Raw genomic sequence first — 72089 nt, forward strand, 5'->3', positions numbered from 1 at the left:
TATTGCAATGAACATGACCTAATCATATTCATGCTCAACGTAGACACCTGATAACATTTATCTAGGTTCGATACTAATCCCGAAGGCAGATGGAGCGTGCGATGGTGATCTCATCAACTTTGGAAACACTTCCAACACACATCGTCACCTCGCCCTTAGCCAGTTTCCATTTAGTCCGTAGCTTTTGCTTCAAGTCACCAATAATAGCAACTGAACCGGTATCCAATACCCAGGTGCTACCAGGAGTACTAGTGAGGTACACATTAATAACATGTATATACTTTGTTGAAGTTGCCAGCCTTCTTATCTATCATGTATTTGGGTTAATTCCGCTACCAGTGACCGTTCCCCTTACAATAGAAGCACTCAGTCTCGGGTTTGGGTTCAACCTTGGGTTCCTTCACTGGAGCGGCAACTGGTTTGCCATCCATGAAGTTTCCCTTCTAGCCCTTGCCCTTCTTGAAACCAGTGGTCTTGTTAAACCATCAACACTTGATGCTCCTTCTTGATTTCTACCTTTTGCGGTCTTAAGCACCGCGAACAGCTTCGAGATCAACTCCATCCCTTGCATGTCATAGTTCATCACGAAGATCTAGTAGCTTAGTGATAGTGGCTAGAGAACTCTATCAATCACTATCTTATCTGGAAGTTTAATTCCCACTTGATTTAAGTGATTGTAGCACCCAGACATTCTGAGCACATGCTCACTAGCTGAGCTATTCTCCTCCATCTTGCTGGCAAAAGAACTTGTCAGAGGTCTCACACCTCTCAACACGGGCATGAGCCTGAAATCCCAATTTCAGCTCTTGGAACATCTCATATGTTCTATGGCGTTCAAAACGTCATTGGAATCCCGATTTTAAGCCGTAAAGTATGGTGCACTAAACTATCAAGTAGTCATCAGGACGTGTCTGTCAGGTGTTCACAACATCCATAGACGACGTTGTAGGGGTTTGCACATCGAGCGGTGCATCAAAGACGTAAGCCTTCTGTGTAGAAGTGAGGACACTCCTCGGACTACGGACCTAGTCCGCATCATTGCTTACAATATCTTTCAACTTAATCTTCCTCTAGGAACGTATTGAAACAGGGAGCTACAACGTGAGCTATTTATCTACAACATATTTGCAAAGACAATTTAGACTATGTTCATGATAATTGAGTTCATCTAATCAATTTATTTAATGAACTCCCACTCAGATAGACATCCCTCTAGTCATCTAAGTGAAACATGATCTGAATCGACTAAGCCGTGTCCGATCATCACGTGAGACGGACTAGTCATCAACGGTGAACATCTCATGTTGATCGTATCTTCTATACGACTCATGTTCGACCTTTCGGTCTTCCGTGTTCCGAGGTCATGTCTGTACATGCTAGGCTCGTCAAGTCAACCTAAGTGTTTCGCATGTGTCCCGAGGCCATGTTTGTACATGCTAGGCTCGTCAACACCCGTTGTATTCGAACGTTAGAATCTATCACACCCGATCATCACGTGGTGCTTTGAAACAACGAACCTTCGCAACGGTGCACAGTTAGGGGGAACACTTTTCTTGAAATTTTAGTGAGGGGTCATCTTATTTAAGCTACCGTCGTTCTAAGCAAATAAGATGTAAAACATGATAAACATCACATCCAATCAAATAGTGACATGATATGGCCAATATCATTTTGCTCCTTTTGATCTCCATCTTCGGGGCTCCATGATCATCGTTGTCACCGGCATGACACCATGATCTCCATCATCATGATCTCCATCATCGTCTCTTCTTGAAGTTGTCTTGTCATCTATTACTTCTACTACTATGGCTAACGCTTTAGCAATAAAGTAAAGTAATTACATAACGTTTATGTTGACATGCAGGTCATAAATAAATTAAGACAACTCCTATGGCTCCTGCCGGTTGTCATACTCATCGACATGCAAGTCGTCATTCCTATTACAAGAACATGATCAATCTCATACATCACATATATCATTCATCACATCCTTTTGGCCATATCACATCACACGGCACATGCTGCAAAAACAAGTTAGACGTCCTCTAATTGTTGTTGCAAGTTTTTACGTGGCTGCTATAGGTTTCTAGCAAGAATGTTTCTTACCTACGCGAAAACCACAACGTGATATGCCAATTTCTATTTACCCTTCATAAGGACCCTTTTCATCGAATCCGATCCGACTAAAGTGGGAGAGACAGACACCCGCTAGCCACCTTATGCAACTAGTGCATGTCAGTCGGTGGAACCAGTCTCACGTAAGAGTACGTGTAAGGTCGGTCCAAGCCGCTTCATCCCACGATGCCGCCGAATCAAGATAAGACTAGTAATGGCAAGTAAATTGACAAAATCGATGCCCACAACTGCTTTGTGTTCTACTCGTGCATAGAAACTATGCATAGACCTAGCTCTGATACCACTGTTGGGGATCGTAGCAGAAATTTAAAATTTTCTACGCATCACCAAGATCAATCTATGGAGTAAACTAGCAACGAGGGGAAGGAGAGTGCATCTACATACCCTTGTAGATCGCTAAGCGGAAGCGTTCAAGTGAACGGGGTTGATGGAGTCGTACTCGTCGTGATCCAAATCACCGATGATCCTAGCGCCGAACGGATGGCACCTCCGCGTTCAACACACGTACGGTTGGGAGACGTCTACTCCTTCTTGATCCAGCAAGGTGAGAGGAGAATTTGAGGGAAGACTCCATCCAGCAGTAGCATGACGGCATGATGGTGAAGGAGGAGCGTGGCAATCCTGCAGGGCTTCGCCAAGCACCGCGGGAGAAGAGGAGGACTTGGGAGAGGGGGAGGGCTGCCCCAGAACTTGGGGTGCGGCTGTCCTCCCACCCCCCACATATATATAGGGGCAAGGGAGAGGGGGTCCGGCCCCCTCAGATCCAATCTGAGGAGGGGACGGCGGCCAGGGGGATTGCCTTGCCCCCCAAGGCAAGGGGGGCGCCCCCCCCCCTTTAGGGTTCCCCCAAACCCTAGGCGCATGGGCCCTAGGGGGGAGGCGCCCGGCCCACTAAGGGGCTGGTCCCTCTCCACACACAGCCCATAGGGCCCTCCGGGGCAGGTGGACCCTCCCGGTGGACCCCCGGAACCCGTCCAGTGGTCCCGGTACAATACCGGTAACCCCCCGAATTATTCCGGTGACCGTATGATGACTTCCCATATATAAATCTTTACCTCCGGACCATTCCGGAACTCCCCGTGACGTCCGGGATCTCATCCGGGACTCCGAACAACATTCGGTGACCACGTACATACTTTCCCTATAACCCTAGCGTCATCGAACCTTAAGTGTGTAGACCCTACGGGTTCGGGAGTCATGTAGACATGGCCGAGACAACTCTCCGGTCAATAACCAACAGCGGGATCTGGATACCCATGTTGGTGTTGGGAACGTAGTAATTTCAAAAAAATTCCTACGCACACGCAAGATCATGGTAATGCATAGCAACGAGAGAGGAGAGTGTGATCTACGTACCCTTGTAGATCGACAGCGGAAGCGTTAGCACAACGCGGTTGATGTAGTCATACGTCTTCACGGCCCGACCGATCAAGCACCGAAACTACGACACCTCCGAGTTCTAGCACATGTTCAGCTCGATGACGATCCCCGGACTCCGATCTAGCAAAGTGTCGGGGAAGAGTTCCGTCAGCACGATGGCATGGTGATGATCTTGATGTACTACCGTCGCAGGGCTTCGCCTAAGCACCGCTACAATATTATCGAGGATTATGGTGGAAGGGGGCACTGCACACGGCTAAGAATATGATCACGTGGATCAACTTGTGTCTAGAGGTGCCCCCCTGACCCCGCATATAAAGGAGCAAGGGAGGAGGAGGCCGGCCCTAGGAGGGGGCGCGCCAAGTGTGGAGTCCTACTAGGACTCCCTAGTCCTAGTAGGATTCCACCTCCCATATGGAATAGGAAAAGAGGAAGGGAAAAGGAGAAGGAAGGAAGGGGGCGCCCCCCTTCCCTAGTCCAATTCGGACCAGACCAAGGGGAGGGGTGCGGCCACCCTTGAGGCCCTTTTTCTTCTTTCCCGTATGGCCCAATAAGGCCCAATACGTATTCCCGTAACTCTCCGGTACTCCGAAAAATACCTGAATCACTCGGAACCTTTCCGATGTCCGAATATAGTCGTCCAATATATCGATCTTTACGTCTCGACCATTTCGAGACTCCTCGTCATGTCCCCGATCTCATCCGGGAATCCGAACTCCTTCAGTACATCAAAACTCATAAACTCATAATATAACTGTCATCGAAACCTTAAGCGTGCGGACCCTACGGGTTCGAGAACAATGTAGACATGACCGAGACACATCTCCAGTCAATAACCAATAGCGGAACCTGGATGCTCATATTGGCTCCCACATATTCTACGAAGATCTTTATCGGTCAGACCGCATAACAACATACGTTGTTCCCTTTGTCATCGGTATGTTACTTACCCGAGATTCGATCGTCGGTATCTTAATACCTAGTTCAATCTCGTTACCGGCAAGTCTCTTTACTCGTTCTGTAATACATCATCTCACAACTAACTCATTAGTTGCAATGCTTGCAAGGCTTATGTGATGTGCATTACCGAGAGGGCCCAGAGATACCTCTCCGACAATCGGAGTGACAAATCCTAATCTCGAAATACGCCAACCCAACATGTACCTTTGGAGACACCTGTAGAGCTCCTTTATAATCACCCAGTTACGTTGTGACGTTTGGTAGCACCCAAAGTGTTCCTCCGGCAAACGGGAGTTGCATAATCTCATAGTCATAGGAACATGTATAAGTCATGAAGAAAGCAATAGCAACATACTAAACGATCGGGTGCTAAGCTAATGGAATGGGTCATGTCAATCACATCATTCTCCTAATGATGTGATCCCGTTAATCAAATAACAACTCTTTTGTTTATGGTTAGGAAACATAACCATCTTCGATTAACGAGCTAGTCAAGTAGAGGCATACTAGTGACACTCTGTTTGTCTATGTATTCACACATGTATTATGTTTCCGGTTAATACAACTCTAGCATGAATAATAAACATTTATCATGATATAAGGAAATAAATAGTAACTTTATTATTGCCTCTAGGGCATATTTCCTTCAGTCTCCCACTTGCACTAGAGTCAATAATCTAGTTCACATCGCCATGTGATTCAACACTAAGAGTTCACATCACCATGTGATTAACACCCATAGTTCACATCGTCATGTGACCTATACCCAAAGGGTTTACTAGAGTCAATAATCTAGTTCACATCATTTATGTGATTAACACCCAAAGAGTACTAAGGTGTGATCATGTTTTGCTTGTGAGATAATTTTAGTCAACGGGTCTGTCACATACAGATCCGTAAGTATTTTGCGAATTCTATGTCTACAATGCTCTGCACGGAGCTACTCTAGCTAATTGCTCCCACTTTCAATATGTATCTAGATCGAGACTTAGAGTCATCCAGATCTGTGTCAAAACTTGCATCGACGTAACTTTTTACGACGAACCTTTTTGTCACCTCCATAATTGAGAAATATTTCCTTATTCCACTAAGGATAATTTTGACCGCTGTCCAGTGATCTACTCTTAGATCACTATTGTACTCCCTTGCTTAACAGAGTGTAGGGTATACAATAGATCTGGTACACAGCATGGCATACTTTATAGAACCTATGGCTAAGGCATAGGGAATGACTTTCATTCTCTTTCTATCTTCTGTCGTGGTCGGGCTTTGAGTCTTACTCAATTTCACACCTTGTAACACAGCCAAGAACTCTTTCTTTGACCGTTCCAATTTTTGAACTACTTCAAAATATTGTCAAGGTATGTACTCATTGAAAAAAACTTATCAAGCGTCTTGATCTATCTCTATAGATCTTGATGCTTAATATGTAAGCAGCTTCACCGAGGTCTTTCTTTGAAAAACTTCTTTCAAAACACTCCTTTATGCTTTGCAGAATAATTCTACATTATTTCCGATCAACAATATGTCATTCACATATACTTATCAGAAATGTTGTAGTGCTCCCACTCACTTTCTTGTAAATACAGGCTTCACCGCAAGTCTGTATAAAACTATATGCTTTGATCATCTCATCAAAGCGCATATTCCAACTCCGAGATGCTTGCACCAGTCCATAGATGGATCGCTGGAGCTTGCACATTTTGTTAGCACCTTTAGGATTGACAAAACCTTCTGGTTGTATCATATACAACTCTTCTTTAATAAATTCATTAAGGAATGCAGTTTTGTTTATCCATTTGCTGGATTTCATAAAATGCGGCAATTGCTAACATGATTCGGACAGACTTAAGCATAGATACGAGTGAGAAACTCTCATCGTAGTCAACACCTTGAACTTGTCGAAAACCTTTTTGCGACAATTCTAGCTTTGTAGATAGTAACACTACTATCAGCGTCTGTCTTCCTCTTGAAGATCCATTTAATCTCAATGGCTCGCCGATCATTGGGCAAGTCAATCAAAGTCCATACTTTGTTCTCATACATGGATCTCATCTCAGATTTCATGACCTCAAGCCATTTTGCGGAATCTGGGCTCATCATCGCTTCCTCATAGTTCGTAGGCTCGTCATGGTCAAGTAACATGACCTCCAGAACTGGATTACCGTACCACTCTGTTGCGGATCTCACTCTGGTTTTACCTACGAGGTTCGGTAGTAACTTGATCTGAAGTTACATGATCATCATCATTAGCTTCCTCACTAATCGGTCTAGTAGTCACAGGAACAGATTTCTGTGATGAACTACTTTCCAATAAGGGAGCAGGTACAGTTACCTCATCAAGTTCTACTTTCCTCCCACTCACTTCTTTCGAGAGAAATTCCTTCTCTAGAAAGGATCCATTCAAAGCAACGAATGTCTTGCCTTCGGATCTGTGATAGAAGGTGTACCCAATAGTCTCCTTTGGGTATCCTATGAAGACATATTTTTCCGATTTGGGTTTGAGCTTATCAGGATGAAATTTTTTCACATAAGCATTGCAACCTCAAACTTTAAGAAACGACAGCTTAGGTTTCTTGCCAAACCATAGTTCATACGGTGTCGTTTCAACGGATTTAGATGGTGCCCTATTTAACGTGAATGCAGCTGTCTCTAATGCATAACCCCAAAACGATAGTGGTAGATCGGTAAGAGACATCATAGATCGCACCATATCTAATAAAGTACGGTTATGACGTTCGGACACACCATTACATTGTGGTGTTCCAGGTGGCGTGAGTAGTGAAACTATTTCACATTGTTTTTAACTGAAGGCCAAACTCGTAACTCAAATACTCTTCTCTATGATCAGATCGTAGAAACTTTATTTTCTTGTTACGATGATTTTTCACTTCACTCTGAAATTCTTTGAACTTTTCAAATGTTTCAGACTTATGTTTCATCAAGTAGATATACTCATATCTGCTCAAATCATCTGTGAAGATCAGAAAATAATGATACCTGTCGCGAGCCTCAATATTCATCGGACCACATACATCAGTATGTATGATTTCCAACAAATCTGTTGCTCGCTCCATTGTTCCGAAGAACAGAGTCTTAGTCATCTTGCCCATGAGGCATGGTTCGCAAGCATCAATTGATTCATAATCAAGTGATTCCAAAAGCCCATCAGCATGGAGTTTCTTCGTGCGCTTTACACCAATATGACCTAAACGATAGTGCCACAAATAAGTTGCACTATCATTATTAACTTTGCATCTTTTGGTTTCAATATTATGATTATGTGTATCACTACTATCGAGATCCAACGAACTATTTTCATTGGGTGTGTAACCATATAAGGTTTAATTCATGTAAACAGAACAACAATTTATTCTCTTACTTAAATGAATAACCGTATTACAATAAACATGATCAAATCATATTCATGCTCAACGCAAACACTAAATAACACTTATTCAGGTTCAACACTAATCCCGAAAGTATAGGGAGTGTGCGATGATGATCATATCAATCTTGGAACCACTTCCAACACACATCGTCACTTCACCCTTAAGTAGTCTCTGTTTATTCTGCAACTCCCGTTTCGAGTTACTAATCTTAGCAACTGAACTAGTATCAAATACTGAGGGGTTGCTATAAACACTAGTAAAGTACACATCAATAACATGTATATCAAATATACTTATGTTCACTTTACCATCCTTCTTATCTGCCAATCACTTGGGGTAGTTCCGCTTCCAGTGACCAGTCCCTTTGCAGTAGAAACACTTAGTCTCAGGCTTAGGACCAGACTTGGGCTTCTTCACTTGAGCAACAACTTGCTTGCTGTTCTTCTTGAAGTTCCCCTTCTTCCCTCTGCCCTTTTCTTGAAACTAGTGGTCTTGTCTACCATCAACACTTGATGTTTTTCTCGATTTCTACCTTCGTCAATTTCCGCATTACAAAGAGCTTGGGAATCATTTCCGTTATCCCTTGCATATCATAGTTCATCACGAAGTTCTACTAACTTGGTGATGGTGACTAGAGAATTCTGTCAATCACTATCTTATCTGGAAGATTAACTCCCACTTGATTCAAGCGATTGTAGTACTCAGACAATCTGAGCACATGCTCACTAGTTGAGCGATTCTCCTCCATCTTTTAGCTATAGAACTTGTTGGAGACTTCATATCTCTCAACTCGGGTATTTGCTTGAAATATTAACTTCAACTCCTGGAACATCGCATATGCTCCATGACGTTCAAAACGTCTTTGAAGTCCCGATTCTAAGCCATTAAGCATGGTGCACTAAACTATCAAGTAGTCATCATATTGAGCTAGCCAAACGTTCATAACGTCTGCATCTGCTCCTGCAATAGGTCCGTCACCTAGCGGTGCATCAAGGACATAATTCTTCTGTGCAGCAATGAGGATAAACCTCAGATCACGGATCCAATCCGCATCATTGCTACTAACATCTTTCAACACAAATTTCTCTAGGAACATATCAAAATAAACACAGGGAAGCAACAACACGAGCTATTGATCTACAACATAATTTGCAAAATACTACCAGGACTAAGTTCATAATAAATTTAAGTTCAATTAATCATATTACTTAAGAACTTTCACTTAGATAGACATCCCTCTAATCCTCTAAGTGATTACGTGATCCAAATCAACTAAACCATGTCCGATCATCACGTGGGATGGAGTAGTTTCATTGGTGAACACCGCTATGTTGATCATATCTGCTATATGATTCACGCTCGACCTTTCGGTCTCCGTGTTCCGAGGCCATATCTGTATATGCTTGGCTCGTCAAGTATAACCTGAGTATTCTGCGTGTGCAACTGTTTTGCACCCGTTGTATTTGAACGTAGAGCCTATCACACCCGATCATCACGTGGTGTCTCAGCACGAAGAACTTTCGCAACGGTGCATACTCAGGGAGAACACTTCTTGATAATTAGTGAGAGATCATCTTATAATGCTACCGTCAATCAAAGCAAGATAAGATGCATAAAAGATAAACATCACATGCAATCAATATAAGTGATATGATATGGCCACCATCATCTTGTGCTTGTGATCTCCATCTTCGAAGCACCGTCATGATCACCATCGTCACCGGCCGACACCTTGATCTCCATCGTAGCATCGTTGTTGTCTCACCAATCTTATGCTTCCACGACTATCGCTACCGCTTAGTGATAAAGTAAAGCATTACAGCGCGATTGCATTGCATACAATAAAGCGACAACCATATGGCTCCTGCCAGTTGCCGATAACTCGATTACAAGACATGATCATCTCATACAATAAAATTTAGCATCATGTCTTGACCATATCACATCACAACATGCCCTGCAAAAACAAGTTAGACGTCCTCTACTTTGTTGTTGCAAGTTTTACGTGGCTGCTACGGGCTTAAGCAAGAACCAATCTTACCTACGCATCAAAACCACAACGATAGTTTGTCAAGTTGGTGCTGTTTTAACCTTCGCAAGGACCGGGCGTAGCCACACTCGGTTCAACTAAAGTTGGAGAAACTGTCACCCGCTAGCCACCTTTGTGCAAAGCACGTTGGGAGAACCGGTCTCGCGTAAGCGTACGCGTAATGTCGGTCCGGGCCGCTTCGTCCAACAATACCGCCGAACCAAAGTATGACATGCTGGTAAGCAGTATGACTTATATCGCCCACAACTCACTTGTGTTCTACTTGTGCATATAACATCAACACATAAAACCTAGTCTCGGATGCCACTGTTGGGGAATGTAGTAATTTCAAAAAATTTCCTACGCACACGCAAGATCATGGTGATGCATAGCAACGAGAGGGGAGAGTGTGATCTACGTACCCTTGTAGATCGACAGCGGAAGCGTTAGCACAACGCGGTTGATGTAGTCGTACGTCTTCACGGCCCGACCGATCAAGCACCGAAACTACGGCACCTCCGAGTTCTAGCACACGTTCAGCTCGATGACGATCCCTGGACTCCGATCCAGCAAAGTGTCGGGGAAGAGTTCCGTCAGCACGACAGCGTGGTGACGATCTTGATGTACTACCGTCGCAGGGCTTCGCCTAAGCACCGCTACAATATTATCGAGGATTATGGTGGAAGGGGGCACCGCACACGGCTAAGAATATGATCACGTGGATCAACTTGTGTCTAGAGGTGCCCCCTGCCCCCGTATATAAAGGAGCAAGGGAGGAGGAGGCCGGCCCTAGGAGGGGGCGCGCCAAGTGTGGAGTCCTACTAGGACTCCCTAGTCCTAGTAGGATTCCACCTCCCATATGGAATAGGAAAAGAGGAAGGGAAAAGGAGAAGGAAGGAAGGGGCGCCCCCCTTCCCTAGTCCAATTCGGACCAGACCAAGGGGAGGGGTGCGGCCACCCTTGAGGCCCTTTTTCTTCTTTCCCGTATGGCCCAATAAGGCCCAATACGTATTCCCGTAACTCTCCGGTACTCCGAAAAATACCCGAATCACTCGGAACCTTTCCGATGTCCGAATATAGTCGTCCAATATATCGATCTTTACGTCTCGACCATTTCGAGACTCCTCGTCATGTCCCCGATCTCATCCGGGACTCCGAACTCCTTCGGTACATCAAAACTCATAAACTCATAATATAATTGTCATCGAAACCTTAAGCGTGCGGACCCTACGGGTTCGAGAACAATGTAGACATGACCGAGACACATCTCCAGTCAATAACCAATAGCGGAACCTGGATGCTCATATTGGCTCCCACATATTCTACGAAGATCTTTATCGGTCAGACCGCATAACGACATACGTTGTTCCCTTTGTCATCGGTATGTTACTTGCCCGAGATTCGATCATCGGTATCTTAATACCTAGTTCAATCTCGTTACCGGCAAGTCTCTTTACTCGTTCCGTAATACATCATCTCACAACTAACTCATTAGTTGCAATGCTTGCAAGGCTTATGTGATGTGCATTACCGAGAGGGCCCAGAGATACCTCTCCGACAATCGGAGTGACAAATCCTAATCTCGAAATACGCCAACCCAACATGTACCTTTGGAGACACCTGTAGAGCTCCTTTATAATCACCCAATTACGTTGTGACGTTTGGTAGCACCCAAAGTGTTCCTCCGGCAAACGGGAGTTGCATAATCTCATAGTCATAGGAACATGTATAAGTCATGAAGAAAGCAATAGCAACATACTAAACGATCGGGTGCTAAGCTAATGGAATGGGTCATGTCAATCACATCATTCTCCTGATGATGTGATCCCGTTAATCAAATAACAACTCTTTTGTTTATGGTTAGGAAACATAACCATCTTCGATTAACGAGCTAGTCAAGTAGAGGCATACTAGTGACACTCTGTTTGTCTATGTATTCACACATGTATTATGTTTTCGGTTAATACAATTCTAGCATGAATAATAAACATTTATCATGATATAAGGAAATAAATAATAACTTTATTATTGCCTCTAGGGCATATTTCCTTCAGTTGGCTCCCACATGCTCCACGATGATCTCATCGGATGAACCACGATGTCAAGGATTCAATCAATCCCGTACACAATTCCCTTTGTCCATCGGTATGATACTTGCCCGAGATTCGATCGTCGGTATCCCGATACCTTGTTCAATCTCGTTACCGGCAAGTCTCTTTACTCGTTCCGTAACACATCATCCCGTGATCAACTCCTTGGTCACATTGTGCACATTATGATGATGTCCTACCGAGTGGGCCCAGAGATACCTCTCCGTTTACACGGAGTGACAAATCCCAGTCTCGATTCGTGCCAACCCAACAGACACTTTCGGAGATACATGTAGTGTACCTTTATAGCCACCCAGTTACGTTGTGATGTTTGGTACACCCAAAGCATTCCTACGGTATCCGGGAGTTGCACAATCTCATGGTCTAAGGAAATAATACTTCACATTAGAAAAGCTTTAGCATACGAACTACATGATCTTTGTGCTAGGCTTAGGATTGGGTCTTGTCCATCACATCATTCTCCTAATGATGTGATCCCGTTATCAACGACATCCAATGTCCATGGTCAGGAAACCGTAACCATCTATTGATCAACGAGCTAGTCAACTAGAGGCTTACTAGGGACATGGTGTTGTCTATGTATCCACACATGTATTTGAGTTTCCTATCAATACAATTCTAGCATGGATAATAAACGATTATCATGAACAATGAAATATAATATAATAATAACTAATTTATTATTGCCTCTGGGGCATATTTCCAACAGAAACGTCTCACATACAACTTGGCACCTAGACCTAGGATCAGGGAGGATGTTTTCATTGAACCAATTTCAAGATCAGCGCTTTTGTGAAGACGAGGAACAACTTGGATGAGCCGAGGTGCGGCCAGACTTGAAGACCGGTTTAGGTGCTACTGATGGTGTCCTAGCTAGGAGTCCTCTCACCATGATGATTCCCAGCCTGATCGGCCATGCTGAGGACCCTTATGTTGGTTTCATCTCGTGCCCTCCGAGCGCAGCCCATGACGATTATAAGGAAGATCCCGAGGACTTGACATATACTCCAAGATGACAAGTCCGTGAGGAACTCTACCTTCTCATACGTAGCTGACTAAGATCATGTAAACTCTAGGCCCTCGGTTCCTATATAAACCGAGGGTCAGGCTCGTAGAAGAGACATTACAATCTGTTGGTTGGTACTTGTACTTGTACTATACCCCAACGCAATAAACACAAGCAGAAAGGATATTATCTCTTCGAAGATCCTGAACCTAGGTAAAATATTGTGTCCCTGTTACCGTCGTTCCTAAACGCCTTGCTTAGGACCCCTAGCTCGAGATCTGCCGGATTCAGTTCCGTCAAGGGAGGGGGAGGTGGTATGTGTACGTCTACATTATACTCGGTGTTTGTCAAACAAAAATGTTAGAAACTTAAATCCCCCCCCTCCTCCTCCTCCAATAGCATTTGTGTTGTTTTGTTGGTGGAACTGCCCATATTGTCAACCAATAACCCTTATTTTAATGATCAACCAACAACTTCATATAACTAGGGGATACCCCACACGTTGATGCGGGAATTCATTGATGAAAACTTGGATTGATAACATGAGAATCAAAATTAAAAATACACATGACTTATTATATTTGATAACATAGTTATACTACTATTTATTGAATATACGTAGAATAATTAAATGAAAAATATTTTCTCATGCATGGTTGAATGTTATGGTGGGTGGTTTCCCATGCATGATTGCATGTTGAGGTGAGCCTTATCTCATTTATAATTGTATGATAAGATAACATGTCTGCATGTTCATATAAATAAATTAGTGACGATGATAATCTATACCTACTAATAAAAGAAATATGTATTCTTAGTCCGTCATACTATTTTGTAGAAAACCCGTGATGTTTCTGACATTAAACCCATTGTACATAACAATTGTTTTTAAAAATACTTATATCTTCTAAACCGTAACTCCAAATTTAACGTGTTATATATAGAATTTGATTAAAAAATATGTAGAATCTAAATATGATGTTATTTTACTTGTTAACAATTTTTTTTAAAATACTATCTAGGCTGCAATGTCAATCAACAATGCATTATCCGTCTTTTTTCATACCAGTACTCATTCAGGTTGGGGATGAACACCTCAGCAAAACCAGGATTGGACATGAAATTGAAGATAAATTTGCTAGAGACACCCAATAAATAAGGACATGCATGACAAAAAAAAAGAGGACCCAATAAAGATGGGATGTCCACTATAAAATAAATAAGAAAATGCAGAGGAGATCCGGTAAAAATGAGATGTTGCGCTATTATCCTATATATAAGGAAAAAAAGGACATGCATGAAAAAAATAAAAAGGAGGCATGCATGAAGAAAAAAAAGATAAATTTGATAAGATATAAATAGTGATGAAACAGGGACCAATACCTATGACATGTATGGCAAAAAATAGTGATGAAATAGGGGCACAAGTACGTGCGCCAACAGGAGACCATACAAGAATGTTCTTTTGTAGACAAAAAAACTCCTTTTATGATTAAAAAAGCATGTATCTTTTTAACAACCTTTTTAACAACTCTTCATGTATTTAAGAAATAGCTACAAATTCTCGGAATATAGAACATTTTTTATAAATTAAGAGCATTTGGTTTTTTCTCTCCCATTGCAACGCATGAGCCTTTTTGCTAGTAATAGTCATGTATATAGGATTACTCTAATAATCATGTGTTTCAGTTTTCCGACAAGAGGAGGAATACTATAAAAGTTGATAGTGGATTTACATTTAGAGCCGGATAACAGGAGCAGTAGCTTTATGCAGAGGTTGTTGGTGGAGTAGATCATCGCTTGCATTAACGATTGACCAACAACCAGCGGGTGCACCTGTTGCCACACACGCGGCCTGATATGGTTGGCACACTTGCCGCTTTCAAAGGTTCCATGAGCACACCACAAGTGCACATGACATGCAAAGGAGAGAAGATACTTCCAAACTCCCAAGGACACTGATTGAACAGTGGGCGGACAAAGGTTAGGCAAGTGTCAAATAGCCAGCCGGAGCAGACATCGCCATCAACAAAGGGAATAAAACTTGGCAGCATATCGCACGATACATTGCACTTTGTGTGCATCCCAATCACCGTGGAAAAATCAAGGGGACAACTTCCATGTCGGGATTCATCCTCTCTGGAGCACACCAGTATGTTGATAGGTCTGCTTGTCCTGACCAACTAGCCCTTCAGATGCGGATTCAGAGAGGTTTCCTTTTCTTCAGTTCGTCGTTTTCAGGGTCACTGCTTTGCTGATACTCCCGCCGTTCCAAAATAGATGACCTAGCTTTATACTAAGGTTAGTACAAAGTTGAGTTATCTATTTTGGAACGGAGGGAGTAGGTTTGGCCTTGAGAATTTGTGATCTTCCTTGCACCTTGCTAGAAGTGGAGCAACTATTTGTAACTGAGACGCACAAGTGTACGTAAAAGAAGTGGCCAACGAGGTCCATATGTTCATGTCGTTTTACAGATTGTTCGTACATGCGGAACCAGCATAATCAACCGATGGGCCAGTTCCAGTTGGTTATCATGAAATGGCTTAATAATAAATTAGTACGTATGTGTCGATGGATTGCCAAACCCACCCCTCTCCATCGGTTTAAGACTTTTAAAGTAACTCGCTAGTGCATGAATTTAATATGTTACACTTGGCAACTAAAAAATAATGGTTACTTAGGGCATCTTCAACGCCGACCCGTAAATTCCTTCAATATATGTCTGTTTTTGTGTCCGAACGTGGTCCGTGGACATGATATGGAAGGAAGATATCCAACGCTAATTGTAAAGTATTCGGCTAGAAAGAGAAAAGTAGGTGAAGATCATGCATATAGTGGGATATTGCAGTGCGGTGTCCAGTTGAGAGAAGGGAGGAAAAAGGGAAGGATCACGCGAAGGCTTTTGATTGGTCAAGTGAATGTTCCGTCTTCGGTATAGCTCCCATGTTTGTTTCCGCTTTGCCGGAAAACAGGCGTCATAACCACTTCGTGGACCGATGCCGCGTTTGTTTTTTGCGGGTCTCCCTTGAAGATGCCCTTCAAATGGTACTACCTCAGTTTCAAAAATTTAAGACGGGGCCTACCAAAACAACTTATATTTTGAAACAAAGGTAGTAAAGTAGAGACACATAATAAAGAAAATAAAAACTTTAGTAATGCAAACGACTCGTAACTACATTCGCACCAAACGAGTGATTTGCAAAAAACATCGATATTAAAGGTTAGAGTTACAGAAACCACACTTTTATAGTTTTGTGCCAAAAATCACTAATCCTGGAGCTATTTTTTTTTTGCAGAAATCACTAGTCGTCCGGTTCGCTTGTTTTAAGCTCGATTATGACAGATAGGACCCACATTAGCCGTGTGGCGTACCGATTCGTGATAGATGACAGTACACTAGGTATTTTCCTAAAAAAAACTCATCCCCGCCTAACAAAATCTCCCTTCCCCGCCCCGCCCGATCCAGGTCGGGATCAGATGTTCCCGCACACCACCGGCCTTGCCTCCTCTGACGTCATCACCGGCGGTGTACCGCACGCCCAAAACTACCGCCGCCACGGCATGGCCCAAGTGCTCATCACCTCCTTCCCGTCGGGACCCTCGTGGGTGTCTACCATGCCGCTGTTGCATGCGTCGGGATGGACAACCTCCGCTACGTGGCTGCCGGCTGTTGGGGAACGTAGCATAAATTCAAAATTTTCCTACGTGTCACCAAGATCAATCTATGGAGTCATCTAGCAACGAGGGAGGATTGGATCTACATACCCTTGTAGATCGCGCGCGGAAGCGTTCAAGAGAACGGGGTTGATGGAGTCGTACTCGTCGTGATTCAAATCACCGATGATCCTAGTGCCGAACGGACGGCACCTCCGCGTTCAACACACGTACGGAACGGAGACGTCTCCCACGCCTTGATCCAGCAAGGAGGAGGGAGAGGTTGATGGAGATCCAGCAGCACGACGGCGTGGTGGTGGATGCAGGGCGTCACAGTAGCAGGGCTTCGCCTATACTACGAGAGAGAGACGTAACGGGGAGAGAGGGAGGCGTCAGGGGCTGGTGTATGAAGTTCCTCCTCTCCCCCACTATATATAGGAGGGCCAAGGGGGGTGGTGCGCCAGCCTAGGAGATCCAATCTCCTAGGTGCGGCTGCCCAAGGGAGGTTTCCCTCCCCCCCAAGGCACCTAGAGGTGCCTTCCACTAGTGGGACTCCTCCCATATGGAAACCCTAGGCGCATGGGCCTATAGGGGCTGGTGCCCTTGGCCCATATAGGCCAAGGCGCACCCCTTACAGCCCATGTGGCCCCCCGGGACAGGTGGCCCCACCCGGTGGGCCCCCGGGACCCTTCCGGTGGTCCCGGTACAATACCGATAACCCCGAAACTTGTCCCGATGGCCGAAACAGCACTTCCTATATATAATTCTTTACCTCCGGACCATTCCGGAACTCCTCGTGACGTCCGGGATCTCATCCGGGACTCCGAACAATATTCGGGTTACTGCATACACATATATCTTCATAACCCTAGCGTCACCGAACCTTAAGTGTGTAGACCCTACGGGTTCGGGAGACATGCAGACATGACCGAGACGTTCTCCGGTCAATAACCAACAGCGGGATCTGGATACCCATGATGGCTCCCACATGTTCCACGATGATCTCATCGGATGAACCACGATGTCAAGGACTTAATCAATCCCGTATACAATTCCCTTTGTCTAGCGGTATGCTACTTGCCCGAGATTCGATCGTCGGTATCCCTATACCTTGTTCAATCTCGTTACCGGCAAGTCTCTTTACTCGTTCCGTAACACATCATCCCGTGATCAACTCCTTGGTCACATTGCGCATATGATGATGTCCTACCGAGTGGGCCCAGAGATACCTCTCCGCTTACACGGAGTGACAAATCCCAGTCTCGATTCGTGCCAACCCAACAGACACTTTCGGAGATACCTGTAATGCACCTTTATAGTCACCCAGTTACGTTGTGACGTTTGATACACCCAAAGCACTCCTACGGTATCCGGGAGTTGCACAATCTCATGGTCTAAGGAAATGATACTTGACATTAGAAAAGCTATAGCATATGAACTACACGATCTAGTGCTATGCTTAGGATTGGGTCTTGTCCATCACATCATTCTCCTAATGATGCGATCCCGTTATCAACGACATCCAATGTCCATGGTTAGGAAACCGTAACCATCTATTGATCAACGAGCTAGTCAACTAGAGGCTTACTAGGGACATGGTGTTGTCTATGTATCCACACATGTATCTGAGTTTCCTATCAATACAATTATAGCATGGATAATAAACGATTATCATGAACAAGGAAATATAATAATAACCAATTTATTATTGCCTCTAGGGCATATTTCCAACAGTCTCCCACTTGCACTAGAGTCAATAATCTAGTTCACATCGCCATGTGATTAACACTCACAGGTCACATCGCCATGTGACTAACACCCAAGAGTTTACTAGAGTCAGTAGTCTAGTTCACATCACTATGTGATTAACACTCAATGAGTTTTAGGTTTGATCATGTTGCTTGTGAGAAAGGTTTTAGTCAACGGGTCTGAACCTTTCAGATCCGTGTGTGCTTTACAAATCTCTATGTCATCTCCTAGATGTAGCTACCACGTTCCATTTGGAGCTATTCCAAATAACTGTTCTACTTGGAGCTATTCTAAATTGTTGCTCCATTATATGTATCCGGTATCTCTACTCAGAGCTATCCGGATAGGTGTTAAGCTTGCATCGACGTAACTCTTTACGACGAACTCTTTTACCACCTCCATAATCGAGAAAATTCCTTAGTCCACTAGTTACTAAGGATAACTTTGACCGCTGTCCTGTGATCCATTCTTGGATCACACTTGTACCCCTTGACTAAATCATGGCAAGGCACACTTCAGGTGCGGTACACAGCATAGCATACTGTAGAGCCTATGTCTTAAGCATAGGGGACGACCTTCGTCCTTTCTCTCTATTCTGCCGTGGTCGAGCTTTAAGTCTTAACTTCATACCTTACAACTCAGGCAAGAACTCCTTCTTTGACTGATCCATCTTGAACACCTTCAAGATCACGTCAAGGCATGTGCTCATTTGAAAGTACCATTAAGCGTTTTGATCTATCCTTATAGATCTTGATGCTCAATGTTCAAGTAGCTTAATCCTGGCTTTCCATTGAAAAACACTTTCCAAATAACCCTATATGCTTTCCAGAAATTCTACATCATTTCCGATCAACAACATATATTCATCAGAAATTCTATAGTGCTCCCACTCACTTCTTTGGAAATACCAGTTTCTCATAAACTTTGTATAAACCCAAAATCTTTGATCATCTCATCAAAGCGTACATTCCAACTCCGAGATGCTTACTCCAGTCCTCAGAAGGATTGCTGGAGCTTTGCATACTTATTAGCATCTTTCAGGATTGACAAAACCTTCCGGTTGTATCACATACAACCTTTCCTCAAGCAAAGCGTCGAGGAAATAATGTTTTGACATCCTATCTGCAAGATTTCATAAATAATGCAGTGACTGCTAATATAATTCCAACAGACTCTTAGCATCGCTACGAGTGAGAAAGTCTCATCGTAGTCAACTCTTTGAACTTGTCAGAAAACATCTTAACGACAAGTCGAGCTTTCTTAACGGTGATACTTACCATCATTGTCCGTCTTCCTTTTAGAATCCATATGTACCTAACAGCCTTACGACCATCAAGTAGTTCTTCCAAAGTCTACACTTTGTTTTCATATATGGATCCTCTCTCGGATTATATGGCCTCAAGCCATTTATCGGAATCCGGGCCCACCATCGCTTCTCCATAGCTCGTAGGTTCATTGTTGTCTAGCAACATGACTTCCAAGACAGGGTTACGTACCACTCTGAAGTAGTACGCATCCTTGTCATCCCACGAGGTTTGGGAGTGACTTGATCTGAAGTCTCATGATCAATATCATAAGCTTCCACTTCAATTGGTGTAGGTGCCACAGGAACAACTCTTTGTGCCCTGCTATACACTAGTTGAAGAGATGGTTTAATAACCTCATCAAGTCTCCACCATCCTCCCACTCAATTCTTTCGAGAGAAACTTTTCCTCGAGAAAGGACCCGATTCTAGAAACAATCCTTTATTGCTTTCGGATCTGAGACAGGAGGTATACCCAACTGTTTTGGGTTGTCCTATGAAGATGCATTTATCCGCTTTGGGTTCGAGCTTATCTACCTGAAACCTTTTTCACATAAGCGTCGCAGCCCCAAACTTTCAAGAAATAACAGCTTAGGTTTCTCTAAACCATAGTTCATACGGTGTCATATCATCGGAATTACGTGGTGCCCTATTTAAAGTGAATGTGGTTGTCTCTAATGCCTAACCCATAAACTATTGTGGTAATTTGATAAGAGACATCATGGTATGCATCATATTCAATAGGGTGCAGTTATGATGTTCGGACACACCATCACACTATGGTGTTCCAGGCTGTATCAGTTGTGAAACAATTTCCACAATGTCTTAATTCTGTGCCAAACTCGTAATTCAGATATTCATCTCTATGATCATATCATAGATATTTTTATCCTCTTATCACGACGATCTTTCAACTTCACCCTGAAATTACTTGAACCTTTCAATAATTCAGACTCGTGATTTATCAAGTAAATGCACTCAACATCTACTCAAATCATCTGTGAAGAAAGAACATAACGATATCCACTACATGCCTCAGCACTCATTGGACTGCACACATCAAAATGTATTACTTCCAACAAGTTGCTTGCTAGTTCCATTTTACTGAAAACGAGGCTTTCAGTCATCTTGCCCATGTGGTATGATTTGCATGTCTCAAGTGATTCAAAATCAAGTGAGTCCAAACGCTCCATTTGCATGGAGTTTCTTCATGCATATACACCAATAGACATGGTTCGCATGCCTCAAACTTTTCAAAAACGAGTGAGCCCAAAGATCCATCAACATGGAGCTTCTTCATGCATTTTATACCGATATGACTTACGTGGCAGTGCCACAAGTAGGTGGTACTATCATTACTATCTTTTGGCATGAACATGTGTATCACTACAATCGAGATTCAACAAACCATTCATTTTAGGTGTAAGACCATTGAAGGTATTATTCAAATAAACAGAGTAACCATTATTCTTCTTAAATGAATAACCGTATTGCGATAGACATAATCCAATCATGTCTATGCTCAACGCAAACACCAATCTCGATGGTAGAGGGAGCGTGCGATGCTTGATCATATCAACATTGGAAACACTTCCAACACATATCGTCAGCTCACCTTTAGCTAGTCTCCGTTTATTCCGTAGCTTTTATTTCGAGTTACTAACACTTAGCAACCGAATCGGTATCTAATACCCTGGTGCTACTAGGAGTACTAGTAAAGTACACATTAACATAATGTATATCCAATATACTTCTATCGACCTTGCCAGCCTTCTAATCTACCAAGTATCTAGGGTAATTCTGCTCCAGTGGCTGTTCCCTTTATTACAGAAGCACTTAGTCTCGGGTTTGGGTTCAACCTTGGGTTTCTTCACTAGAGCAGCAGCTGAATTGCCGTTTCATGAACTATCCCTTCTTGCCCTTGCCCTTCTTGAAACTAGTGGTTTCACTAACCATCAACAATTGATGCTCCTTCTTGATTTCTACTTTCGCGGTGTCAAACATCGCGAATATCTCAAGGATCATCATATATGTCCCTGATATATTATAGTTCATCACGAAGCTCTAGCAGCTTGGTGGTAATGACCTCGGAGAAACATCACTATCTCATTTGGAAGATTAACTCCCACTCGATTCAAGCGATTGTTGTACTCAGACAATCTGAGCACAAGCTCAACAATTGAGCTTTTCTCCCTAGTTTGCAGGTTAGAAAAATCGTCGGAGGTCTTATACCTCTTGACGTGGGCACGAGCCTGTAATTCCAATTTCAGCCCTCAAAACATCTCATATGTTTTGTGATGTTTCAAAAACGTCTTTGGTGCCTCAACTCTAAACCGTTTAACTGAACTATCACGTAGTTATCAAAACATGTATGTCAGATGTTCGCAACATCCACAGACAACGTTCGAGGTTCAGCACACTGAGCGGTGCATTAAGGACATAAGCCTTCTATGAAGCAATGAGGACAATCCTCAGTTTACGGACCTAGTCCACATAATTGCTACTATCAACTTTCAACTAATTTTTTTTTCTAGGAACATAACTAAACAGTAGAACTAAAGCGCGAGCTACGACATAATTTGCAAAATCCTTTTGACTATGTTCAGAATAATTAAGTTCATCTTATGAACTCCCACTTAGATTAGACATCCCTCTAGTCATCTAAGTATTACACGATCCGAGTCGAGCAGGCCATGTCCGATTAACACGTGAGACGGACTAGTCAACGTCGGTGAACATCTTCATGTTGATCGTATCTTCCATACGACTCGTGTTCGACCTTTCGGTCTCTGTGTTCCGAGGCCATGTCTTCACATGCTTAGGCTCGTCAAGTTAACCCTAAGTGTTTTTGCATGTGTAAATCTTGCTTACACCCGTTGTATGTGAACGAAAGGATCTATCACACCCGATTAACACGTGATGCTTCGAAGCGACGAACTGTAGCAACGGTGCACAGTTAGGGGAGAACACTTCTTGAAATTTTAATGAGGGGTCATCTTATTTACTACCGTCGTTCTAAGCAAATAAGATGTATAAACATGATAAACATCACATGCAATCAAATAGTGACATGATATGGCCAATATCATATAGCTCCTTTGATCTTCATCTTGGGGCTCCATGATCATCTTGTCACCGGCATACTCATCGACATGTAAGTTTTGATTCCTTTGACAAGAACATGATCAATCTCATACATCACATATATCATTCATCACATCCTTTTGGCCATATCACATCACATAGCATACCCTGCAAAAACAAGTTAGACGTCCTCTAATTGTTGTTTGCATGTTTTACGTGGCTGCTATGGGTTTCTAGCAAGAACGTTTTTTACCTACGCAAAACCACAACGTGATATGCCAATTTCTATTTACCCTTCATAAGGACCCTTTTCATCGAATCCGATCCGACTAAAGTAGGAGAGACAGACACCCGCTAGCCACCTTATGCAACTAGTGCATGTCAGTCGGTGGAACCTGTCTCACGTAAGAGTACGTGTAAGGTTGGTCCGGGCCGCTTCATCCCACGATGCCGCCGAATCAAGATAAGACTAGTAACGGCAAGCATATTGAACAAAATCAATGCCCACAACTTCTTTGTGTTCTACTCGTGCATAGAATCTACGCAATAGACCTAGCTCATGATGCCACTGTTGGGGAACGTAGCATAAATTCAAAATTTTCCTACGTGTCACCAAGATCAATCTATGGAGTCATCTAGCAACGAGGGAGGATTGGATCTACATACCCTTGTAGATCGCGCGCGGAAGCGTTCAAGAGAACGGGGTTGATGGAGTCGTACTCGTCGTGATTCAAATCACCGATGATCCTAGTGCCGAACGGACGGCACCTCCGCGTTCAACACACGTACGGAACGGAGACGTCTCCCACGCCTTGATCCAGCAAGGAGGAGGGAGAGGTTGATGGAGATCCAGCAGCACGACGGCGTGGTGGTGGATGCAGGGCGTCACAGTAGCAGGGCTTCGCCTATACTACGAGAGAGAGACGTAACGGGGAGAGAGGGAGGCGTCAGGGGCTGGTGTATGAAGTTCCTCCTCTCCCCCACTATATATAGGAGGGCCAAGGGGGGTGGTGCGCCAGCCTAGGAGATCCAATCTCCTAGGTGCGGCTGCCCAAGGGAGGTTTCCCTCCCCCCCAAGGCACCTAGAGGTGCCTTCCACTAGTGGGACTCCTCCCATATGGAAACCCTAGGCGCATGGGCCTATAGGGGCTGGTGCCCTTGGCCCATATAGGCCAAGGCGCACCCCTTACAGCCCATGTGGCCCCCCGGGACAGGTGGCCCCACCCGGTGGGCCCCCGGGACCCTTCCGGTGGTCCCGGTACAATACCGATAACCCCGAAACTTGTCCCGATGGCCGAAACAGCACTTCCTATATATAATTCTTTACCTCCGGACCATTCCGGAACTCCTCGTGACGTCCGGGATCTCATCCGGGACTCCGAACAATATTCGGGTTACTGCATACACATATATCTTCATAACCCTAGCGTCACCGAACCTTAAGTGTGTAGACCCTACGGGTTCGGGAGACATGCAGACATGACCGAGACGTTCTCCGGTCAATAACCAACAGCGGGATCTGGATACCCATGATGGCTCCCACATGTTCCACGATGATCTCATCGGATGAACCACGATGTCAAGGACTTAATCAATCCCGTATACAATTCCCTTTGTCTAGCGGTATGCTACTTGCCCGAGATTCGATCGTCGGTATCCCTATACCTTGTTCAATCTCGTTACCGGCAAGTCTCTTTACTCGTTCCGTAACACATCATCCCGTGATCAACTCCTTGGTCACATTGCGCATATGATGATGTCCTACCGAGTGGGCCCAGAGATACCTCTCCGCTTACACGGAGTGACAAATCCCAGTCTCGATTCGTGCCAACCCAACAGACACTTTCGGAGATACCTGTAATGCACCTTTATAGTCACCCAGTTACGTTGTGACGTTTGATACACCCAAAGCACTCCTACGGTATCCGGGAGTTGCACAATCTCATGGTCTAAGGAAATGATACTTGACATTAGAAAAGCTATAGCATATGAACTACACGATCTAGTGCTATGCTTAGGATTGGGTCTTGTCCATCACATCATTCTCCTAATGATGTGATCCCGTTATCAACGACATCCAATGTCCATGGTTAGGAAACCGTAACCATCTATTGATCAACGAGCTAGTCAACTAGAGGCTTACTAGGGACATGGTGTTGTCTATGTATCCACACATGTATCTGAGTTTCCTATCAATACAATTATAGCATGGATAATAAACGATTATCATGAACAAGGAAATATAATAATAACCAATTTATTATTGCCTCTAGGGCATATTTCCAACACCGGCGACATAGATCCACCCTCCCAAGGTTGTCGCGGGTCCCTTCCACGGCAACCCGAGGTGCGGTTACAGAGCTTTGGTCGATGGTGCTGGTGAGCCGGTTCGTACTCACCTGCAGCTACTTAGGCTCGACAATCAAGCCGGGCCAAGGTGGCCGGAATGCTGTCGACGAGAGGGCGAGCTCCTCGCACTGGCTGAGCTCCCGCGGTCTTGGCACAAAATTAGCCTTGGAATTAGTATTTTTTTGGCACAAAACTATGAAAGTATGGTCTGTGCAACCCTAGCATTTAATATTGATAGTTTTTGCAATTCACTCGTACCAAACAAAGCATAGAAGATGCATGCAATTGGTGAAAGTAGCCGCAAAGTGCTAGTGGAGCACATACACACATCATGCATCTTTGGTTGGTTGTTTGATTGGAGAGTTAAACAAAAGTGAGAGCTAAGGTTTCGGATGATAGCATCCGCTTACGGCCAGCTTCTAGTGGGCACGACGAAGTGGACGTGTGACTACAACTTATTAGTATACTCCCTCCATTCTAAAATATAGTGTGCCCGCGTTTTTCGAGAGCCAACTTTGACCCTAAATTTAACCAACAAGACTAACTGTGGCGGGAGAAAAAATTATATAATTGAAAACTTCTTTCGAATACGAATTTACTGATATAATTTTTGCTCCCGCCGCAATCGGTCTTGGTAGTTAAATTTACGGTCAAAGTTGAAGCATGTGGATAGAGGAAGCACTACATTGTAAAATAGAGGGAGTATATACTACTAGACACCACTAGTCGACGATGACAGTAAGACTTCGGTGTGAGAAAAGAGGCGAGCATGTCGTGTGTTACGCTTGTCGATCTCTTGGTTCGGCGCCTAACACGACAAAATGAATATAGGCTTCCTTTGACGATCCAAAGCAGATGGTTGCGGCTAAGACTTCAAAGTAGCTTTAGGTCTAGCTTCGGATTCCTTCCTTCAGTAGTACATCAACTGCAGCTTGAACTTTGGAAATAGAATAACGTAACTTATCAAATATTCGAGCACTTAATAATACTCCGAATTTAATAGAAGTCAACCTGTAGCAACGCACGGACACGTTTACTAGTAACTATATAAGTGACCCCTAAAAAAGTACTCCCTCCGTCTCAAAATTCTTGTTTTAAATTTGTCTAAATACAAATGTATCAAATCACATTTTAGTATTAGATACACCCGCATCTAGACAAATCTAAAATAAAAATTTTGAGACGGAGAGAGTAACTATAGCCACCGCCTCCTGCTCCTTCTCCAAAAAAAGTTAGGGTTCCTGCCTCTCGCCAGCGCCGCCGCAGCTCCGCCTCGTCTCCGGTGGTCCTAGGGCCATGGGACGCCGTGGATCCTAGTAAGGGCCGGCGGGAGGGCTCCGATTTTAGTCGTTCCTTTTCATTTTGTTAGGCTTTGTATCCTGTTTAGAAAGACGAGACGTTGGCGGCTCCCTGGAGATAGAATAAAGGTCTTCCCGCCTAGCCCCGTTCCAGTGGTGCGCCTAGCATCGTTGGTGGGTGTGTGAAGGTGTGTCTTCGGCGGATCTATCTTTGGTGGATTTGTTCGGATCTCGTCGTTGTTCGTTTATATTCTTGTGTCTTTGGGTTGGATCCTTTCGATCTACGTTATTTCTTCATCGGCGGCGGTTGCTGCTCTGGTGCGCTGGTCCTATGGCGCCTTAGGACGACGACGTTCCGACTGTCTACTACAACAAGCTGTGCCTGACTCCGGCGATGGAGGGGCGATGACGGTGACGCGCCTTCGGCTTGCTTCAGTGCTTGTAGTCGTCGCTAGGTGCTCTATGAATCTGGATGTAATTTTTGTTATTTTCGGTGTTCGTTGTATAGTCATAATTGAAAATGAATAGATCAGAAGTTTTCTCGCAAAAAGATAACTATATAGGAATTCCCTATTCGCCGCTCGTCGCGTCGAGTTGTCGACGCAACACACAGAGCTGGCAATTGAGCGGCGACCTGGGCCGACCCATGAATGTGTTCGAGCATTCTCCGGTTTTGGGAACCTTCTAGAGTTTCCTAGCCAGGTTTTCTGGTTTGGGAACCTTCTACAAGGTTTCTTGAACCGTTTTTTATTTCACTGGTTTTTACTGTTTCCTGTTTCTTTTTGGTTTTTCCTGTTTCTTTTTCTATTTCTTTTTTCTTTCTTTTTTTTTCCTTTTATGTTTCTTTTTTTACTTTTCAAGTATATGTTTATTTATTTTTAAAGTTCATGTTTCAAAAATTGTTCGTAAAGTTAAAAAATGTGTGTGCTTTCAAAAAAATGTTCAATTTTTTTAAAAATGGTTGTGTTTTAAAAAATTGTTCATAAATTCAAATAATGTTCACAATATCCAAAAAATGTTTGAGAAAAATGTTCTCATTCTTCAAAAATTGTTCAGAATGGTTTTGTTCAAACTTTTCAAATAATGGCTGGGATTTCAAAAATGTTCCTTTTTTCAAAAATTGTTCACAAATTTCAAGAAATGATCCTCTTTCCAAATTTCTGTTCACATATTGAAAAAGTTGTTTTCATTTTCAAATTTTGTTCACCAATTCAAAAATTGTTTGCGTTTTCGAAAAGTGTCCAAAGGTTTAGAAAAAAGTTTCTGTCTCAATTTGTTGTTCACCTATATAAAAAATGTTCGAATTTTCCAGAATTGTTCATGATTTTCCAATTGTTCTCAGTTTAAAAAATTGTTGTGAATCTAAAACGTCGTCCCTGTTTTTAAATTTTGTTCACTGATTCAAAAAAATGTGCACATTTTCAAAACTTGTTCTGGAATTTTTAAAAATCTTCATGTTTTCAAAATGTTAGAGTTTTTAATAAATTTTTTATAATTTCAAAAGATGTTCCATTTTTTGAGTTTCTTTACTAATACGATTTTTTTGACATTTTTGAAAAATGCTTGGGGAGTTGAAAATTTCTTCATAGTTTCAAAACATGATGAGAAATTTAAAATTCGTTCGTGTTTGTTAAAAATTATTTGGAACTTAATTTAAATGTTCGAAATTTGAAATATTTTTTTGCTTTTTAAGTCATGTTCAGTTTACGCTAGTAAATTTAGTACTTTACAGTTCGCTCTGCTCATTATGTCAACAACGTTCAATAGGTGGACTGGTTAGCCGTATTCATGCACAAACATTAAGTCTGTAGTTCGAATCCCAGCTTGTGCAAAGCAATGTTTTTTGCCCGACAGCTCACTTTGTTCAACTTGAAATGGCCCAGCCCAGTCGGGAGCGCCCTATGGGTGAAGGGAGGTCTGTTTGCCGCAGAATGCGGTGAATAAGATCCCCCAACTATATAAGTGAGTATGAGTACAAGCCCGAGCCCCAGATTTCATACGCAACAATACATGGGCCTCTTTGGTCTTCTCCAGGGCCAAGCGGGAAAATCGAAGGCCCTGTGTGAAACTGTAAAATGGGACTTAACTCGCTAAAAAAACACTCCATAAACATGACTATAATTATACAAAGATCATAATATCTTACGTACCAATTGGAAGTATCAAGAATAAAATTCCTATTCTTGGTTGTATAGTCTTCATTAAACAACATCATTCTTTTAGTGTTCTTTGTAATAAAATCTTTAATAATATTCTCATAATCAATCTTCTACAATATACCACTCTCCAATGTTATTCTGGCCAAATCAGTGAGTCATTGTTATGTCATGGTACTTCACATCTAGGACTTCAATAGCCTTATTTAGTAAAGCTCTGTTCCCCCGGGGCTTCGAGCCCTTTTCTTCTAAAAAAAGCTTTGTTTCGTTGATGCAACAGTCACAGGGATAGTCAACAGAACTCTATATGTAATACTTTGCATCAGGGAAACAATCATGCCGCTTTAAAAACTTTAGAATTTCAATTGGCCCGGTTTTTTCTTTTGGAATGGAATTTTGAGGAAACATCAACTCCACATAAAGTTCATTAGCATCAACGTTAGACTTTCCATCCTTTTTAAGAGCAACCTCAAGATTACTACAACAAGTTTTCAAGCTCCTCTTATCCAATGACTGTAACTTTTCACAGGTAAAAAGCTAGTACCCCTGATATTGGTCCAATATGCTTGTAGCTGAGCTAATTGGTTGATCAATAATACATATAAAATAGTTGACTCCGAATGATTCCTCTGCAAACTATGTGGCAACATTTGTCATCCGGGTTCTTATCAAAATATTTTTTCTTTTAATTTCTCGTCTTTTACGAAATGTTGTACCAATATCTATCTCAAGTGCAATTCCTTTGGCTATCTCCAATGCTTCTAAAAAACTAGTTTCCCTATACACCTTGAAGAAAGGTATCAGTCCATTCTTAACTAACAAGATTAACTGAGCTCATGTGAACAGTAAAATCAGTAAAACAATTCAAAAAATCAAAAATTCCGAATTTTTTGTTAGCAAGCTTTGGTGAATCTTTTTAAATTATTGCAAAGTTTCTTCATAGAATGACATTCGTGGAAATCCTGGCAAAAAGACTAAATCGATGCTCCAAAAAAGTTATTTTCAAAATCATTTTGGAGTCATGTTTTTTTTGCACGACTTGCACAAATGTAATTTCATAATAAAACTTTACAGGCATTGATTTTTTATCAAAGTTTGCCACAAAAAATTCATTATTTATTTATTTCAATTTTTTTAGAACATTTTTTTGGATTTTACTGTTCACCTGAGCTCGAGCTGAGAAGCATATCCTTTGCTGGAAAGTGTTTGCTTATAGCCTTATACGGCCACGGCATAGTTTGAGCCGAGAAACTCTGATTTGTACGGTTTAGTTAGCAAGTCCAGGCCGCCCACGCTCCGGCCAGCCCAATTCCCTCGCACGCGGCGCCTCAGTTCTTCTTCCTTCGCTCATCTCAATTCCGCCCCCCTTCCTCAAAAAAAAAGAAAACTCCTTTCTCCCCCTCCGCGACGGCGAGCCGCCGCCACGCTCCACCCTCCTCCGCCCTAGTCCCTGCTACCCGGCTGCTGCGCCCCTTCCCCTAAAAGGGAAAACTCCCCCCTTCCTTCATTGCGCCCCCAGTCTTTACCGCGCGACTGCCGCCGCCGTGCCCTCTCCCGGCGGTCGGCTCTGTGTACAAGAGCTGTCCTGGTGCTACACGGCCACCGCACGCCGCCCCAGTCCGGGGACAGCTCGCCTTCAGCTGCCCGTTCCGCCGCCGAGTGTATGCCAAGATGCCAGGTACGCCCGAATTCGGACCTCCCAATCCCTCCCGCAGTCCGGCCGAAATAGGTCGCGCGATTCGTGGCCCTTGTTGTCCCAAGCTGACTCCTTGTTGTCCTCTTCTTGTTAATTTTGTAGCCGGGGAGAAGGAGGAGAGGGTGACCATGGAGGTCACCGACGAGATGCTCAAGACCATGGAGGTCGGCTTGGCCTTCCGGGACTATGTAAGGCCTTTAATTCGTTTCTCTTAGCTCTGATTGGAACTATGAGCTATCCCTTTTCGCTTGATCTTTTATCGAAAAGCAAGAAGCTCATGCGGATAGCTGATTGTCTTAGGGTGTGTTTGGATTGCCACCAATGTCTGCCCTACCAAATTTTGTTCATGGCCAAAACATTGGTCTTTGTTTGGGTGATTGCCAGCTTTTAGGCATGACAATGCCTCTCTCTGGCAATCTAGTTCATTTTTCTAGCCAATATTGGCCAACTTATTGGCAAGCAAAACCTCAACCTAAATCACAAACCAAACACACCCTTAGTACTGGAGCAACTTACATTGGTCCGAAGAGGGGATTGTAGTAGTGTTATTAGGTTTTGTAGAAGAAAAAAGTAGTGCTTTCGCATTGATTGCAAGATGGATTGAAATAGTGCTTCCACCTTCCAGTAAGGACTTAGCTAATCCAAATTCCAAAGGAGTAGAGATGCTTGTGGACTTAGTTTAGATTGCCAGAATACAAATACATAGAGTTTGGAATCTTCTATATCTAAATAGCCAGCCCCCACTAACCTATTTCTCTCAACATGCACATATGCCACCTCAACACGCAAATATGGATGAGAAAAGGCCCACCTCAACATACAAACATGCATGGGAATAGATCCACCTCAATAAATAAATATAGCAAATCATGTGTACTTTTTGTTTTAGTTCTCATATTATTAAGATAAATACTCACTCCGTAAACTAATATAAGAGTGTTTAGAGGGTGTTTGTTTCCAGGGACTTATTGGTTTAGGGACTTAAAAAAGTCCATATAAGTCCCATCTAAACCAAACAGGAGGGACTTATAGGGACTTAAAGTGGGCATTTGGGACTTATGAAATAAGACTCTCAAGGAGGGACTTATAGGGACTTATAGTTGTAATATGGTCTTTTAGTCCATGTTAAGTCCCAGGAACCAAACATGTAGGGACTTTTTAGGGACTTGGGACTTATAAGTTGGAACTAAAAAAAGTCCTAAGACTTATGAACCAAACAGGGCCTTAGATCACTACTTTAGTAATCTAAACAGTCTTATATTTCTTTACAGATGGAGTATATATGTTCCATACAACCAAATCTCATAGGAAAATATTGCTATCAATTCCCGCTGCAACGCACGCGGTGTCATCTATTGTACATTGGATAGTAGTGCTTAATGGGTTTGTTTTAGTAGTCTTTTTTTGTTTTTACATTAATTGGATACCATAATATCAAATTGCAAACGGTGTTTTGAACTAACTACGAACAACTTGCTGAGCTTAGAACATAATAACAGCCACCTCTTAGAAGTCTGCTCCTAATTTTGTATTTGAAAAGTCTCTCCTTTCAAAGAAGCATGCATGTGATGAATGCTTATATTTTTTCAGCTTACATATAGTCACTTAATTTTACTTTACATGCATCTTTTCCAGATCATGACATATTTCACTTTACCATAGTAACTTGATATTGTGCTATACAATAATTTTATGGCAGATTGGCAGAATTAGTTCTATGGATTTCCACAGCAAGGCTACAAACTATCTGGTGACAGCCAGTGATGATGAATCGATACGCCTATATGACATTCAAAATGCTGTGTGAGTACAAATTATTACTTAATTTTCTTCTGAAGTTCATGTTATATAATCAGTAAAGAGCTTGATTATATATTATTAGCACAAGACACAATTTCCTAAGATCTAGCTTTGATATTTGGTTTGCTAGTTGTTCTGTTTACTATATAGTACATTATGTTATTGTTGGATTTGTTTAATATGCAATGGTTTTGGTTAGGCTATACTACACTTGGCTTTTGAAAATGATTTGTTCGACAACTATATGTGGTAAAACCAATATTTGAAAGCAGTCTAATAACTAATTATAAATAGAATTTGATATATATCTGATCAGGGGATACACATGATGCCACTCCAAGCCAGATGGCACAGCCTCTCCCGGTCCAGCCTGGCATTCTCTGTATGCCTGGCCCCACATGATTACTGTATTTATTTTTTGTACTAGTAGTTTAGCAAATTTCCTAGTATGGAAGTGACTCAATGCATATAGACTATTGTAGTAATTGTATTTTTTTAATGTAGTCAGTGCTGTATTAGTCCATGATATGTATTTCATTTCTAATGAAGTTAAAAATTTCAGATGTTTGAAGACCATTAATAGCAAAAAGTATGGGGTTGAACTGGTGTGCTTCACTACTAACCCAACTCTTGTCTTGTATTCCTCGAAAAATGGTTGGGATGGTAAGTAATATACCCTGTCTTCGCTTAAGAGGGGTTTAAGACGTATACTGAAAAGAATGCACTTTTGCAGAATCTCTGCGTCTACTCTCTCTAAATGATAACCGGTTTGTAAGATATTTCAAAGGCCATCTTGACAGGTCTGTTGTACGTAAGACAAATTATGGCCACATATTTCAGTTAATCTAACACGAACAAAAAATCCTTACGCTGTTTGCCTTTTCCAGGGTTGTTGCTATGTCATTATGTTATGAGAAAGACAGTTTTCTATCTGGTTCACTTGATCGAACTGTTCTCCTATGGGATCTGAGGGCTGACAAAGCACAGGTACAACTATTGATACTGTAAACTAGAAAACGCTATATAATAAAACCTCTTTCTGATTGGTCTTTCGTCCATGTCACTTAACTACTCTCTCCTTCCATCTATATAGGGCCTAATGCGTTTTTTAAGACCGTCTTTGACTATTGACAAGATTAATAGTACATGACATGCACAATGTGAAAATTGTATCATTGAAAACTCCTTTCACACATGAATTTAACGGTGTGCATTGTGTAAGTTGCATGTCATATATTATTGCTCTAATATTTGGTCAAAGTTAGCCTCGAAAAACGCATTAGGCCCTATATAGATGGAAGGAGGGAGTAGCTGCAATTACAGTTAACAGAGCTATTATGGATTTGTTTCTACTTTTTCTTCTCTGTTAAACCATCTTCTTATTCTCCTTCAGATGATTATCCTGAAGCTAAGTATACCAAGTACTACAGTTGGGATCGAATCCTTAACATTCCTGTAATTGTTAATATTTTTGTTCCGGGATGATCATTATTGGATTTGCAGTGGTAAAGCTGCTGCCTTGTGACCATGAGGTCACGGGTTCAAGTCCTGGAAACGGCCTCTAGCAAAAATGTAGGGAAAGGCTGCGTGCAATAGACCCAAAGTGGTCGGACCCTTCCCCGGACCCTGCGCAAGCGGGAGCTACATGCACCGGGCTGCCCTTTATGATCATTATTGGATTTACTGTATTATTATTTTAAAGGCACAAGGTGTCTTGGATATGGTCAATTTATTTATCTGGATTTCTTAACATCTAAACACATATGGTGGCATCATAGTTGAAGTATTGGATGATTTCTGGCCAGTAAAATGTTCCCTTTGGATTTTGTAGGGCTTGCTGCGTGTGCAAGGGAGGCCCGCAGTTTCATATGATGATCAGGGTTTAGTTTTCGCAGTTGCTTATGGTGGTTATGTAAGGATGTTTGATGCTCGAAAATTTGAGAAGGTATTAGTGATTGAATGTGTTGTTTGACTTGAATTGTTCGATACGTTTTAACTATCTTACATCCCTAGGGGCCTTTTGATATTTTCTCCGTTGGTAATGACGAATCAGAAGCCAATATGATAAAGTTCAGCAGTGATGGAAGGCGGCTTCTTTTAACCACCAAAGCAGGGTGTATTCATGTGCTAGATTCATTTCATGGCAACAGTGTAAGCATTTGAACTACCGACTGTCATTTAAGTAATGCAGGCTGAAGGACTTAGAAAACACTCCTATGACCTTGGAAAACACTCCTACGACTACCTTTTTTGCAGCTAGCAACTTTCAATGTTAAGCCAGTTGTAACCAATTCGACATTGGAGGCATCATTCAGCCCTGATGGAAACCATATTATATCTGGTTAGAAACCCTTCCCTATCACCCTTTCCTATCATCACTCCATTCTCTTTTCTTAACTAAACCAGTAACCTATTCATTTATTTTATTTTTGTTCTTGCAGGCTCTGGTGATGGTAGTGTTTATGCTTGGAGCGTTAGAAGTGGAAAGAAGGTATGGAAGAACCTGGCATGTTACTTTTGTAGTCAAATTATTATGTATATGTTTTAGTTGCTTATAAGTGACATACAATGATGGTCGGGCCTGCAGGTTGCGCGGTGGGGGAGCACAGATAGCGAGCCACCATTGGTTAGGTGGGCTCCAGGATCGTTGATGTTCTTGACTGGATCTTCAGAACTATCCTGCTGGGTCCCGGACCTATCGAAGCTGGGATCGTTTGCCGTTACCAAGTAAACTGATTGTTCTTGTAAGTTTGCGTATATTACTTTTATCCATCTGCATAAGAGTAATTTGATTTTCCCACGTTAAGAAAAAAAGCTCGTTGTTTTCTGTAGATACTGACATTTGACGGATCAATGCGGCTTATCAAGTATGCATATCTAGGTAGCAAGGATGATCGACTTTCCACTGGCATTCAGCTGTGAATATGAGGAAGAATAAGCTGTTGTAGCACATTGTATGTCTAGATGTTGGCCTCTCATCTCTCATGTGTCGTTAGGCTTTCCGCGACACTGTTTGCCTTGGTAGAGTGTATGTATAACTGTAAAGTAAGCTCCTCATTGCACACAGATGTGATATTGAATTGAAACCATGAGCTGTGTGAACAGGTTTTAGCGATTTATCGTGTTTTATTATAATCATGTAGCACTGCACTCAGTATGATGCCAGTAGCTGATATTACTGTTTCGAAGTGTGAGCTTGCCAAATTTACCTTTGTAACGAGGTGAAGTGGTGATATTAATATCTGAACAAGCAGATTTGCTTTACTAAGTGGTGCCAAAACACTAGTAACGTACGATGCAAAAAACAAGCGGGAATTTGCGATGCTAATCAACCTGTACTGATATACAAATGGTGCTGAGCAAATGCGCAATGCAAAAAGTTAGCTTAGTCATTTCCTGGTCTGCTGAGCAAACGGCCGGTCATGGTTTCCATGCCGCTATGCTGCTCACTTGTGCTAACAGGCTTGCGAAGAAACTTCTGATCTCAGATCGCCGTCGGCCGTCGCCTGGACCTGCGCGGCGTACTGCAGGTTCCAGAGAACCTCTTCGATGGAGGGCCGGGTTGAGGATTCAACGGATAGGCATTTGATCGTGATGGAGACCACCATTGACAGTGAGTCCTGCGATGAGGTCCCGAGCACGACCGGATCCAGAACGTGCTCACGCTCTTCCTGGCATGATAGAGACATAACCTGCAGATACAGGCAAATATTTCTCAGACAGTGAATTAGTGTTTTTTTCGCTCATAAGTGTTGGCACAAACAAAGCATATCCATGTTGGCTGCAGAGAGATGTGGGGCCTTAGCCGAAACACTGATCATGACAAATTAGTCAGGATACTGAATTCTGTATGAGCTTCTCTGTGAGCAGCATCACTGAGAAGGTTCATGCACCTAACAGATCACTTTTAGTTTACTACATACACATGTCTACTACTCCCTCCGTTTCTAAATATAAGACCTTTTAGAGATTTCAAATACGGGCTACATAGGGATGTATATAGACGTATTTTACAGTGTAGATTCACTCGTTTTGTTCCGTATGTAGTCCGCGTTGGAATCTCTAAAAAGACTTGTATTAGGAACGGAGGGAGTACATAGGATGTATGATAATGATTCTGATAATTTAATCTCTTAGTAGACAGACCACAACCAACTCAGATCTTTATAAGAGTAGAGATAAAGATGATTTCACTCCCAAATATCACTAAGAAATCTAAGCCAACACTGCAATCCCTTTCTGGGTAGGCAGGTAATTGTGTTATAACCATGTTAGCAAAAACAAATGTGTATACTAACAGTGATAAACCATAGGAAACCCTGTTTTCTTTAGTTATCACATGAGGCATAAAAACAGTAGTACGGGCCTTCTTTGGAGCGCAGATTCTAAAAGGGAATGGATGGAGAAACATAGGATTGGAGTCATGGCTTGTGAAATCAATTTTTTTTACTGAAGGCTTGTGAAATCGTTGTGAAATAAAACCAAGAAAACAAGCGTATTGAGTATTGCAAAGCCAAATAAAACATGAATATGAGGCAAGGATCCATCTAAGCATTGTCTAAATCTTCACTACAAAGCAAGAGGGGGACACATACCAGTTCACTTAAAATAAAGGGATCTCCTTTTCTATGTAATTTGGAGCCCATAAGTGCTTCAAGTATAATGCAACCAAAAGAACATACATCATCCTGCAAAGTTTCCCTACAAAAACATCGATAGACGTTACAGCTTCGACATGGCTGAGCGCCTGAGCATCAATTTATAGAATGCTTCAACTCTGTAACCAGATTTGCTTATCTATTTTAGTAATTTGATGCAATGGTAGATGACTCAGGGACTTACAATTCTTCAGCGTTATTTTGTATGTATCTCTGCCCTTCTCCTATTGCCTGTAAATCCAAAGAACTAGTGGCATTAAAAACAAGCATGGATTATCCTCAATGCACATGTATTAAAAAGAGGGGATCAAACATGATATGATACTTTTGTTTAAATGGCAAACCTCATGTTTGTATATCTCCTCTGTGATTATGGACAAACCGTAGTCACTCAGTTTTGCAATATGGTGTTCATCAAGCAAAATATTAGAAGTTTTCAACCGATTATATAAGGAACCAGGAATTATTCCTGTATGTAAGAAATGAACAGCCCTTGCAATGCCGATCAGCACATGTAGTCTATCACACCATTTCAGTGTTTTCTCAGGAGTAGAGCCTGCCAAGAAAGGCATAGATAATTGAATGGTTATCAACTCATATAACCTTAATTGCCCATATTTAGGTGTAGTTCCTTACCAGAAAGATAAGAAGACAGAGTCCCATTAGGTACATATTCATAAACAAGAAAGACCCTTTTTACACTTGACTCATCAACTGCGTTGTCAGTACAGTGCCCCAAGAGGCAAACCAAATTTGGGTGGCGAAGCTTCGCGAGTAGATCTAATCGAAGCTTTAGATTTCTTATTGAATATCTGTGGTGCAATGCCAAACATCTTATCGCAATCACGGTTCCATTCTCTAGTTTTCCCTTGTATAGCTGAAGATCAAGGAAAAAAAAGTGTATGACAACCAAGCTGTAACATATGCAACACAAAAACAGTATGGCTATAGAAACTTGAATGCTAGGAAATTTTCCAACTTGCATCAGTATGAAGTCGAGTAATTACGTTGTTAATATTTTTAGAGGTACTTCTATTATGCTTTTAATATTTAATGTAAATTCGAATTTAATTTGGTGAATCTTTGAACAAATCAGCAAACCTTTCCAATGGATCCCTCGCCTAAAAATGCTGACCGTTCAAAGCATTTTGTTGCTTCTTTCAGCTCTTCTAAAGAAAATACACGATGTGTGGGCATTATTTGCGACCCAAACTTCACGGCTTGAGATATGTACCCTGTAATGAAGAGAGCTAAAAAATGATTCAAAGTGACACGAAATAAAGAAGTAAAACTTTCTCTCCTTGCTCATTCAGGGAGGGATTTGCAAATAGGATATCAGAATTTATTGAAAACATGGAAATACCACCATCTATGCCATTCAGCTGAAGAACATTTGGATACAGTTACAAGGTATATGACAGTGCAGAGTAGGTATAAAGTGGGAGCAAGGGCAGGATAGTTAACATGTAAAAGTATGTGGATTAACATTCCCTGTATAAAGCATCTGAACTCGTAAAGCATCACATTTGCTTCATCTAAGAGCATGGTTAATAGTATAGCCAACATCCGGTTTTATGAAGTTGCCACATCATCTAGAGCCAACCTAATAGCCTGCTAGTACAATAGTTAGTCGTACTAGTATACTATACCATTAATATGTGGCCCCACTTTTTGTCTCACAAAGTATGTTGGCGCTTGTGCCACAGCCGGCTACAAGTTTACAGCCCGCTTCTCTTCTCTCTCCTCTTCTCTCTCCTCCAACTAAGCACAAATACTATATTTATCCTTATAGCCTGCTTATGTCACCTTATTGTATACTTGCTCTAAAGAGGAAAGAAATGGGCTGGCTAACTTCACGCATTTTCGTAAGTAGAAAAGCAAACAATGGGATTCAGTTACTGGGAAACAAGTCTTACTTGCACTTTCTAGCAGTTCGGAGGACATTCCTGGAGTCGAATTATCTTGCATTTGCTTTTGCAGCAACTGTTGTTCTGCTGTAACTCTCTGACAGTTTCTTTTGTTTGATGCCATTAGTAGAAGAGAAAGAACAAGCACAATCAGCACTATACCGACAATAGTAACCACAAGTCCAACATCCTTGCCTGATCTTCCCCCCTTATGAGGTTGTTGACAATAGTTAGCCTCATGCTGGTGTTCAGGGTCAGCACTAAAGCAATTCCCGTCAAACTTAACAACCCTGTTATTCAAGTTGGCGCTTAGACAAGCAGGCAGGTCACCTGTGATTCGGTTAGTAGACAGATCCACAAAGCCCAGGGTGCTGCTGCATGTTAAACTACTCGAAAGTGATCCGCTGAGCATGTTTGCTGCCAGGTTCAAGTAACTGATGTTTGGGAGATCAAAGAGTTCTTCAGGAGGACTGCCCTCGAGAAAGTTGAATGAGAGATCAAGGTGTTGGAGCCTTTTCAGTTGACCAAACTTTTCAGGAATTTCACCCTTGAATGAGTTCTTGCTAAGCAGGACTGTCACCAATGCTGTAGGCATGTCTGGAAGCTCTCCGTCCAACTCGTTGTCCCTCAAATCCAACATCTCAAGTTTTACCAAACTACCCAAAGCTGGAACCTCGCCTGAGATATTGTTGCCAGCAAGAGCTAGCTCGGTAAGCATTGTAGCTTTACCAACTGATGCTGGTATTGACCCCTTCAACCGGTTACGCTGCAAACGAAGGACCGTGAGGTTCGAGAGCGAACCAAACCAGTCTGGCACAGTTCCATTGAAGTAGTTACCATCCAGTGTCAGGGTCTGAAGCCTCGACATGGCCGACAGCTTCGGAGGGATCGATCCATACAGAAAATTTGAGCTCAGGTCAAGCACTTGAAGCGAAGACAGCCGGTGAATCTTGTCGGGGAGAGGGCCCCATAAGCCCAAAGACACCAGGATCACAACCCGCAAGGTAGTTAACCTTGTCAGCGTAGTGACAAATGAGTCGATAACAAAGGCTTCAGAGAGGCTAACATTTGGAAGAGGATAGCCACTGAACTTTGGTGGCTTGGTGATCCTATCACCGACGATCTTGAGCTCCGTAACGGCATCCCCCTCGCACGTTACGGTGACCACCGAAGTGGGCTGAGTGTAGCAGGGGTTGCCACTTGGGTTGTTCCAGACTTCCAGCTGCCTAGGGTACTCCAGCTGCTTCCTGAGCTGCTGCAGCAGCTCACTTTCTGAGGACTGCTCGCTTGTTCGGCATAACATCAAACAGGTTATGGCCATCACAAGGGCACTTAACTGCCAAGCCATTGCAGCCCAGCTTTGTGCCCAGACTGTATCTTCTTTCAACTGTCTGCCTGTGTATTATTGGCAAGTTGTACGCTTTCCAATTTCTCAACCAGGAGTTTCAGAGTTTCAGCCAGGATTTTGATATTGAAAGGCAGGGTGGAGAATCGCAGCAGCAAAATTGTTCGTTGAATGAACTTTGCTTTTATTGATCTCACAGGACAGTTTCCTGCGCGAAAATTAACAATTTTTAATAAGTTAGTGAGGACGAAATAATGAAGGCCGAAAGCAAATGTGTCTTATCCTAAAAGAAAGGGTAGCAAATCTGTCACAGAAGCTGATTCGCATAAAATCGCTCACCGTAAAAACAGTCCAAACTATTTTGGCGGCGGGTTGCAGCAAATCTCAAACAAGGTCTAGTCCAGTTTGAACAAGAAAAGCAGAGGGGATAGTTTTTACTTGTTAGCAGTAAAAATATATTTGAAGCTGCAGGCTTGTAAAACTGTTTGGACCCGACAAAGAAAATTACACACTGTGACAACTACAGGGGGGAGAGCATTGATTTTCAATAAGTGCACAGCAGCAACTACAGTAAATTGACCATATTCTACTTTAAATACAGATATCTCAAACTCGTCAGTTAATTTTTGAAGGAATGTTAAAACTCCTCTTGCAAGCAAAAAGCAGAAGGGGGGAAATGATAAACAAGTTAGATACTCACAAATCTGAGCTTGCAAGCAAAAACATAAAAAAAATACAGCCAAAAAAGCAGCAAACTTGAAGGCAAAACAAAATTGCGGTGGGCAAAGGAAAATGTAATAATTTCTTTGTGTGCATTTTTGGACGTTCTCTGCCATTATCTATACACACAAACAAACAAAAAACTCAAAATGATAAAGCAAATTGAAGCAAATTGGAGTTTCCAGGTAGAGATGTGTGGGGAATCTCTTCACACGGGGAAGAGGAAGAATGCATAAACTTCACTCCAAATCACACACAGAAACAGGGCAAGAAAACTGAAAAGAAACAGGGACGCACGAAGGTAACAAGAACAGAAGCATAGTTTATCAACACTGGAAATTAACCACCGCAGAGAAACAAGAAGAATATCTGACCTGAATGCCGGCCGCCGAGGGTCTCCCCAAGAACCACCGCCGCAGGAGCTTCCCCACCTCCTTGCTCACCCCCAAGGTCAGGAGCGGGCAAGAATTAAGGGAGGGAGAGACGTGGCAGGTGAGACGCGCGGCTGCCCGCGGCGCGAGAGACGCTGGCTGCCGCTGCTGCTGCTTGCTTCAGGGCCCCAATGCACATGGGATCTCTCACCCGCCTCCCCCAGCAAGCGAGCCGCGAGACGGCGACGGGCCTCCTCCACCTGCAAGCGAGTAATGGCCCGTCGGCGGGGTGACGGACGCTCGCGCAGCCGAGCCAACGCTACCCAGCTGCTGCCCACCGGCTACCGCTACACCTCACCACCAGGGAGAGAGATCAATCGAGCAGCCATCCTCCATTGTTACTGCTGTGCTTTACAGTGCTCGGGACGGGGCCTGGCGACTGGCACCGGCGGCAGCAGGGCGAGCAATAAAAGCACGAGGCGGAGTGGTTGGGGCAGCGGAGTAACCGCTTTAATGTCTTTTTTGACTGCGCTGCGCCTCTGGGAGCGGGACTGCCGACTGCGTGGGGAGAGACCGAGAGAGTGAAGGCAGCCAGCCGTCTGGGAAGGATCCCCGAGCTCGTCTGGGATCGTCTGCGCTCATCGGTCCTGGTGATCTGTGATGGATGGATACGGTCTCTGCTGTAGCAGTGGAATTTTGCCGTAAGTTTTTGTATAGACGGGTTGATCTGATGTGATCGTTGCCCATGGTCCACGGCTTTGGATGCACGCTACCAAGGAGATTGTCCTTGTATTTTGCACGCTAGTAGATGCATACATAAGGGTGCCCGTTCTTGGTCCAGAATGCAAAGGTGTAGTACTTCTCCAAACCAGCATCTGAGTAAAACACGGATTGACTTCATGGGTTCACTGTCACAATACGCTTTTTTTCTATAAATTTATGCTTTCAGTTTGAATTTAAAACATATACGTGAGGTGGTACTAATTTGCAGGGCCGGTCCTGACTTTTCCGAGGCCCGGGGCGAGCTTTAAAAGTGGGCCCCATGAAAAAAGACATTTCTTTTTGAAAGACATAGTCAATAATTTCATTCATACTGATATATATCACAAAAGTTTATCGGACTTCAAACATCTAACTAAACAACAGTACCAAGAATTCATTAGCAAATACGATCTCATAATACACCAGGGACATGGTAAATTTTAGCAAACAACCAACAAAACTTTTTAGGTTATACGTATACTGCAGGAAAGGAGAGGGGACAGCTGAATCGTTGGAGGAGAAAAGTAGAAATTGAACTAGACAATTCCAAACATCTTCGACCTCGCTCCATCCTCAATTTCGTATTTGAGAAACCTGTATAGAAAGAGAAGACCAACTAGTGAGCTAAAATTACATAATTGAGTACAAAGATCAAATGGAAAACAGACTGAAAAGTTACTAGAACTTTTTGAGGCGGTGTCCATCCTAGTTGCAAAGCAAACATAACTGATGTGGTTCGGCTGGCCTACCCCCTGCGGCTGCTCATAGGATGGGACGTACTTATAGGTAGTGTGCTGCAGAAAAAAAAAGAGAAATCCATAAGGTACGAGTAGTAGTGATGAAAAATTTAAGGGTGATCAACGGAACCAGTCATAATCATTGCTAGGTGCTTCGGAAGAGGAGTGGAACGGAGAACAAAAAGACAGACGCGGGGAAAAGAAACATCGGCTGTAGCATTAGCCCCTTGGTTAGATCGATGGAATCCGAACTCTACTTAAAGAAACGATTGGCTGAACAATAAAATGATGGGCTGTATAGCGTACGTACCACACAAGTTGGGGCCCCTCATCAGGTGGGGCCCTAGGGCGTTGCACTTCTTGCCCCTACCCAGGGCCGGCCCTGCTAATTTGGTGAATTACGTTGTGTGCTTGAACGATGCAAACAATTCCCGCCCGTGCGCTTTGGCCCAGTAAATCAGGCCCATGTGTTTTTTATAATTAACCCGTTGTTCTATTAGTCTGCTATTAAAAAAATGGTTCGCTGAAAAAAAACCGTACGCATTTGCCTCCTCCTCAACCCTGGGTGTGTGCCCAAGCTGCCGCCACAGCCGCACGGCCGCACCTCATCCCGCTCGCCATCCACGCCGCCGTGGTCGCACGTCAGTCCGCTCACTGCCGCCGCACGTCATCCCGCTAGCCACACAAGCCGCCGCGGCAGCACCTCAGCCGCTCGCCGCCCACGCCGCCGCGGCCGCTCGCCGTTCCCCGCCGCAACCAACCACCTCCGTCTCCCATCCACGACTAGATTGACACCCCCTCTAATGGATGCCTCCCCAACCACCTCACCCAACAGGATGCCGGCCCAGCCAACCTCGACAAGCCGTTGCTTGCCCCTACCTGCCTCTACCTTCTCGATGTAGGGCGACTCTGACACTCCTCTGCCTCCTCTTTGAGGACGGCTTTGGAGGACGGTGTTTCCGCAACTCCGCATCGGACGCGAGCGTGGCATGGAGCAGCTGCCTCCTTTCCTGCGACGAGAAATCCATAGCCCCCTCAATCAGCATGGTAATCTCTTTCTATTATTCACCCTGAATCGGTCTTACACACACATTACATGCTTATGTATTGTCTCAATGATTATCCTATTTTTAGGATTGAACTTGCGTTTTGTGCAATGTCACCAGTTCATGGGGTACATCATGAGTATGTCTTGGAACTGATTCAGAGGCATGTTAATTTTGGAGTAGCTTGCATTCTTTTCCACAGGAATAAAATTGATGATACTCGATGTAACATCCCAAAATTCTAAATTTTGGAATGTTATAATAAATAGATTGATTGATTGATTGTTTGATTGTTGTGTGATTGATTGAGTGAAATTCGAAACTTTTTGAAAGTTAAATGAGAGGGAATAAAAGGACTTTCCCAAACTTTCACCTTTTTATTTTTGATCCCCGTGAATTCAAATTCTTTTCATCACAAAACCCTGAAGAGAAGATGACATGACTTCTTCCATTTATTTAAATGCAAAGGGGTGTTGAAAATATTTGAATTTCATCTGGAAATATTTCAAATTAATAAACTTCATGCAACTCAATGATTTTCAAGAGCGAAGATAAAATGACTTCTTCAAAACTTATGAAATATGAGTTGGGAGTTTCAAAGAAACTCAAATTTAAAATCCATTTGAAATAATTATTTTTCAATTTGGGTTATTTGAGTTTTATTCAAATTATTGTTCTCCAAAAACAAAATACATGGAAAATAGGATAACATGAGTCCCTACAATAGAAAATTGGAGAAAAATTTATTTGAAATCATCTTGGTATTTTTAAAATGATTTTTATTGGATTTTATTAGACCAGTAGCACTCTTTGAATTATCTGAATTTGGGTGGATTTTATTTGGCATTTTAAGAATGTTCATGCCGTAGAGAATCTTTTTCTGAAAATTTTGATATATTATATGCCTATATAATATATTTGTTTTATTCTATTTTTATTTGTGTGGAAAATGTTTTTTTAACTTCCTCCTCCTGCCTCCTCCCCCACGCCACCCCTCGACCCCCTATAAAGCCGTCGCCCCGGGCCCCGTCCCCCTCTCTGCTCGCGCCGCCGCTCGCCTCCTCGCCGCGTTGCGCCGGCGCCGCCGCCCGCTGCTGCTGCTCCGCGCTTCGCCTCGTCGCCGTCGCATCGCGCCGCAGCCCGCGCCGCCCTCTGCCGCATCCGCCGCTCGCTCGCCTGCGCTGCTGCCCGCGTCTCGCCCCGTCGCCGGAACCGCCGCCGACATCGCCGGACTCGCTAACTGCCGCTGGCGGTTTTCGATGGAAAACCGCCCCGAACCGGTAACCACCCCGGTTTATTCTCGCTTTAGTTCGATTCTTTAAAAAAAACCTAGATCGTTTTTTTATAAAACCGATTTTCTTTTAGATGGATCTATTTAGAGAACGTTCGTTGGTTAGGTTTAGAAAACGAACTTTCGCTTTTAAGTCTTTTCCTTTTTCTGTTAGTTCTAGGCAGGGACTTCTTTGTAGATGTTTTATTTACAGTTTAGCCCCTGATCTCAAAACAATCACTACTTTTTACTCGTTAGTCCAAATTCAACGAAATCAACGCCCACTTCTTCGTTATGATCTCCTCTATCCAGTAATCCAAATCAAACATGTTTTTGAAATTTTAAAATTTGAATTAGATCAGATTTAGATTCAAACTTCGTTTGATCATAACTCGAGTTTCATAGCTCCGTTCCAGTTGATTATTTTTGCAAATCGAAGCTCTTGACCTAAACTTTCTGATAAGGACAAATTCACATAATTTTGGTACTGTTAGAAATTGTTTTATGTTGCAAGAGTTATTTGCTTGGTTTTGATGTTTTCCGAATCGTTTTCTTCGATCTTTCTGATCTTTTGAGTGATTGCTTATGTGTGGTTACTATTGCTTGCTTACGATAGATTGACCGGAGTGTGACGAGTAGAGCTATCAAGAGTTTTGAGTGCGCATCATCTTCATCAACATTGCAGGCAAGTTCACACTTTGATCATATTCCTTCCATATCCAGTTTTTATGCATTAGTTTCACCCTCAAACATTGCATGAGTAGGATTGATAACATGTGGGTATTGGGAAGTAGTTGATGAGGTAGGAACCTATTGCCCTGCATTCAAACCTTGGGAATTACTATTACGTTATGCTTATATTGCCATGCTATGCTCGTAGACGTGGATTGGGTTTGAGAGTATTCATGACAGATGTGAGATTGTTAATTAATGGTTTACTTAAGGTGGCAACTTTAACACACATCTGGGTGGATTGAGGCACCTGGATATTCCAGCGATTGCCTGTCTAGGCACCTGGGTATTCCAGGATTGCCTGTTTTTTTATGGACCGCCACCCAGGCTCAAAGGGATCATGAGATTATTCATACTAAAAACTTCCGTGTGCAGCCACAAACTACTATGGGCTCTAGCATAGTTGACTAAGTTGTGTGAACTCTTACAGTGGTATACTAGCAGATGTAGGGGAAAGTAGGTGTAACGGTCTACCCGATCGTAAGGTGCTAGCGCTTCTGAAAGACTATGTCTCGGTCATCCGTTTCTCAAACACCATGCAGTGCGAGAATCCCAACGGAGGAGATCGAGTCTTGTGGGAAAAGTGCGCAAACCTCTGCAGAGTGTATAAACTAATCATGATTAGCCGTGTCCCCGGTTATGGACATCTTGAGTATCTAGTACCTGGATTATCATGTGAATCTCATCATGTTACTTTAAATTAATTTTGTTGGGATTAATGATGTTACTTAATTGGGATTGAGAATGTTGTCAACCATTATCAATGTTCAACAACCACCATGATAGTTAAATAAAATTTATTCCTTTGTAATAGGGAAAAATTGGCTTTTCACAAAAACCTTATAACCGTAGAGATTTTCCACCAGCCAAATATGCATGTAGTGATAGCCATTGTTCATCATTCTCTATGGTGTGAATTTGCCAGTACATTCAATGTGCTGACCCTTTGTGGCTGCAACGTCTCATGTTGCAGGATTATCTTACGTCGAGTAAGTGATATGTTAGGGTTACGATTTCTACACTCAACTTTGCCGTTGGTGTTGATGGGAATCCACAACCTTGTTACTTCCGCTATTTTGGATTGAGGTAATAGTATTTTACGTTACTTATACATGTGATTTACCTCTGTTATAAATCCTCGAGTACTGTGTGTGTCAGCATACCGATCCAGGGATGACACTTAAGCACAGAGACTTGATCCATTCGGGTCGGGTCGCTACACTCGATTAACAAATTCTTTTTTGATATGTTTGCAATTAGTCAATCATCTTTTCCACAGGAATAAAATTGATGATACTCAATTAACAAATTCTTTTTTGATATGTTTGTAATCAGTCAATCATCTTTTCCACAGGAATAAAATTGATGATACTCAATTAATAAATTCTTTTTTGATATGTTTGTAATCAGTCAATCATTTAGATACAATGAGTTTGGACCTTGTGGCCACTCCTCCTTAGACAACTTGTTCTCCTCCTTTGGCTTGCCTTCCAGAGGGTCTTCACAGCTTCAGTTATAGTCTATATGACATACGAAAGTTGCAGACAAATTGATTGAAATTATGTGCTAAGCCTCAGGCTCCTTTGCCACTGTGCCAGCTTGTTGATATAAGAGGGAGGATCAAAGGGGCGACTGGTACTTTCCCTTACAGCAGCTGGTGAAAAGCAAAGAATTTTCTCAACCAATGAAGCTTTCTTGGTGGTGTCTAGGTTATGAATTCCTACGATTTCAGGTGTGCTACAATCCAGGAATGCAGCAGGCCAGAACAATGGACATTGATGGTACTATGAGTGTCTAGGTATTGGCATATTGTGGTAAGGTGCCGCTGACTCTATGAGGTGTGTAAAATCTGGATCTATAAATGCCCTAGGTTGCCTTGGGGGGCAAATGTTGCAAACCGGTCAAGGTTAGTTATATTTCTTCTTTGCCATTTGTCTGGATAATCCTCTTTGGCAAGATCACCTAGGACGATATAATCTGCTATTTACTTTCTATATGGTTCAGCATGAGCAGATCACTTTAGGAGAATATAATCATCTACCCATGTGATATTTACTTCCTATGCGTTTCAGCCTGTTCAAACTCTGTACAAGTGCCCAAATGGACAAATTTTTGATTTGGTGACTTGGTGTTTAACTGTTCTTATTGAATATTGGATCCTGGCCCTTATGTTATCGACCTGTAGTATGTTTCTAGCTGGGTGTCTATTGCTTCTCTTAAGGTCGCAGTAGTTTGATTGACATTATATATATAACAATTTCATTTGGATCACACAACATTCTTTTTCTTGAAAAATCACATGGTTTATTGGACTTGAATTAGCAGTGTGGTTCATGTGATATCCCCAGCCCTGAGTACTTTGAGCTTGACAAGCATGACTTTGATCTGATTGCTGCTATTGGAATTGAGATCTGGACAATGCAGGATGGAATCCTTTACGGCAATATTCTTATTACCAATGATTACAAGGTAGCCACCTCTATCCTGGAGAAGACATGGAAGCCCAAGTTTGATGTTGAGAAGGAAAAAAGTAGATGGCTGAACAGTGGAACATCTAGCCTCCCACTTGGCAAGGTGCAGCAGCCTTCTTGTTTTCTCTTTCCCAAGAGCCCATCGTGGACCATCAGTAGGTTCGAGCTGATGATCTAGATTGAGTAGGTCAAAGGGACTTGCCGGCAACACTCCTCTTTGAGCTGGTATATCGTTCATCTCAGGTGATTTCCACCCTGGAAAATAACATGGAACATCAAAAAATGCATTTTGAAAAGGTTCCTGCAAACTTCATTTTATTGATCTTGCATTTATGAAAATTATGAATAGGACAACCGTTTGTGTTTTCTTCCAGATGTTCTAATGTATCAAACGATGCCATGATAGTTGGCATTCATGCTTCAAGTATGACATCAGCTCAACCATCGCCAATAGTCTTCTTTCTTGCTATCCAGGTCTTAAAAGAGCAGAAAATCTTTGAACAAGGGGTGGATGGGGGTACACGGTTTGGTCCCCTGTGCAGAATAAAACAGTTATATGATACATAGGCTAAAATTTTCAGAACTGAAACACGGGTAGGTTCCAGTTGTGATTCCAATGTACAACTCCAATTAGTATTTATTCCCACCGGCTGTATATACTGCCTATAATCAACATACCTATTTTGTGGAATTTTGATCAAATTTGTAATGCATGGCCTGTCAGCTTATATTGTTTATCTTGTTCATCTGTGAGCCCAACTAAACTAATTCCGTCATTTGTATTTGATTGAAAAATAGCATGAGCTTACGAGTTGATTTCACATATTTATTTGACAAGCCCGGTTGTATTTGGCAACCTCTTGCTTAATTTTCAATTTGGCCGGCCTATTGTTTAGTAGGTCTGATATCCCACGCCATTTGTACGAGGACCAAAGGATTATTGTAGTCTGGATGTGTGCATCCTCTTTAACTACCAGTCTATTATGATAACTGACAATAAATTATTATGGCATCCAAGGATTTGTACCCTGACTATAATGCTTTGCCATCACCTTAGATTATGAGTTTGATATTTTAGGAATCGTGTTACTTAGAACAACTTGATAAGGTTATCTGAAAACCAAGATTACACACACCCTGAGTTTTTGGATAGACATGAGCAAGTTGATTATGATGTTATCTTTTCTGCATCGCATGGACGCCCTGCACTGCCCCCACCAGGATTGCGCTGCCTTGCCCTGCCTGAGATCACCGCCGGCTACATCGCTACGCTCCTCATGGCCAGGTAAGAGCCTAGGCCAAATAACAAGCACATCTTTGTGATCTAATTAAATGTGCCAATGTACAAGTACGTACCATCCTACAAATATTGTTGTCATTGTTCTTCTGTTGTCAGTACGACAAACAAAAATCCATCCAGTCCACGACCTCCTCCTTAGTGCACGATGGTGATGTGTGTGTTGTGGTCAGCCTGCAATGGCAGATAGTTCACAGTCCCAACTCAGTCTGTTGTCATTATACCCCCCACATTAGCAACATATAACCCTTGTTCTGGTTTATTTTCAAGAAGGCAGAAGCAGCAGCAGTAGGCGCGGCCGGAGATCCCGGCGCCGCCCGCCGAGAAGCCTGCGACTGATGACGATAGGAGCGAGGACATCGCCAGCCCGGACACCCAGCTCACCTTCCCCGAGGACGATGAGCATGACGAGGCAGCGACGATGGACGGCGAAGCCAAGGCCAGCGTGCAGGACAAGGTGAGCCGCCAGGCCGCGAGATCGGTGGGGAAGAACGACATGGAGCAGCTGCCATAGCTTAGGCTAGGGCTTAGGCGCGCCGGACGCAAGCGGTGCTACCCGCAATAGCTCTCGCCTTGCCGATGGTGGTGGAGACGGCCTCGAATGGCAGACCGCATTTCACCATGTGTGAATCATCTACGTGAGGAGCGGCGGCGCACAAGGAAGTACTGGAGAATGGGGAAAGATAAAGGAAGAGCCCTCACGGCGAAGCACAAGGGAGTACTGTTTTTTAGTAGAACACAACAGAGCACTAGAGATGGTGTATGAAGATGAGTTAGTGAGTCCATCTGTGTACGTTAACTATTTTGTTTGGGCCAAGCCCAAATAGGTAAAAAAAACTCTTCTCAACCAAAGAATCAACTATCTGTAAAACTTACCCAAAAAATGTCCAAACAAAATTAGCACACAAAAATAGTTTTAAAACATTTCAAAAAATATGTTTGTAATTTTTAGAAACACTTAAAAATTCCCCCCCAAAATCACTTTTTACTAGGATACCATTTGGAAATATACAACAGAAAAATCATTCTTTAAAAAACATCTATTAAAAATGTTAATTTACATAGAAATGTTCCAATTTTCATAAAAATGTTAATTATTCTTCAAAAGGTGTCACATTTTGTATGAAAACATTAACTTTTATTAAGGAAATTCCCACGTACAACATTATTATCAATGTTTATTAAAATTAGATACAAAAAATTATGCAAAAGACACATGAAGCAGGTTGTGCTCCTTTTGTTGCCCGGTGCAACGCACGGGCATTTGTACTAGTAGTGAAAAACCATCACATCACATGTGTGTGTCCCGCATAACTGTCACCTTTTTATTATTATTGCCAACAAGCTGGAGTGTCAAATTTGTTCTAAAGTTTTTGTTAGAAACTACCACATTATGCTCGTGACCAGTTTAGCCAAACTAAAGGCGATTATCACACCCGTGGTCCACCCGTCAGGGCTGATGTGGCAGGAAAGTCAACTCCGTTACGATGGATCGTTAACTTGATCGTTATGACAAATGAGGCCCACATGTCTGTTTCAACCCTCTTCTCCCTCGAAACATTTTCACTCTAGGACATTTCATCGAGCGGCTAGTACGCGTGCCAGAGCACGGGCTGCTTGTCCCTGACTCCCTGCCGTCGTTTGCTACTGGCCGCCTAGGCACTTCCCCTCCGCTGCCCTGTGTTGTCACTGCTCGCCGCCATAAGCAGACACACGTACCTCCACTCCTCGCACACCACCACTCGATCCCGTCCACATCCAACTCGTCCTGACGCCCTAGCTCTACATCTTTCTCCATGTAGCGAGATACGATAAGGGAATACTGGGACGGACAGCTTCTGCTCCATATACCATGAAAAATGGAATGCAGCCAGTAGACTGGTTTGGTGTTGTTCTCAGGCTCCAAAGGACCGAGGGAAGTTCATTAATCCACTTTCCATCGTCCTTCTCCAATGATTTATACCGCCGAGCATCCAGCCGTTGGCCCATTTGACCTGCCCATTGGAGTGTGTGCCATAGAAGCAGAGTCGTGTTTGATACTACGATCACTGCAATAATGTTTGAACTTCTTGGCTGTAATTTTTCCCATTGTCTTTATAATGTTGTGGGGCATTACCGTAACGGTGTATGATGTCAGATAAAAAATTGATGGCTGGTTCAACAGCTTGACTAGTTATCGGCTTGATTCGATCCACTTCGTGAACTTGTCAACCGCTACAAGTAGATATCTAAATCCCTTTTTGGCCTTCTTCAGAGCTCCAACCATGTCGAGCCCCAAGACCACAAAAGGCCATGCAATTGGGAGAGTTTTGAATATTGTAGCTGGTAAACGACCGACCTTAGCGAAGCGCTGGAGTCCTAGGCAGTTCTTGACTATGTCATCTACGTCTTGCTCCGCCATAAGTCAATAAAAAACCATGACAGTAAGCCTTGCTCACCAAGGTCTGAGATTCTGTGGTGGTGTCCGCAAGTGCCGCCATGGATATCAAGCAGGATTTGTCAGTCTTATTCAGGAGAGACGCAATGCTAGAAGACACGACATTGTGCTTGTATAACTCTCCATTGTGCTCAACGTACGCTAAGGTGAACTATGTATCAGGCTTCTATCTTGTCTGCGGGGAGCTCACCTCGATGTGATAGGCCAGGATGAGATTGGTCTAGTGATAACCCACAAGTATAGGGGGTCGTTTGTAGCCTTCTTCGATAAATAAGAGTGTTGAACCCAAGGATGAGCTAAAGGCAAAACAAATATTCCCTCAAGTTCTATCGACCACCGGTACAACTCTACGCACACTTTAATGTTTGATTTACCGGAAACAAGTATGAGACTATTTTGCAATGATAAAACTATGAGTACTTTGCGAGAATAAAACTACGGATAAATTGTAAGGTAATAAAAGTGGATAACTTTTGTCAACAAGAAAGTCATTTGTCCCTAGGCAATCGATAACAAGTACCGTAATCATTCTTGCAATTTTACATGAAGGAGAGGCATGAGCTAACATACTTTCTCTACTTGGATCATGTGCACTTATGATTGGCCCGTAGCAAGCATCCACAACTACTAAAGATCATTAAGGTCATGAAACCTAACCATAGCATTAAGTATCAAGTCCTCTTTACTCCCATACGCAACAACCCACCTACTCGGGTTTAAACTTCCGTCACTCTCGCAACCCACCATAAGCAAATTATGAACGCATTGCAACACCCTACAATGAGGGCCCCTCACGTTTGCGTGAGACGGAGGGCACCGTAGGACAGCACCATAAATAAAATATACAATCATACCAACCAAGATCACGATTAACCCACGTGTCGGATTTCGGGTTCCGGCAGACCCTTGAGGTTCGAACACTGGGGTGCGCGCGGAGATTTCGCCTCCTACCTACTTGCACCCCTCCGCCTTGCTAGGATCTAAACTATGGAAAGAACAACACAAGAGATGCAGGGTTTATACTGGTTCGGGCCACCGTTGTGGTGTAATACCCTACTCCAGTGTGTGGTATGGTGGATTGCCTCTTGGGCTGATGATGATGAACAATACAAGGAAGAATAGCCTCGCGAGGGTCTGTTCTTGGCTGGGGCAATGAACTGTTGGGAGGAGCTCAGTCACCTTTCTCTCTCTCTCTCTCTCTCTCTCTCTCTCTCTCTCTCTCTCTCTTTCTGATCTTCTCTATCCTTCCAACCCCCGGCTAGCTCTCTTCTCTTCTCCGTCTCCCTCTGCCTCCCTTTGCTCTGTGGGTGGCTGGTCCTATTTATAGAGGCCCTGGTCCTCTTCCCAAATATCGAGCGGGAAGGGAGCCAACAATGGCGGGCTAATTTGAAGGGGGACAGCTAGTACTAGCTACCTTGACAAAAGTAGTCTTCGCCTGCGCAAAGCTCTGGTGATGACGCCGTCTTGGGCTCCATGGTGACCTCCGTCTCGTAGTCCTCCTGGTCTTGGTCTCGTTGCACCGAAATGGCAACCTTAGCCTGATGCCTCGGTACTCCGCGGCTGCGCTTGCCCCCTTTGCACCAAAGAGGAAGGGAGGACACTGCGCGGGCTGGCACCCGCCTGGCGCCCCCGGTCGTCATGGCTTGCGTCACGGGCACCTCGTGAGGTACCCCGCCTTGATCTCTCCGCCTCCTCATGAGCCAGCCTGACGAGGCCGCGCCTGCGGAAGCTCCGTGTCGTCCGCCCCGCGAGGCTTGGCCCCTCGCGAGGGTCTTGGGTTTGTGTTGGGGAAGACGGGCCGTGCTGGGCCCCCCTTCGAGCCGCGCCGCAGGCCGCAGGCAGGCAAGTCTGGGGACCCCCGTTCCCAGAACACCGACAATAGCCCCCGGGCCCAAGGCACGCTCGGACTTGGCCGTGCAGGGAGGCGGAAGGGCAAGGGCGAAGCGCCGCGGGCCCTAACAGCCTGCGGCCTTGGGCGCCGCGTGGCGGTTGGTTGGATGTGGGTTCCCTAGCAACCGTGTGAGTTGATAAAGGAGCGGCGTCCCCCTAGGCTTTGCTTCTTGCTTTCCCCGGTTGCTGCTCAGATCCCCTTTCTTGCGCCTCTCCTTCCTTCCTCCAAAATTTCCAGATCCACTCCGACCGTGTGACCTAGGAAGCCATGGCGCCTCGTCAGCCCCCGGCCGTAGCTTGGTACTCGTCTGCCCTGGACCCGCCGAACGTGTCGGAGGCGAGCCTTGCCTGGTTGCGCCGAATGGCGACGGCGCGGGGCATCAACGGGGTGAAGGTGTTTAAAGCCGGCTCCGCCATCCCTGAGGGTCAAGGGAGCACCTTCTATCCGCTCTTCGTAAGTGCCATTGCTGTTGGCCTGGTGCCTCCCTTCTCCGAGTTCTTCTTCTCCGTCCTCCGCCACTATAAGCTACAAGCCCTGCATCTTCACCCCAACTCCGTCCTTCTCCTGGCAATCTTCGCCTATTACTGCGAGGCTCACGTAGGGGTGTAGCCCTCAGTGGCCTTGCTGCACCATTACTTCTACCTCCGGACCTCTCGTGGTACTGCTTCCGCGTGCGCGAGCTTCGTCGCGTACGGTGGCGCCATTGCCATTTCGAACCCCGGGAAAAGGATTGAGGGCTTCAGGAGCAAGTGGGTCTTGGTGGATGCTGGGCGCATCCAACCTCGGCTGATCTTGCCCACGGAGCAGCCCACGAGCTCCAGCGATTGGGGTCGAGCGGAGCTCACGGACCCCCGCGTGAAGCTAATGTTGGAGAAGATGGACGCGGATCTGAGGCCGGCCAACATGGCGGCGGCGAAGCTAACCGGCGCGTCGCTGCTGAGGGAATTCCTGGAGCACCAGCTGGCCCCGCTTCGGCAGTATTCACTTCCGATGTGGAGGCCCCGCCCGAGCCCCGCAGCCTTAGCCGATGGAGATCTGGCTGCCGTCCTCCAATCTCTGGTCGGGGGCGATGTGGCGAGGTTGGCGGGCGCTCCTACGCCCTTGTTCCTCCGCGACGACTGGGAGCAGGTAGTGGAGTCCATGCCCGTCTTCAACGGGGATGGGCCCGTGCCCGTGGAAACTCCCGAGGAACCGGTGGACGTGCCCTCCGACGACTCCAGCGAAGAGGAGGAAGGAGGGGAGCGGGGAAAAGGGTCTGACTCCGAGGCGACTGACGGAGAGTCGAGGGGTCCCCTCCCCCGGCGCAGGTTCCGCGTTCTCCGCATCTCTCCGAGCGATGACGACGAGGATGACGACGAAGACGACGACGAGGACAACGACGAGCAGGACAGCGGGAGCTCGCCCCCGACCCCGAAGAAGGACAGGACCGGGCTGATCTCCCGCGGGTCTGCCCCGGCCTCGGGGCGGACCGCAGATGCGCCTTCCGCTCCAAGCTTCCCGAGGTTGACCCTTGCAGCCGGCTTTCAGGCTTCAAATTTGGCCGGAGGCCGCTTGAGCTCACTGGCGACGACCCGTAAGCATTCGATTCTTGTATTTATCTCTTGCTCTTCTTCTGAGGCTTGACGTCCGCATCTCTTGGGTAGGCTGGCGCCCACCGCAAAGAAGCCGAAGGGGGCTCCCGAGGTTCCATCCGTGGCAGCGCTTCTGCCCGTGAAGGAGGGTGACCGCGACGCACAGGCTTCTCCTGCCCGGTCGTCCTCGCGAGCTCAGCCCCCACGGCCCAAGTGGCTCCCGAGGTGCTCTTGCCTGTCATCGCCACTTCAGCTGTCGAGGCGCGACGGACTCCGCCTCAGGATGCTGCGGCCGCGCTGCCGCCTTCTCCTCCTACTCCACCGGCCGCTGTCTCTCCGACTCCTTGTGCCGTTCTGGATTGTGCTGTTGCTGAGCTGGACCGACTGTGTCAGAATATTCTTGGCGCCGACCCCCGCTTGGTGGCCGGGCGCTTGGAGCTGGCTTCAGGATGGGTTCGCCCCGACGCTTCGATTCGAGCGGCGCTGGTCCAGGCCTCGACGGCATGCGACGAGGAGAAGTAGGCCGTCCTTGAAGCGAAGGCTGCTCGTGATGCAGCCCTGGGGGAGGTGGTCGACGTTCTTGGCCGTTGCAAGGCGCTGGAGGGCGAACTGCAAGGTTTGTGGGACCAGCTCGCGAACGAGGTCCGCCTTCGCCAAGAGCAGGAAGAAGGCGTGAAGGCTCGCGTGGCGGCTCTCAAGGAGAGGGAGGTTAAGCTCAAGAAACGCTGCGACCGCCTAGGCGCGCTGGAGCAGGAGTTGGGGGCGAGGAAGGTCAAGCTGGACGATGAGGCCCTGATTCTTGCTGAGGACCGCGTGGCCTTCGCGGAGATGGAGGCGAGGGCTCGCTCCTCACTGAGGATGCTTTACGACAGCGGCCTGGAGAGCCCACTGGCTGGCGCCGAGGACGGCCCCGCCAAGCTGCTTCCCTTCTTGGTTCACGCTCTTGAAGATGTCGCCCTTGGCCTTGGCCCCGCGGCCGAGGCCGAGGCGCGTGTCCTGTCTTTTGCAGCAATGACGCGGGTCCTCACCCACATCTACCTTCGCGATCCCGGTGTCGACCTCGACAGCCTGCTGGAGCCAGTGAGCGGCGAGCGTGCCGCTGCCGAGGCCGTGAAGGGTCGCGCAGAGGCCCTATTGGGGAAGTTCCGGGCCTTCAGCACCAAGCCGAAGCAAGGCGCTGCCGACCCCATCGCTCCGTGAGGCGTACCCAATCCGCGCTGCTCCATCACCAACAAGTGACTCTGTCGCGGCTCCTGCCCTGCCTTTAATTCCTGCACATGTATCATGCCTCGGGGAGGCGTTTAAACTTGCGTTTGGCATCGAGATAACAGTGTGGACTGTAATATTTGCTTTTGAATTCCTTGAAATTTGCGCCTTTCCTTCCTACTTGCTTATGTTCTACGCCGGCAGAGCCCGGCCCCGCGCATGCCTCACCCAGCGTTGGTCCCGACCGGAAACCAGGACGGGGCCAAGGAATGAGGGGCCACGTGACAAGTTAGGCTCCTGAGTCGCGATGCAGAGGAGTCCCCCTTGGCGCACGAACAACAAGTAGGGAGGTGTGATGCGGGTGGATCTACCGTTCTACGTCTGCAGAGCCTGGCCGCGCGCGTGCCTCACCCAGCGTTGGTCCCGACCGGAAACCAGGACGGGGCCACGGAGTGAGGGGCTACGTGACCAGTTATGCTCCTGAGTCGCGATGCTCAGGAGTCCCCCTTGACGCTCAACGGCCTTCGTACCTTGGCTCCGCTCGGGGAGAGACGCGCGACGAACCAGGCCCGGGGGGACCTGGCTGGGCGGTGTGCGTCTGGGTGTAACCCAGGCGCAGCCCCCGTGCCCAGCCCCCTCGCGCGGCACTCCCGAGGGGAGGCGTTACGATGAGGCTAGACACTGAGCTCTGGGCTCCCTGTGGTTGGTGCGGCCCGGGGGCCACCCTCAGTTGTTTATCACCAGCGCGGAGCATAGCGCTACCGTATGTGTACGGGCATAGCCGCTCCTCGGCAGTGTCGTCATCCAGCGCGGAGCATGGTGCTTCCACTGGTATGTGGGAGGGGCCCCCCCTCCGGGAAGAGCCCCCGAGGCGTGTACAGCCCCGCCCTGACACGTGGCTGGCACGGTAGGGCCTGGCGAGGTGTATCTGGGCACCCGTGAGCCAGCGCGGGACTCTCAGGGCCCTACCTCTAGGCGGGTTGCGCCTGGCACTGGGCCTTATCTTGTGATGTGTCCCTGCAAATTTGGTTAGATGTCGGCACTCTACGTCCTCGGGTCCCGGCCCTCGAGCTGGTCTCAGCTGTCGCTGGTATGCCAGGTCGCGATGCCATGGACAAGGCCAGAGGGTGAGGGCTGGAGAGCCAGTAAGAGCCCTGAGTCGCGATGCTCAGGTACCCCCCCTTTAACGTGCAAGTGGTCGGCATGGAGAAGAAGAGGTGCCGTGGACCGGCATCAAATAATCAAGCATGGTGGGTCTAACGCATAATCGGAAATAAACGCAAACGGGATACATGCCGCTGGGCCTGGCCCGAGCGGCTTGGGGATCATGCAGCCCGAGGGGTGCCCCCAACAAGGTAAGCTAACAACATGGAATAAAAAAGGGATACACGCCGCAGGGACGGACCCACACGGCCTGGGAATAATGCAGCCCTGGGGGGCGCTCCCAGCTGGAAATAAAACTCAAAAGACGTCACCTGATGATGTTGAGGATGAAGGAGCGTTGATGTAGCAGGCTCGGTGGGCTGCGGGAGCCGATCCTCATGAGCCCCCAGGCCCAGGGGCCTCGGGTGGCTTCGGAGGCGCTGGCGGCTCCTCACGGGCCATCTCCATCCCTGCCAAGGCTGCGGAACGCCCTGCCTCTCGTGCCTCCGTGATGCCCCTCATGAGGCGCTGGTACGTGTCAGCCGCGCTCGGCAGGCCGCAAGGCATGCGAACGTAGCTGTGGGGTGGGCCTCCGCAGCGCCCCACTCGCGAGGGCCAGAGGCGCTCCAGAGAGGCGACTCGGTTGAGCCCCGGTATGTCGATGCAGACGCGCAGCCCACCATCCTCGCCTGGATGGGGAGCCACTGCTGGTAGGCGGCGGCTGCCTTTCATGACTCTTGACTCCTGTAGCTCCTGAATGGCTTTGCTGACGAACTCCTGAGGGTCTGGATCTCCTTGCCTTGCTCCTTCTTGAGGGAAACGTGCTTCGAAACACGCCTCCATGTGGTGCCCAAGCGCCTCCCTCGTGACCCTAGCTATGTCGGTGGCCCTCCAGGGGAGAGCCCCCGAGCCCTGCCTGAGGAGGGCGCTGGGCGCGCTTTCCTATGCGATGGAAGGAGGTTCCCCCTGGGCAGGCGCGGGCCCAGAGGGTCCTGCCTCCTGAGTAGTCGGGCCGGACGATGTCTTCTTCTTCTTAGGGGCGGTCTCGGGAGGCCTCCTGCTTCCACGATCCGGGTCTTCCAGTGACGCGGCCTGAAAGGCTCGTTCCAGGGAACACACGGCGTCCTTCTCTTCACATGGCACCGTGATGACTCCGCCGCTTCCTGGCATCTTGAGGACGTTGTAGCCGTGGTGAGTTACGGCCATGAACTTGGCCAGCGCTGGGTACCCAAGGATGGCATTGTACGGCAGGCGAATGTGAGCGATGTCGAATTCGATGAGCTCGGTGCGGTAATTGTCGCGTGCCCCAAAGGTGACAGGGAGGCGGACCTGCCCAATCAGGACCGTGGAGCCGTTGGTGATACCGGAGAAAGGCTTGGTTGGCTGAAGCTGGCTATAGGGCACTTGGAGGTTGTTGAATGTTTTCACGGACAGGACGTTGATCCTTGCACCGCCATCGATGAGGGTCTTGGTGACCACCACGTTGCTGATGATTGGGGAACAAAGCATCGGGAGAACTCTGGCTGTAGCCGCACACTTGAGCTGATCTGCTGAGCTGAACATGAAGGCGCACGCCGACCACCTGAGAGGGCGCGTGGCTTCGAGCCTGGGGAGGACTGCGTTCACTTCGCGGGCGAACTGCTTGAGGATGCGCTGAGAGGCTGGGGCTTGTGCCCCGCCCAGGATGCAGGCGATCGCGCGCGGCTCCTGAAAGCCCCCAGCCCCCTCGTCCTTGTGGCGGTCCTCGTTTCTCCTTGGCTACGGCGGCAGCGGCGGGAGGCCTGCGTTGCCTTGCGGGCGATCCTCGCGAGGCTGATCCCTCCAGTCTCCCTCGCGAGGCGGGTCTTGCCAGCGTCCTCGCGAGGTTGATCACGCCACCCTTGGCGCGGGCCACGGTCTTCCCAGCGTCCTGCGTTCCTTCCTCCTCCTCGACCATAGCCCCGGTCACTGCGGTCAGGGCGACGGCCGATCCTTCCTTCTCACACGGCTTAGAGCTCTTGACGTTCGTTGGTGTTCTGGGTGTGGAGGTCGTGGTACACACAGTATCGGCTGCCCTTGGAAGGTTCGGGCTGATCTCTGCCCCGCTTGGTGTCTGGTTCTGCCGCGAGCACGGCAGCCCCCTTGTGCTTCACATCCTTGGCCTTGGGCTTCTTATCTTCTGGGTCTGCGGCAGGCAGCTCTAGGAGGGAGAGGCGCCCTTCCTCGGCCCTAGCGCACTTGGTTGCCAGGTTGAACAGTTCCAAGGAAGTGCACAGGTCTTCATGCATCGCCAGCTCCTCCTTCATCTTGACGTCGCGCACGCCGTCGAAGAAGGCCGAGATGATGGCCTCCGCAGTCACCTTGGGAATCTTGAGGCGCGCGTTGTTGAAGCGCTAGATGTACTTCTGCAGGGTCTCCCCGGGCTGCTGCTTGATGCGGCGCATGTCGCTCACGACGGGTGGCCGGTCGCGAGTGCCTTGGAAGTTGGCGATGAAGCGGGTGCGCATCTTGTCCCAGGAGGAGATTGTGCCTGGAGCCAGGTTCAGGAGCTAGGTGCGGGCCCCGTCCTTGAGTGCCATGGGGAACCAGTTCGCCATGACCTTCTCATCTCCATTGGCAGCTTCAATGCCCAGCTCGTAGAGCTGGAGGAACTCCGCAGGGTCAGCCGTGCCGTCGTAGCGAGGAGGCAAGTCTGGCTTGAACTTGCCGGGCCACGCGACGCTGCGTAGCTCGGCGGTGAAGACGCGGCAGCCTGCTGTGGCCACGGGAGGCCTTGGGTGACGGGGAGCTTGGTCTTGCATGTCCCCACGCGCTGCAGCTGGGAGCAGCACGGGGTCTTGACGCGCGGGGGCAGGAGCATGGTCGCGACGTGCTGGAGCGGGGAGCGCCCGGGCAGCTTCTTGCGGGCGAGGGACTTCTTGACAGCTCTGCTCTTGCTGCGCTGGCGCCTGACGAAGCGGGTCCCGCCCAGGGGCCACGCGCCTTGGAGCCATGGCGCCTTCCTGAGGAGGAGGCGGACGGGGCGCCGCCGGAGCTTAATTGCCCACGCGGGGCGGGGTGCGGTGCAGCGGAACGGACGGCGCAGGAGAGCCCCCTGCGGCGCGGACGAGCTCGGCGACGCGGTCGAGCCATTCTTTGTAGACGTCGTCGACGGGACGGTAGCGCAGGAGCTCGTTCGCCGCGATGAGTGCAGCCCGAGCCTCCATGGGCGCGCGGAGCGCGCGGGACGAAGAACCAGCTGGGGTGAGCGAGGGAGTTGCGGTGCGACCGTCTTGCCGCACGGACGGATGCTGGGACGATGCTTGCCGCTCGTCCCCCGCCGGGCCGGTGGTGGCGTTGACGGCAGGTGACGGGGAACGACGAGGACGCCCGCCGACAGGGGCCGTCTGGGCGACGCGGGAAGCGAGTGCGGCCCGGCGCTCGGCGCGGGCCTGACGAGCGTCAGACATGGGCACGATGGTCGGAGGAGAACGGGGTGGTGGAAGACGAATCCCGGCGCACCCCTACCTGGCGCTCCAAATGTCGGATTTCGGGTTCCGGCAGACCCTTGAGGTTCTAACACTAGGGTGCGGCGGAGATTTCGCCTCCTACCTATTTGCACCCCTCCGCCTTGCTAGGATCTAAACTATGGAAAGAACAACACAAGAGACGCAGGGTTATACTGGTTCGGGCCACCGTTGTGGTGTAATACCCTACTCCAGTGTGTGGTATGGTGGATTGCCTCTTGGGTTCATGATGATGAACAATAGAAGGAAGAAAAGCCTCGTGAGGGTCTGTTCTTGGCTGGGGCGATGAACTGATGGGAGGAGCTCAGTCACCTTTCTCTCTCTCTCTCTCTCTCTCTCTCTCTCTCTCTCTCTCTCTCTCTTTCTGATCTTCTCTATCCTTCCAACCCCCGGCTAGCTCTCTTCTCTTCTCCGTCTCTCTCTGCCTCCCTTTGCTCTGTGGGTGGCTGGTCCTATTTATAGAGGCCCTGGTCCTCTTCCCAAATATCGAGCGGGAAGGGAGCCAACAATGGCGGGCTAATTTGAAGGGGGACAGCTAGTACTAGCTACCCTGACAAAGGTATTCTTCGCCTACGCAAAGCTCTGGTATGACGCCGTCTTGGGCTCCACGGTGACCTCCGCCTCGTAGTCCTCCTGGTCTTGGTCTCGTTGCACCAAAATGGCAACCTTTGCCTGATGCCTCGGTACTCCGCGGCTGCGCTTGCCCCCTTTGCACCAAAGAGGAAGGGAGGACACTGCGCGGACTGGCACCCGCCTGGCGCCCCGGTCGTCATGGCTTGCGTCACGGGCACCTCGTGAGGTACCCCGCCTTGATCTCTCCACCTCCTCGTGAGCCAGCCTGACGAGGCCGCGCCCGAGGAAGCTCCGCGTCGTCCGCCCCGCGAGGCTTGGCCCCTCGCGAGGGTCTTGGGTTTGTGTTGGGGAAGACGGGCCGCACTGGGCCCCCCTTCGAGCCGCGCCGCAGGCCGCAGGCAGGCAAGTCTGGGGACCCCCATTCCCAGAACGCCGACACCACGGGACAAAAGGGATCTACTCAAACATCATAGGATAGCCAAATATCATTGGAAAATAATATATGGAGTTGAGCACCATGTTTAAGTAGAGATTACAGCGGTGAGAAGAGGTGTTACACCGCTGCATAGAGGGGGAGAAAGTTGGTGATGACGGTAGCAAGATTGTTGATGTATATCACCGTCATGATCCTTGCCCCGGCGGCACTCCGGCGCCACCGTGAGAGAGGGGGAGAGAGCCCCCCTCCTTCTTCTTCCTTGGCGTCCCCTAGATGGGAGGAGAGTTCCCCCTCTGGTCCATGGACTCCATGGCGGCGGAGGGGCTGATCTACCTCTCTGTTCTCTTCTGTTTCACGTTCCCCAGATCTGGCCAAAACCGTTTCTTATATTCCGGGAGATCGTAACTCCGATTGCGCTGAGATTTTAACATGATTTTTTTCCGGATATAAGCTTCCTTGCGCCCAAAGTAGAGCCCCAACCGATGTCCGAGGTGAGTGGAGGAAATATGCCCTAGAGGCAATAATAAAGTTGTTATTTATATTTGCTTATATCATGATAAATGTTTATTATTCATGCTAGAATTGTATTAACTGGAAACTTAGTACATGTGTGAATACATAGACAAAATAGAGTGTCCCTAGTATGCTTCTACTTGACTAGCTCGTTAATCAAAGATGGTTAAGTTTCCTGACCATAGACATGTGTTGTCATTTGATGAATGGGATCACATCATTAGAGAATTATGTGATGGACTAGACCCATCCGTTAGCTTAGCATTATGATCGTTTAGTTTTATTGCTATTGCTTTCTTCATGACTTATACATATTCCTCTGACTATGAGATTATGCAACTCCCGAATACCGGTGGAACACCTTATGTGATATCAAACGTCACAACGTAACTGGGTGATTATAAAGATGCTCTACAGGTGTCTCCGAAGGTGTTTGTTGGGTTGGCATAGATCAAGATTAAGATTTGTCACTCCATGTATCAGAGAGGTATCTCTGGGCCCTCTCGGTAATACACATCACTATAAGCCTTGCAAGCAATGTGACTAATGAGTTATCTACGGGATGATGCATTACGGGACAAGTAAAGAGACTTGCCGGTAACGAGATTGAACTAGGTATGATGATACCGACGATCGAATCTCGGGCAAGTAACATACCGTTGACAAAGCGAATGACGTATGTTGTTATGTGGTTTGACCGATAAATATCTTCATAGAATATGTAGGAACCAATATGAGCATCTAGGTTCCGCTATTGGTTATTGCCGGAGATGTGTCTTGGTCATGTCTACATAGTTCCCGAACCCGTAGGGTCCGCACGCTTAACGTTCAATGACGATTTGTATTATGAGTTATGTGTTTCGGTGACCGAAGTTTGTTCGGAGTCCTGGATGAGATCACGGACATGACGAGGAGTCTTGAAATGGCCGAGAGGTAAATATTCATATATTGGAAGGTAGTATTCGGACATCGGAATGGTTCCGAATGATTCGGGTATTTTTTTGAAGTACCGAGGGGTTACCAGAACCCCCCGGAGAAGTGTTGGGCCTAGATGGGCCTAAAGGGAGAGAGAGGGAAGCCCGCGGGGGAGGGGGTGGCGCGCGCCCCCCTCTTAGGGAGTCCGAATAGGACAAGGAGGAGGGGGTGTGCCCCCTTCCTTTTCCCTCTCCCTCTCCTTCCTATTCCCTCCGGTGGAGAAAGGAAAAGGGGGGTGTCGGTGTCAAAATCGGCGGATCTCGGGTAGGGGGTCCCGAACTGTGCATCTAAGGTGGATGGTAATAGGAGGCAGGGGACACGATGTTTTACCCAGGTTCGAGCCCTCTTGATGGAGGTAAAACCCTACGTCCTGCTTGATTGTTCTTGATAATATGAGTAGTACAAGAGTTGATCTACCACGAGATCAGAGAGTCTAAACCCTAAAAGTTAGCCTATGGTATGTTTGTATGTTGTCCTAGGGACTAAAACCCTCTGGTTTATATAGACACCGGAGGGGGATAGGGTTACACAAAGTCGGTTACAAGGAAGGAGATCTACATATCCGTATTGCCAAGCTTGCCTTCCACGCCAAGGAGAGTCCCATCCGTACACGGGATGAAGTCTTCAGTCTTGTATCTTCATAGTCCAACAGTCCGGCCGAAGGATATAATCCGGCTGTCCGGATACCCCCTAATCCAGGACTCCCTCAGTATCCCCTGAACCAGGCTTCAATGACAATGAGTCTGGCGCGCAGATTGTCTTCGGCATTGCAAGGCGGGTTCCTCCTCCAAATACTTCATAGAAGATTTTGAACACGAGGATCGTGTCCGGCTCTGCAAAATAAGTTCCACATATCACTGTAGAGGGAATAATATTTACACAAATCTAATCTGCTGACGTACCCCATAGTGTGACACCACACCGCAGCCAGGTCTTTATTCGAATCGTTTTTCATAACCTGTCTCAGCGTGTTTCGCGAGGCGGTTTCCTTGGCACGTATTGTCTAAGCAGAGATCGTGTCCCCTTATTACGGGATTCCCATTAATACGGACATGGGTAACCCAATCGCGCCATCAATTACAGCGCTTGGGGGATAAGCAAGTTTTACCAGGCTGGTGGGGGCGCATAGTTTCGTCCGCCCTTATAAAGGGATAATGTCTCACCTTTTTCTACCCACACCTTCTTCCTCCTTGCTCATCCATTCTCGCACACTCGATCTCCAGTGCCCAAGTCCACATCCTTCTCCTCAACTCTCTCCAAACATGTCCGGAGCGGGAGGCAAGTGGATGGCCTCCTCCGTCACGGAGGGACACATAAAAAAACTACGTGGAGCCGGATACTTAGCCGCGGATATCTCGCACCGGCTGCCAGCCGCGGGGCAGATCGTCCCTACCCCGGAACCTCACGAAAGGGTGGTTTTCCTCCCCCACTTCATCTGCGGACTGAGGTTTCCCCTCCATCCATTCGTCCGCGGCCTTATGTTCTATTATGGGCTGGACTTTCATGATCTGGCCCAGAATTTCATCCTCAACATCTCGGCGTTCATCGTCGTGTGCGAGGCTTTCCTCCGCATCCGGCCCCACTTCGGCCTATGGCTAAAGACCTTCAATATCAAGCCAAAGGTAGTAGGCGGCCAACAAGCGGAATGCGGCGGAGCCATGGTGGGCAAAATGCCCAACGTTACATGGCTCGAGGGCTCCTTCGTGGAGACCATAAAGGGGTGGCAATCGGGGTGGTTCTACATCACCAAGACGCGCGACGCCAACTGGGTGGCGGCCCCCGAGTTTCGATTCGGAATCCCCATGCGGCTCACTTCCTGGAAGGAGAAGGGCCTGTCTTGGGGCTCATCGGTGGAGCTGGACGGACTCCAGAAGTGTATCCGGAACATGACAAGCAAGAAACTTAAGCTTATCAACATAGTCCAGGTCATGCTCTTTCGCCGGATCCTCCCGTGTCAACAACGGGCTTTCAACTTATGGGACTTTGACCTGGCCTGATTGAGGCAAAGGTGTCCCGATGTTTCGATGAGATGGTGGCTATCATTTCTGTGGGAGTCGACCTTGACGATCCGACTACGAACGTGCGAGACGTCGCGCCCTAGCAATCGCTAAACCAACTTCCGAGGGGTTATTGACCATGCCGGAGCACGATCAACCTGACCACGAGGGTATGTTTCCTGCGAGCAAACGAAGAACAAGCAAGAAACTGAGATTGCAATCTGGATATTGCGAATATAAGATGAAAGCTTTATTGATCAAGGTGGGGTTCTGTGACGTCTTGGTCTGGTCGTTGGACACAAACGAAGTACGCAAACTTTTAATCTAAACAAAACCCAAAGTCTAAACGATACCCTAAGGGCTATATATATGGAGGAGAGAGGGGGAATTTCATGGCCCTTGGTGGAGGGGTCCGAAACCAACCCTAACTCTTGTTTCCCCACACATACGGACTCTAAAAACATCCTATACTTAAGTACTTTGAAAATACATGGGCCTAGCCCAATAATAAGGTGACGCAACACCTAGAATAGCCTCTGGACGAAATTTATGAAGTGGCATCTTGTATATTTCGTCCCATGCTTCATGCACTCATTATGGTGGCTTTAGAGTCCTGGAATCATCACTTGTAACTCCATTCCTGTTCCCCTTGTGCATGCCGTCATCTCCATGCTTGAACTTGCTCCAAGGTTCATCTTTCTTGTCCAAGCTAGGCCCTTCATTTGTAAGCAAAACAAATGTATCCAATTTAGGCAGCATCATATTCTCATGAACATTAGAATCGTTACCAAGAAACGGAAGTACCTGATAATTCAATTGGCGAGCGCGAGCTCTAGTAATTGGTCCAGTATGTATAGCAGCAGGGGCTGTGGGTGTAACAATGGTATTGATGTCCTCATCATCCTCCCCTTCTTGAAATGAAGTCATCCTCGACGAAAGTTCATCGTCCTCACCCAAATAAGGCTTCAAATCTGCAATGTTAAAAGTGGGACTAACTCCAAAATCTGCAGGCAGCTCAAGTTTATATGCATTATCATTTATTTTCTCTAACACCTTAAAAGGACCATCAGCACGTGGCATTAGCTTTGATTTGCGCAAATTAGGAAATCTATCCTTACGCAAATGTAACCAAACAAGATCTCCAGGTGCAAACACAACATGTTTTCTATCCTTATCTCCAGCAATTTTATATTTAGCATTCATACGCTCAATGTTTTCCTTAGTTAACTCATGCATTTTTAAAATCAATTCAACACGTTCTTTAGCATCAAAATTAACCTTCTCCGAAGATGGAAGAGGCAACGAATCAATAGGTGCACGAGGTAGGAAACCATACACAATTTCAAAAGGGCACATCTTAGTAGTAGAATGCAATGAACGATTATAAGCAAATTCAATATGAGGCAAGCATTCTTCCCACATTTTCTTATTATTCTTCAAAACAGCCCTAAGCATAGTAGACAATGTTCTATTGACTACTTCAGTTTGTCCATCAGTTTGGGGGTGACAAGTAGTACTACAAAGCAGTTTAGTCCCCAACTTAGCCCATAAACATCTCCAAAAGTGGCTAAGAAATTTAGTATCATGATCTGAAACAATAGTATTTGGCACATCATGCAAGCAAATAATTTCACGAAAGAACAGATCAGCAACATTAACAGCATCATCGCTGTTATGACATGGTATAAAGTGTGCCATTTTTGAGAACCTATCCACGACAACAAATATGCTATCCCTCCCCTTCTTTGTTCGAGGTAAACCTAAAACAAAGTCCATAGATATATCCTCCCAAGGAACACTAGGTACAGGCAAAGGCATATATAAACCATGAGGATTGAGTCATGACTTAGCTTTTTGACATGTAGTGCAGCGAGCAACAAAATGCTCAACATCCCGTCTCATCTTTGGCCAAAAGAAATGTGTAGCAAGTATATCCCCTGTCTTCTTGACGCGAACAGAACGTTCCTTCACAACTCCCTTTGTATGGAACAAATTATGCCTCTGATTTTGCTCAGCTTGTGTAACCTGCACACTCAAAACACGTTGAGCAACTAAACATTCATACCCGTCAGCATCTTCAGCAGCCATGTATTGCGTCTCATGATCAGAATCGTCTCCACCGTGTTCTTCATGTGTAATAAGAGCCAACGTCTCCTCATCATAGTCACTAGCGGACTCATACCCACCATCCTCAGTAGCAATCATCACGCGCTGAGACTGGCATTCTCTCGCAAAATGTCCTCTTCCCTTACAATGGCGACAAATAATATCACTTGTGTGCCCTGTTGATGCCATGGAAGAAGAAGAGCTCTGCGCAGGCCCGACAGGTGTGCTCTTGGCAGATAGTGGTGCTTGTGCCTGCTTTCTTGTATCACGGCTGGAGGTGGCACTTGATAGAGGTGCTGGTGGAGTGGAAGTAGAGGATGCACATGGTGTCCATGATGAAGATCGACCTGCAGAAACGCGCCAATGCCTGTCGATCCTGCACTTCACGTTCAGCTTTACAAGCAAGATTGAATAAACGAGTGATATTAGTATACTCCTTATACTCTAGAATGGTCTGAATCTCTCTATTTAATCTGCCCATAAAATGTGCAAGCATAGCTTCATTCTCCTCAACAATACCACATCTAATCATGCCAGTTTGAAATTCCCGATAATATTCTTCTACAGAATTTTTTCCCTGTCTTAAGCGCTGCAATCTTTGAAGTAATTCATGTTGATAATATGGTGGAGCCCAACGAGTACGCATAGCAGTTTTCAAAGCAGCCCAAGTAGCCGGAATAGGATATAATCTACAATGTTCAGACCACCAAACACATGCAAAGCTAGTGAAAGCACAAACAACAGCAGGAACACGTCTCTCCTCGGGATATTGTAAACATGTAAATCGTTGTTTAGTTTCTAACTCCCAAGTAAGATATATATCAGGAACATATCTACCCTCAAATGGTGGAATATTCAATTTTAGTTTAGGAAGATGGTCATGTACCTCAGGTGGTGGTGCAGCCCTACCGTTGCGATGATATGCATGAGGACGACCTGGTGGTGGTGGTGGTGGTTGCACGTAGTTCTGATTTTGATCAACCTCATCCTCGTAATGGTCCTCTACCTCTGCAGTAGCAGCAGGAGCGACAGAAGCACTAACAGTAGGTACAGCAGCACCAGAAGTTTGACCTGGCTCAATGGTAACGCATTGTGCTCATCCCACTTGATTTGGAAGACGATGTTGTAGTTGTTGTAGATGTGCGACAGGTGCAGCGGGCGGTGGAAGACACGTGAGCAATTCATTAAACTTGTTATCGAGCTTTGTTTCGAACGCCTTCTCAATGCCATCTATCTTCTCCATGGCCTCTTCAAATCTGTTTAGCACATCTTCCACCTGTCCACTCATCATTTTCTGAAACTTATCATGTAACTCTTTGTTCGTCATGTTCTCCCAGTCAATTGCGTCGGGTTGTGATCCTGCCATGGTTAGCAGCAATAGAAACACACAAGAATATGATCCTACAGACTACTAGAAAATGGCGGTGGTGGAGTGTCACAAATCCGTCAAGCAAATCTCAAATTCTTACCAGTTCTTACCCAGCAGCAGGCGGTGATCGACAACCGTCGTAGTCAAAACTCTCAAAGCTTGGATAGAGCGATTACCAGGAAGAGTCAAACGCACGACGTAGATATATGTGGAGCTAGGAAGGCTTATAATATGATAGCAAAAAGGGTCAGCAATAATCAATTCAGAGATGCAAAGTTGAATAAACGCTCAACGACGGTACTGTGCTGGTCCTAGGCTAGACCGTGCTAGAGACGCGAGCCTAGACACTAACAAAAATCACGGCGCTGCACGTAAACAAGGGAAAAGCACACTCTGGGAAAAAAAATTAGCTCTTTTTTTGGCGCTCCTCTTTTTTTTTGCGAAAAATCACTATAATGGCGAGTGTCTCAAAACTCTTCCCTCGTCAAACTGATAGGATGGGCACAAAAAAAATTCGACTTTTTTCCGAAATTAGGGCAGCGACGACAAAAAAGTGTGCCAAAAAATCACTATGATGGCACGTGGCTCAAAAGACTCAGAAAAGCCTAAAAATAGGATAGGGAAAAAAATTGCCTGTGAAAATTTTGGCCTAAAAACCGCCCGGGGGTTTCCAGACTTTTTTTTCGAAACCTACTCAGGCAAGGAAACACGAATCGGAAAGTAGACGAACCTCGAAAACAAATCTAATATGAAAGGAACTCGGATTGGTGGTGGATATATGATGGTAGGATATGGCAGCTGTGGTGGTATATGGATACAGATTGGTGGTGGTATATGGATACGGATTGGTGATGGTATATGGAGACGGATTGGTGGCGGATAAGCGGTGGTGGTAGATGGCAGGGGCGATGATGATGGTGCGGCAGCGGCGTGACAACTTATGACCAGAACTCGAAACTCTAAAAGACTAGACTCTAAGACCAGCAACTAGACCCGATGATGCAACTGCAAATTCAACAAAGCAAAATACTGAAAAGACTATGCAGAGGCTCAGATTGGTTCGGATATGATGAACTAACCCTATTTTTTTGGCTTTTTTTGTGGACTGTAGGTACGAAGAACAGACTTGATCTAAACTATGAAAAACTATAAAATCTCACCGAGCAACCTGGAAATCTGATACCACTTGATAGAGGCAAAGGTGTCCCGATGTTTCGATGAGATGGTGGCTATCGTTTCTATGGGAGTCGACCTTGACGATCCAACTACGAACGTGCGAGACGTCGCGCCTTAGCAATCGCTAAACCAACTTCCGAGGGGTTATTGATCACGCCGGAGCACGATCAACCTGACCACGAGGGTCTATTTCCTGCGAGCAAACGAAGAACAAGCAAGAAACTGAGATTGCAATCTGGATATTGCGAATATAAGATGAAAGCTTTATTGATTAAGGTGGGGTTCTGTGACGTCTTGGTCTGGTCGTTGGACACAAACGAAGTACGCGAAGTTGCAGCTATGGCGAACTTTTAATCTAAACAAAACCCAAAGTCTAAACGATGCCCTAAGGGCTGTATATATGGAGGAGAGAGGGGGAATTTCGTGGCCCTTGGTGGAGGGGTCCGAAACCAACCCTAACTCTTGTTTCCCCACACATACGGACTCTAAAAACAGCCTATACTTAAGTACTTTGAAAATACATGGGCCTGGCCCAATAATAAGGTGACGCAACACCTAGAATAGCCTCTGGACGAAATTTATGAAGTGGCATCTTGTATATTTCGTCCCATGCTTCATGCACTCATTATGGTGGCTTCAGAGTCCTGTAATCATCACTTGTAACTCCGTTCTTGTTCCCCTTGCGCATGCCATCATCTCCATGCTTGAACTTGCTCCAAGGTTCATCTTTCTTGTCCAAGCTAGGCCCTTCATTTGTAAGCAAAACAAATGTATCCAATTTAGGCAGCATCATATTCTCATGAACATTAGAATCGTTACCAAGAAATGAAAGTACCTGATAATTCAACTGGCATGCGCGAGCTCTAGTAATTGGTCCAGTATGTATAGCAGCAGGGGCTGTGGGTGTAACAATGGTATTGATGTCCTCATCACGGCCCAACACCAGACTCTGCACGAGCTCTTCGACATGACGCATAAGGACGTCTGGAAGGTGCTGTTCAAGGGCGCCAAGGTCCCCCCTTCTCTTACCGAGGACCGCGGGCTAAGCGCGAAGCGCCCTGCGAATCCGGTAAGCTCTGTACATCGGGTAGGGTATTTATTTCCCATAGCTTAACCATGTGCGAGGTCTGAGCTCCCATGCCTTTGACATGACTGGGTGGAGACATCGGAGCAGATTAACTATCCGGCCCCTCTGCCTGAAGACCCTGCAGACGCTCTCCTAACGGAGATGCGGACTCCGGCTCCTTATGAGGTGCCGGAGAAGACCAAGAAGAAGGCCACGGGAACCCGAAAGAGTTCCCGACGCCAGGTGGTATCGGACACATCGTCCGGTAACTCCGAGACGCACTCCTCCCGTGAAAACGAGGAGAAGGAAGAAGAAGATTCTCCCCCTCCAGCCGGGGGAGACAGGAAAAGGAAGGTCACCCCAACCAGGGAGGCCGAAGGGTCCAAGAAGGGACGGACTCTCCTTCCGGACTATTCCACCACCACCGCCGACGGCGAAGACGAGTGGCTGCTCAGGGCCAAGCCCCTGGCGAAGTCGTAAGTATTTGGATACCAGAGTAACTCATAGCATACTTTTGTTGCACTGCTTCTCCTAACGTCGAATATGATTATGCAGTCTGCCCCAAGCCCGTATCGACGTATCCTCGTCGGACGGTTCCTTGGACTCGTCGGACATGAATAGTGATACACTTCCAACCGCCTCCTCTCCTTTCCCTACGGACAATACCGAGGTATTGTCTCAAGGGGCACCGAGCCGGGAGGAGATAGTCCCGGAGGCGCCTCAAGG

At 46.0% G+C, this 72089-nt stretch overlaps 2 protein-coding genes across 2 annotated transcripts; one reads left to right on the forward strand and one right to left on the reverse strand.

The window, feature by feature from the left end:
• Positions 1 to 29901: 29901 nt before the first annotated feature.
• On the forward strand, positions 29902 to 35220 carry LOC125550628 (Transducin/WD40 repeat-like superfamily protein). Its single transcript, XM_048713657.2, has 12 exons — positions 29902 to 30285; positions 30406 to 30491; positions 32003 to 32106; positions 32666 to 32766; positions 32837 to 32903; positions 32991 to 33090; positions 33935 to 34048; positions 34117 to 34254; positions 34360 to 34444; positions 34545 to 34594; positions 34691 to 34847; positions 34936 to 35220. The coding sequence occupies exons 1-11, from the start codon at positions 30279 to 30281 to the stop codon at positions 34832 to 34834; spliced, it is 996 nt and encodes a 331-aa protein (XP_048569614.1). The 5' UTR covers positions 29902 to 30278; the 3' UTR covers positions 34835 to 34847; positions 34936 to 35220.
• A 198-nt stretch (positions 35221 to 35418) lies between these two features.
• On the reverse strand, positions 35419 to 41726 carry LOC125550627 (Leucine-rich repeat protein kinase family protein). The gene is made up of 8 exons (XM_048713656.2): positions 41108 to 41726; positions 38678 to 40221; positions 37863 to 37996; positions 37398 to 37638; positions 37106 to 37317; positions 36946 to 36992; positions 36699 to 36804; positions 35419 to 35795 (listed from the first exon to the last, which is right to left on the reverse strand). The coding sequence occupies exons 2-8, from the start codon at positions 40014 to 40016 to the stop codon at positions 35559 to 35561; spliced, it is 2316 nt and encodes a 771-aa protein (XP_048569613.1). The 5' UTR covers positions 40017 to 40221; positions 41108 to 41726; the 3' UTR covers positions 35419 to 35558.
• Positions 41727 to 72089: the final 30363 nt, after the last annotated feature.

Source organism: Triticum urartu, chromosome 4A, assembly GCF_056163025.1.
Source record: "Triticum urartu cultivar PI428250 chromosome 4A, HENAU_Tu73, whole genome shotgun sequence".
NCBI classification, from domain to species: domain Eukaryota; kingdom Viridiplantae; phylum Streptophyta; class Magnoliopsida; order Poales; family Poaceae; genus Triticum; species Triticum urartu.

What these genes read in the sequence shown, in the direction of transcription:
- LOC125550628 (XM_048713657.2), top strand. An exon ending in TATGACATTCAAAATGCTGT is followed by an intron (nt 32,107 to 32,665) that starts GTGAGTACAAAT and finishes TAAAAATTTCAG; the next exon opens with ATGTTTGAAGACCATTAATA. An exon ending in ATTCATTTCATGGCAACAGT is followed by an intron (nt 34,255 to 34,359) that starts GTAAGCATTTGA and finishes CCTTTTTTGCAG; the next exon opens with CTAGCAACTTTCAATGTTAA.
- LOC125550627 (XM_048713656.2), bottom strand. Translation starts at nt 40,016, where the DNA reads ATGGCTTGGCAGTTAAGTGCCCTTGTGATGGCCATAACCTGTTTGATG. An exon ending in GCGAGGGATCCATTGGAAAG is followed by an intron (nt 37,639 to 37,862) that starts GTTTGCTGATTT and finishes CTTGATCTTCAG; the next exon opens with CTATACAAGGGAAAACTAGA. An exon ending in CAAAATAACGCTGAAGAATT is followed by an intron (nt 36,805 to 36,945) that starts GTAAGTCCCTGA and finishes ATGTTTTTGTAG; the next exon opens with GGAAACTTTGCAGGATGATG.